This window comes from Podarcis muralis, chromosome 13 (genome assembly GCF_964188315.1).
Source record: "Podarcis muralis chromosome 13, rPodMur119.hap1.1, whole genome shotgun sequence".
Taxonomy (NCBI): Eukaryota; Metazoa; Chordata; class Lepidosauria; order Squamata; family Lacertidae; genus Podarcis; species Podarcis muralis.
Window position 1 is genome coordinate 22,171,909 of NC_135667.1, and position 61,644 is coordinate 22,233,552.

The window sequence follows — 61,644 nt, forward strand, 5'->3', positions numbered from 1 at the left end:
ATACCAGGAAACAGATTGCAAACAGGAAAAGGTGGAGCACACAGGAAGGTAATGGAATGAGGAATATATCTTGCCGCATAGTTCAACACCTCTTCATGGGTGGTCCGAAACAGTAGTGGATTATAAAATGTTTTTGTTTGGTCACGGCCAACACCTTCTCATACAAAATACAAAGACTTTTTTATCTAGTTGCTTTTTTTCTTTTTTAAAGGAAAGCAAGACACATTTTCTTCACCTCTCCCACTCAAAGACAGGATACAAAGTAGGTAGGACAAAGCTATTAAAAATTGGATTTTTGAGAATTTGCATTTGGGATTCCAGCCCCACCCCCAAATTCAATATTTGTTGTAGAGCAGAGTGTGGTCCACATCTATAAGTCAGAAATTCTATGGCATGTGTCTGTGTATGCATGTGTGCAGGATATCTAAAGTTACATCAAGGGATCAATGCAGAACACCCAGGACCCAAGAATATTTAAAAATGAAATCTGAACATTAAGGGAATAAAAAGAGGTGGAATATTCTGGAGGGAGCCAAGACTTTGTGACTATGGCTCAATAATAGCTCCACCTCCCTCCCCATAAATATGCATTTTAGGTAATCTGCTAGAGAGCCAAAGCCCACTTGTAGTAGGATATTTCATGCATATTTCATTTCTTCCATTACTCAACCACTATTTCAGCTAGGAAATATCTCAGATGTATTAGGGCTGAGGGAGTAAAGCACAGAACAAGTTGTGCATTTGGTCAGGTGACCAATAACATCTATGCCGATGCTTAAGAAAGGGGTTCCTGGAAAGTCCAACAAGCTTCCACCTGAGGAGTCTCTAATTAAATAGGGAGTGAGTGCCTCATTATTGGAAAGCAGGAGCAGTGATGCTAAGTGGGGCCAAACCAGTAACAGGAAAACTGTTTTTTTGAGTTGGATATTGAATTCTGGAGCTTTACCAAACTCCAGGAGGTAAATGGGAAGAATTTAATGGGACGAAGCAGACAATTCAGAATATCCCCTTGGATGGGGAAAAATAATGTCTACACGAAAGACCAGAAACATCAGTTTTAAGTAATATACTAATGTATAACCTCTGGAGTGACAATGCACTTTTCATGCCTATACAGTGCCTTGGAGTCTTAGGCCTATTAGGCAGCCTGGAACATGCAATTTACCAAGGCACATTAACAAAATACCAAATTAGTTACTCAAATCAGATTCCCCACACCCCATTTTAGCAATATGTCTTTTGTTCTGGTAGAAGAAGCTATCATATTTCAAAAGGTATTTAATAAGCTTTTGAAGTGTACAGCCACTCCTTGATGTCGTTTACAGCAATTAAATTGTTGTCCTTGTTGGAAGGAACATTTGAGGATATCTCAGTTATCTTTCTGAATACCTGAAAACTGCAGGAGGGGAGAGTCTTGGCCACTATGAGAACAGGATGTTGGATCTGATCCAGTAGGCCTGATCTTATGTTTATCTCTTAGTGAGTTCAGTGTCTAGGTTATTTGCATTTTGAGAAACATCCCTCTCTCTTTTTATCCCTACCATGTCCTTAAATCAGTGTCACTCTCAAAAAGTGATGTTATCACTTTTTTTTAAAAAAAACAGAACAAAGATAATCTAAGATGATACAAAGATAATTCTTGGTGGTAGAAAAGGAAACCTCAAATGAAACCTCAAATGGAAGGTCTGGATCTCATGGTTCTACCTAATGCACAAGCATTTTGTGCTATTCACTAAAAACATTCCCTTGTGGTGGACACAGTGCATGAAATATTCCAATGACCTCATGTTATACTGGTGTGTGGATGTGTTGCCTGACTCTTTCAGTGTATCTTTGCTAGTGTTCCTACACACTCCATCCTGGAAGTCAGTAGTAAACAGTAAAATGAATGGAGGATATGGTAGAGCATGCTTTATTTCTCTACTATCCAAAGGATCCCTATCATGAAAACAATGTCCAATGCCAGGGTTGCTTACTGGACCTCTTTTAACAGTAATACCACCTTAGATGCCTTCCTGAAGTAGAACTCTTTAAGTAACTTAACAGTGCAATCCTAGACATGCCCACTTCCAAGGTAATGGGTACTGAACTGCAGACTTAATTAAGACATCTGATATACACTTGCCCATGGCCTTTAGCTCCATTATCATCAGACATCCCACTTCATCCTACAACCCCACCCTTTCTCACTTGCTGCTCCTTAGGCTTTGAGCTATTTTCCAGAAAACCTATATGATGCAAACTCCTCCACTTCCTTCGTATCTCTCCTCAAAGATCTCCCACCTTGAATGTAAAACTTTAGCATAACTTCTCAGTTCCCATAACCTCAAACCTTCCATAAATGTGCATACTTTCCCACATTCTTTACCCTTATCTCCATTTCCATCCTCTTCCTCTATTCCTCCCCTATAACCTCCTCAGAGGCAGGGACATGTTCTCTTATATTTTGTCAAGCACCATCCACACCAATGGTATCATCAATATTATCCTTCTGCAACCTTCTCAGGAGCATCACAGTGCTGCCATGTTTACTGAAATATTGTATTGCACTTCAGTGCTACTGTTCACAAGTTGTTGTTTCCTGGAGCTCAGATTTCAGTATAGGTTACCTGGGGTGTCACCACTCCCAAAGTGCTAGACAAATAATGGAGACTGGTATGGAGCTGAGGGTGGATGAGCATGGAGAAAAGACGGCTGGGCATGGTAGGTTCAGGTGTGGTCTCTCAGTTGCATTTACTTCTTCCTGGCAACCTCAGCAATTGGCCCCAGCAGGATGGATGCTAGAAATGAAGGCAAAGATGTGTGCCAAGATCTGCTGAACTTGTTGGTCAACATTCTCGACCAGGACACAACCTACCTGCCACAGACAGCTATATAAGTGAGGTGACTCTCGTTGCTGATGACTGGATATCTTTCAGTGGCTTCCTATCACTTATGTGTCCACTTTCTGGAAAGCTACAGATTCTTCCTGATTGGCTCTTTGGTTTTTGGCACTAGCAAAACCCACCATGTTGGAGTGGCAAGTGATCAAAAGACAAGGCCTTGTGGCGACCAGGGAAGCTCGTCTACTCATGCTTCTGTTAGCACTGATGGGTAAGAAAAACCACCATCTTTTTTACCTACTTCCAACAGCTAAACCAATTGGACTAAACAACAACCAAAAACAACAGTGAGTTTTAGAATCTTAGAAGGATTAGAAGACTCCTTGGTTTTGCTCCTAGCTCTAGGACAGAAGTGGTATTGCTTTGGTAGTGCAATGGGAAAGGGCTAGTGGCTATGGACACAGATCTAGAAGAATGACGTCCAAGAAGGATGTCTGCGTCTCAGCAAAACCCCACTTTCCAAACTTTGAATTCAAGATTGTTAGCATTGTTTTGTCCTGTTATTCTCTAATAACCTTATAACAAATTCATTTACTGCCTTGTATTAGCAGCCTTTTAGATATGCATACAGAGGAAGGAAGAGGTGCCCATAGCTCAGTGGTATGTTTGCCATATTAAAGGTACCCCGTTTCAATCCATGGCACATCTTGTTAAATGTCCTCAGGTAGCAGGGACAGGAATAAACCAACAGACACAGAAAGTTACCACATATCGCATCAGACTACTTGTCCATCTAGCCCAATATTGTCTATTCTGACTAGCAGCAGCTCTCTAGGGTCATTTCCTATCATCCTCTACCTGATCTTTTTAAAACAGAGATGCCAGGTATTGCACTTGGGACCCTCTTCTTGCAAACAATGTCCTCTGTCATTGAGTTGTGGTCTGCCACTTAACTGTGTTTGCAAAGACCGCCAATCAGAAAAGACAATGCTGGGCTACGTGGATCAATGGACTGACTCAGCTGAAGCTTTTCTTTTTCATATGTATTAGCCTATATCTGGACTACTTTCCCCTTTAGGCATTCATTCCTTATTGCAGCTGGCACAACTGTGAAGCTGCTCCAGCAGCAGCAAGTGCAATGGTGCTGTGGAGGCGATGAGGGCAGAGTCCCAGTGGGGCTGTCAGTGATGCAATGGTAGAGGCATGGAGGAGATGGGGCAGATCTGCCACCTGGGAAAAATTGTTCCACCTTACCTGCACTGAAGAAGGGGTGTGGGGAAGTCTGAAGCTTTCTTCAAAGGAGTAGAGAAAGCCATAGCTCAGTGGCAGAGCCCAAGCTTTGTCTGCAGAAGCACCCCACCCCCCCACCCCAGTTCCTTCCCTGGCATCTCCAGTTAAAAGGATCAGGTAGCAGAGGATGAGACAGACTTTCACTTAAGATGCTGGAAAGTAATTCTAGAGTAAGTTTTTGGGGGTAGATGGACCCGCTTTCTGACTCAATATAAGGGCAGGTCTAAATGTTATCTTGGGATGTGTAGAGTTCTCAAATGTCTTTGCTCATTTGCAATGTGTAGCATCTGTAAGGAGCATGTTGAAGCTCCTGTTTCTTATCTACTGGACCACATCTCAGGCCCATCTAATCCAGCATGCTGGTCTCACAGTGGCTAACTGCAAGCTTGCAAGCAGGACTTGAGTACAACAGCATCTCCTGTGGTTTTCTAGCAACTGGCATTCAAAAACATTACTGCCTCTGTCAGTTGAGGCAGAGCAAAGCCACCAAGAATCCCACTATAGTTTGGAGTGCTTTTGTGCTCATTTGGAAAGTGTACAACAGTTAAGTTCACATGGACCATGGTTTTGGAAGGAAGCTATTGGTCTGGTGCCGCAACAACTTCCTCTAGAGTCCATCTAGCCCTCTTTTTTGATAGGGTCCCCCCCCCCCTCTTCAACCACCACAGAGGGGGCAGAGTTCCCATTTTAGTTAAGGATGAACACTATGGAAACAAAAAGAATTCAATGGCATTGCAGAGATGTATGTAAACTGCTCCTCCAGCTGAATGCTTTTAGGGACCTTAGAAACATAGAATGCTGGCAACTTGTAAATTCCTAGACACAGTACTCCAGGTGTAGTCTGACCAAGGCAGAACAGAGCAGTACTATTACTTTCCTTGATTGGGATCCTATACTTCTCTTGATGCAGCCTAGAATAGCATTAGCTATTTTAGCTTCTGCATCATACTGTTAACTCATGTTAAGCTTGTGGTCTTCTTCGACCCCTAGATCTTTCTCCTATAAATGAGCATGTGCAAATCTGTGTTTACAGCAATGCCCCTGTTATAGGATCTACCATCTAACTCCTACCAACCTGTCTGAAATTATTTATTCCCATGCTCCAGCCAGCTGTATTGCTGCACCTATTTTTTTAATCAAACACACACAAACATATGCAAATACAAAGATGCCTTAAGCATAACACTTTTTTTTCTATAGAGCAATTGTGAAAATTTATGTAGGCTTAATCAATGAATTAATTCATTGACTATAGACCGCATAATTAATCACCCAAAATTTCTGTAATGAGTTAGCAGCCTTCACCAAAGCATCTGGGACACTTATGTAAAGCTAATCTCTGATGATGTTGAGTGAACGTGCCAGAGGTTTAGCTGCCAGCCCAGATTTACCGCAGAATTTCCATGAAATTCCTCTGCTCAGGACTGGGAAACAGAACTGGAATTCTTCCAGCAGGTCTTGCATGCACTAGGTTTACTATATTAAAAACACATCCCTTTGAAGCCAATACTATACAAATAGTGTCGCCAGCACATGAGGACTATAGCTCAGTTTTTCAAGCAAAAAGTACTAAATTCAATCCCTGCCTATACTTTGGTTCTTTCTGCATTTACTCTTTATAGTGGTATAGCTGCTGTTTCTTCTTCTTCTTCTTCTTCTTCTTCTTCTTCTTCTTCTTCTTCTTCTTCTTCTTCTTCTTCAATTTTTTTGGCATGCTGCCAAATGACATAGAATAATAGAATTGTAGAGTTGGAAGGGACTTGATGGCCATCTAGTCCAACCTCCTGCAATGCAGGAGGAATCCTGTGCACAGCCGTCCCTGGTTGGGCACTGACCTATTGTACCCATCATTATTCAACTAGTTTTCCAAAATAATGTACTCAAGGAAACACTTCAAACCCCCCCCCCCAAAAAAAAACTGACTTTTGTGAACTATCCAGAATGGATCCTGAATATTTTCATTAGTTGGGCATGTCTAAAAGTATCATTCTGGTTTCTTTGTGGAGGGTAGGGGTTGATGGGCATGGTTTTGGAGATGCCACTTCCCTCTCTCTGGTGTGAACTGTCAATCTGAGAGCTTAGTTCAGAGGACGGACATAGCAGACAGAGACAATGGTACTGAAGCAAAGTACTGCTCATGACAGCAATCATTAGCTGCAGACAAAGCCTCATCACATTCACCAGGTTCACCATAGCTCAGGCAGACACATAGCTCCTCTTCTAATCTCCTATACTCCCACAAGATTTCCTTTGAAGGTATGTCTGTAACAGCCTTTACCCCAACTGTAGTATATGATCCAGTGTGGGGGTTGCTTCTAAACACCAGCACCAGTTCTGAATGTTCCCTGTGAACATTGTATACAAATTTCAACCAGCTGTGTCTTGAAATCCACATTACCTCATCCTTAGAAATCTCAACCAGATGGCTCCAATTTTGAAATCACAGTAAAGAGAATTTGTCTTTCTGCCTGAGGGAAGAGTTATGCCAAGCATTTATTAGTTTGCTTTTACTCCAGTTCTCCACAGACCTCTCATGAGTGGACTCACAAATCCTACCAACATCTATTTTCAGCTGCAAATAACTTTCCCTGGTGTCTCCACCAGGAGAATATATATATATCTCCCAGTAAACCTCCCTACCTCCCTGGATTGTTCTAACATTTGCTTGATGGTCTATTAATTTTACAAGTTCTTGTGTCCTTCATTGGCATCAGGTCAGCCAGTGTTCCCTCTAATCGGTTTCTTTACACTCCTCCAGGACATATTTTCAGAAACATTCCTTCTTCCCCTTGCAGACATTAAATCATTCTGCCTCCCTTTATGTCTTATTATGGCTTTGCTTGGCTTTTTTGCTGACTGCCTCCAAGTTCTCTTTTTCTCTCCTTCCTCACCCTTTGATCTCTGTTGATTATTCCTGTGTGGTTGTGGTTTTGTAGAGATTCTAATCAGCGATCTTATAGTTGCCTTACCTGCTTTGCGCTGCCTTATAGCTTAACTGCAGCTGGTTGTTATTATAAGTAAAGCACTTAGACATTCTCCTATCCTTTCAACTGTAGAGAAACTTAATTTTTATCCAATTCCCACTCTTTTTCCATAGTTCTTCTTCAGCTCAACTTTTTTTCTTTTTTTTGTTCTCCCATCAACCTTGCAAAGTAGATTAAGTTCACAGATTTGCAGAGCCCAAGGTTACACTGTGAGCTTCATGCCTAAGCAAAGATATGAACCTGGATCTACCTTACATTCTAACCACTACATAACACAGGTTCTGAAACCTGCTCCCAGCTTCTGGGATAGGTGAACCAATGTTGTGAAACTGGGCCTAGTTGGGTCTAGATCTTTGGTCTGGCCTACACATGCAGCAGAATGAGGTGGTAGAATAGATGACACTACTTCACAATGCAGGTGAGGGCTCCATTTTATTTAACACTGCTCCATGTCACAATCCCCTGCAAGTTGAAAATTCATGCACTAGGGCAAAGATTCTCCTCTATCCCTCTTCCTGCTGAGCTTGGCTTCATTTTTAACACAGGGAAATAGTAAAAAATGTGATTCCCACCCACCTGTAGTCTGAAGTGCTACAGTCCATTCTACCACCTCAGCACTTGACCACATGATTCCCATCTCATCTGCTGCTTCAGCAGGCCCAGCCATCTCATTCTGTGGCCCATTCTGCTGCTTGGTATTGCTGGGGTTAACCCTTTTCCTTTACATCACTGCAAATCCGTTGCCATTTCCCCTGGAGGTTTTCAAGTCAATGGCTGAATCTTGTAGCATGTGAGGCAATTGGAAAACATCTCTGAACATGTCTGATGTGCCGCTGAATAACTGCAGCATACCCTCCAGATCAAAATAAGGATACACTTGTTAATAGTGGCAGAGAAAACCCAGCCAGATGTGCAGGGTATAACATTATTATTATTATTATTATTATTATTATTATTAATCATCATTCCTCCTCCTCCTCTTCCAATTTTCTCATAGCAAGTTAGGGGGCATGGGAAATACCATTATATCAGATGAAAACAATTCTTCCTTCTCAGTATTGTCTATGGCAGCAGCATTGCCCTCCTTTTTTTACTGGCAGCCTCATCCCCAGCATTTCTTGGTGCAGGCCCACAATCTAAAGTTTAGTGAGGGTGGTGGAGAAATGAAACCATTATAAACCATCCATGCTTGGAAGTTCTAAGAAACCCCCCCAAAAATCACTGCAGTTTTCAGATCAATGGTTAAAATCAATGCCGTTTTGAAAGGTCCTGACCACTCTTTCATTCAAAATGGTGTCCAGTTGTAGCCAAACATGTATGAAAATCTGCTCCTTGATCTCAGGAACCACTATACAAATTTTGCCTACTATATCTTATGACTTATAATGAGCAATCAACTTTCCAAAATATAAAGTAGATTTTAACTTATCCCACCATAATTTCAATTGATTTCATTTCAAACAAGTCCATTTTTGGCCATTTCCTCACCCGCGTCCACCTTTGACCCAGTCTGCTGCTGGAATGCTGACCTGAAAAGGTTGGCTACGTTTGAATCATTAAATGTTCCCCGCTTTAGGTCTACACTGCCTGGCAGTAGCTCTCTTAAGTTTTCAGATGAAGTCTTTCATGGCCCAGCTTGGAGATCCACCATGTGAACAAGGCTCTTTTGCATGCAATGCATGCACTCTAATCTACCAGTGACTTATGGTGCCAAGGATCAATGCCAATGCTTCCTCATCCATTATTACACTGTTGCTTAAGTCTCTCTTCTACCTGTTGTATGCTGCATTCATTTATTCTGCAGCTGCTTGAAATCCACTGATTGAAAACCAAGGCATGTTTGTTCCTTGGCTTAATAATGCATGGTTATGCTCACCCAATTTTTCTGAGAGAAGTTCTAGACCCAGTGCATAAGGCAGCTCCTAGGGCTGGCTTATCTACCTGAATACAGTTGTGAGACTCTCTCTGCCTCTGACTTCAGAGGAACTCAAGACCTGAGGGAAAATTTGTGGCTCAGTTTTTGTTGCTTCTCCTCCTTTTTAAAGCCAGACACTGAAGAGACCTGTCAGGAGTAAGCATGGATCAATGGTATAAAATAGTATGGAAAACAGCTTTATCAGAAAAACTAACTAATAAACTGAAACTGACATGGAGACAAATAGAAGAAGATGCCTTCACCCCGGTATAGTTCTTCTTTATCACATACACACTCCAACAAAACAACAACAACAATCTGCCAACAGCATACAAATCAATCTGGCTAACTTGATTCAAAAATACACACACACCCTGCTCTCACACACAAACCAAATCTCACTACAGCCAACCAAAGACAACCAACCACACCCTAAGCCACCCCAACCTCTCTCACCACCAAGGAAATACAACAAGTGAATAGTAAGAGAACCCATACAAGTAACACTGACACAAAACCCCACACATACACTAAGTAGAAGAATAGAAGAATAACCACCTGACCCCACCCCACTTACCGTTCCCCCCCTTTCCTAACCTAACACTGTATGTCACACTAATGTCTCACAACAAATGAAACTGATGTGCAGAAAACAACTTGAAAAAAGAGACAACACATGTCTTTTTGTAAACTAAGAAACCTTTAATAAAACTATGTTTTAAAAAAGAAGAAAAATACTAACAAGCAGAGAGATACCATCTTAACGATCCTGCACCAGACATGTGTCTGCAAGGAAGAGCCATTAATTGAGATGAAAGAGACATCATAATAGTTTCTTTAGTTGATTTTGATGATGTTATAATTGGGTTTCAGGGTGTTGCCAGGTAGGTGGGGGAAAGTAAATTACGGCTTTGCTAAATTAGTGTTCGAGAGAGAGGTTACTTTGGGAGCACAGGTTCTTGACTGGAACGGAAATTGTGATGCCACAGTACAGAAGGAGAGGCTGGTATGATCAAGATGGACAAGGTAGCATAGATGTCCCAGACAGTGAGGAATTATGAAGCATACCAGTCTATTGTTTCCCGATTGCAACTGGAGACATGGATGTATGTGGGCTGTTGGGATGAAGATACGGGCTAGACTTGCAGTCGGCTTAGCTGCCCCACCTCAAGCCCAGCTAGAGCCAACAATCCACATACAACCACCCTGTTGACCTGCCCCATAATCCTGTATAATTGCTGCCCACCTCCCAGTTAAAGGCCAAACAGAATACGTGTCTGTGTGCTGTAATTTCTGAGAAAGAAAGGAGAAGGGATTTTCCAGTCCCACCCAGGAGACAGGATTATGTATACAACAGGAGAAACTTTTCATTCGGGATTTCAGCTGAATGAGCTCCTTGTTTTGGTTTGATTCTGGTAGAACCAGTTTTTGTTGATGTCTACCATTTTACTAAGATCATTAAAAAAGAATTAATCCCATCCTCTAAAATGTTTGCACTCCCTCCCAATTCTGATTCATCTGCAAATTTGATACATTAATGCAACCTGCTCATTTGTCAGGACTGATGTCAGGACATCGAGAGATCAAAAACATACCTAGAGAGCTTTTATTTGGCACATTCACTGGGAAAGGGAATGATGATGACTACTGATGGTCCATAAAGTTGTACACATTATTGTGTTGGCGTTGCGACGTCCTGGAGGGAATGTATGTTGCCTTTTTCAAGGATGCTTCCTGTCTCAAGAGCATTGGCTTGGAATAAAGTAGAGCTGCTGTTTGGAGATACAGTGCAGCTACGCCAATGAGTCTTAGATCCAGTGAATCTCATCGGATTTCTTGGCACCCTCTCACTGCTGTCTTGTCATGTTGCAGGTCTGCAAGAAGTTCAGGCTACCAGTGGTGAGTGTACATTTTCTGCATTTCTCTTCCTTCTGTTTCAAATGTATTGATGCATGTCACCCCAATCTCTGAACGGTTTGAGATTCCAGGGGTTGAAGGCTTTTACGCAGGGTATGTGTTTTCCCTCCAAATTCAGCTTTTTCATTTGAAAATATTTGGCTCAGCAATTCCTTTGTCCAGTAATTGCCCAGCTGTGTATTGGAGCATATATGTGAGGCATGGAATAAGTAATTTAAATATTTTTTCATGTCGTGAGCCCAGATTGTTCATCCACAGATTGTTCATCCACAGAGAAGTCTTCTAAGGAGCTGTTTTGCTAGCGCTGAGTAATTTTTTTCTCGTTTCTGCCTTGGGGCAAGTGAAGCACTGAATACCTTTTGATGCAGAGACACTGCAGGGGTGCCAACTAGAATAAATATGGGAGGCAGATAAGCCCTGCCCTACACAATTAATCACATGGTGCGGTGCATGCACATCATTTGAATGGCAATTGAAATCAACTTTGGGGGGCCCAGCCCCTCAAATATTTTATTGGGGTACTGAAGGGAACTTGGCCCCTAGGAGTGGCTCCTATGAGAGACGGAATTCCCCTGCCTTTATGAGATTCTGCCCATTGCACCTATATAAGAGTCACTGCTGTTGGCTTGCTTTTTTCTCACCAGGGATAATGATGAAGATGGCCATACGATTACATGAATGTGCTGTTAAGGTTGAGTCAAACCTGTCTCCACTATATTATCAATTAGAATCCATATGATCTCAGTGTCTCCTCTAACCTCATGGCAGTTTGAATGAATCTTTGTCCTTTCTTGCAGCCTGTGGGCGGCCTCATGTCAGCCTCAACCGGATTGTGAAGGGACAGGACACAGTGCCAGGGGAGTTCCCCTGGCAGATCAGCTTACAGCTGAACAAAAGGCATGTGTGCGGAGGGTCCCTCATCTCCGAGGAGTGGGTGATAACCGCAGCACACTGTTTCTATCAGTGAGTATACAGGGTGGGATGGCAAAATTACTGATGCCTTTGGATCCCCCAACCCAGAATACTAGATCTGGTAGAGTTGCCATATTTCAAAAAGTGAAAATCTGGACACAAAGGTTGTTGAACATTTGGGGGGGTGTGCAAACCAGAAACCAACATTGCTGACACGGGTTGCAATATATCTGGGTTGCAATATGTCCGGATTTTTCTGGACGTTTAGCCAATTTCTGACAGGACACTGCTTCTGATTACAGTATTCCGGGTACATCTGGGGAATTCCGGATGTATGGCAATACTAACTCTGGCCTTTTGAGAAGGAAAGGACAGCCAAAGAAGTTACCACAGCTTGCTCTGGCTTGCTTTTCTCCCACTCCACCCACAGGGTCAACTATCAAACTCACACTTTCTGAAACAAGATGCAAACTGACACAGAGCAATCATTCAAAATGTGCACTGATCCAAATTTTGCAGTGCAGTTCTCCAACAGAATTTTGCTCCAAAATACAGCCCCAAATCCCATTCATTCGCCTAACCCCACTCTTTCTGTCATGTTTCCAGGTTCAGAGATCTCTCCCAGTACCAGGTCCTCCTAGGGGCCAACCAGCTATCCAATCCTGGCCCCCAGTCATGCTGCTTGGGAGTGAAGAAGGTCATCGTAAACCCAACTTACGCAGGACAGACCAGCAGCGGGGACATCGCTCTTGTGCAGTTGGCCAGGAAGGTCCACTATTCAGAATTTATCCTACCCATTTGCCTGCCTGATGCTTCTGTGAAGTTTCCTCCAGGCAAAGTTTGCTGGGTCACCGGCTGGGGCAACCTGCGTCATTCAGGTTTGTTCATGTGTGTGTGTGTGTGTGTGTGTGTGTGTGAGAGAGAGAGAGAGAGAGAGAGAGAGAGGAGGAGGAGGAGGAGGAGGAGGAGGAGGAGGAGGAGGAGGAGACAGGGGCAGGAACTTGTGTGGAGGAAAAAGATATAGTAATAACTTCACAATAGAAATCAGGGTACCCAGTAAAATTGCTTTATATTAAATTAAAATCTAAAATTGAATATGAATACCCTATACCAAGGAAAGCAAGCGTGGGAGGGGTGGTGTGGCGATGTCACCCCCCCTCGGGGATGACATGCAGAGCAGACTGCACCCCTCGCACCCCCTTCCTCCGCCAGTGACAGTAGGAAGGAGAAAGAAAAGGAGGAGTGGCTAAGAGTCCCTGTTTGGTGTAGTGATTTGAGTGTTGTACTAGGGCCTGACATATTCAAGTTCAAATCCCCACTCAGCCACAAAACATACTGGGTGACAGTGGGACAATCACTTTCTCCCAGTCTAACCCAGTGGCGAAGCTACATGGGGATGGACAGCAGGCAGGGGTGCGGCTGGCACCCCCAGGGGTGTGGCACGCGTTCTGGGGGCATGGTGCCCGGCACACGGGGGTGTGGCACGTGTCCGGGGGGGGGCGCTGCGATGGCATCCTACTGGAATAGTGGTCCCAGGGGTGGTCTGCTCCCTCCGCACTCCTGTTCCTCCGCCAGTGTCTAACCAACTCCATAAGGTTGTTAGTGAGGATAAAATGAGTAAGGGGAGAACCATGTACACAATGCTAGGCCATTTGGAGGGAGGGAGGATATTAATGTGATAAATAAATAAAGTGAATAGATTGGTAAATATGAGAAATGATGGGACGGAGAGGCTCAATGCATGTCATTGTATGTATGTGAGGACACACACTCCCTCCCCAAAAGTGCATTTAAGGGGGAGGAGTGCTTCAGTGGTGTATGTTGTTGTCATTGCAGTCGACCTTCCATCCCCACAAACCCTGCAGAAGTTGCAGGTGCCCATTATTGACTCCAAGACATGCAGTGCCCTCTACCGCACCAACATAGCTGATGGCCCGATCCCACGGGTGATCAAGGATGATATGATCTGTGCTGGCTTTGCGGAGGGCAGGAAAGATGCATGCAAGGTGAGAGTGCTTATCTGTTCGTTCACTTCTAAAAATGTGTAAATACTCCTCCTGGTCCTCTATTATTGCTTGGCAACTTCTGCTGCTAGCACAGATGGATATTTATGTTTATGTCTTAAGAGAGTTGAAAGTAGTTTGAAGGCCAAACTAGATATGACAGGAAGGCATGATTGCATTTAATGTTTCTTGGTTGTTGTTTTTAAAAAATCAAATAAAAACTACAGGGAAGGGATCACAGAATGCAGGAGTGATTAGCTCTCCCTTCCCACTGTGGTTTCAATTAAAATTAAATGGCCTCCATAGCTGCTATTAGCTACAAGAATAGCTGGAAGAATAGAGGTGGTGCTTCAGTTTTGGTTCTGTTAATTTTTCATTTCCCCAACTCAATTCTCTACTCCTTCAGCTTCCAACATCAGACAAAATGCACCCTGGCCTATTGTTCTCCTTCCTAGGATAAAGTGGTATCAAACCAGGTCAGGGGTGGGGTGTAGAAATGCTTACCCCCCCCCCCCCGAAGCATTTTTATTTCTCATTATGACATCTCTTCTTATCTTACTCTTTGAGATGCCGATGAAGCCAGCCAAGGGAAAGCAACTGGTTCGAGCAGTTCACCAGGTTTTTTATTTCAGATTCTAACCTCAGACACAGGATCAGAGGCCTAGAAGAGACCCCACGGATATAATTCAGATTGACCACTCCCCCTCCCCCTCAAAAAAATATAACAACTGTCATGGCATGCTAAATTTCATTCACAACAGTGGGCATGGTGTGACACAACAGCAGATGTCAATGGAAATGTTGCAACTTTTTATTTGCATGTGTGCTTCTGTTCCCCTAAGATTGCCTCATGAAAACAGGGGGTGGGGTCGGGTGGGGTAAATAACTGTATGCTGGAACACTGCCTCAAGTTTCATCACATGCTGTGAACCACACAAACACCACAAAACTCCTGCACTTTTCGGGGTTTGCACAGTTGCAAGCATTTTTGTTCTGGAACCAATTAATATAGGAATAAGTATGGAACTCCTGCTAGCTTTTCATGTGCCTTTTATGTCATGTGAAAAAGCACATAAAATGCAGCAATCATTGGGTAAGAAAACACTGGGGACACAAAATAAATTGCTGTCTAAATGCAGCCTTAGTTCATTCTGCGGTGCTCTGGGGCAGCAAAAAATAGAATGGAAATAAACCAGAACATTTGTGGTATAAAACGTTATGGGGTTTCAGCTGAAAGTCAAGGGATATGCACTCACTGGAAGTGGTAGGTGACTGTTCCAAATCTTCTGCACACACAAATCCCTGAGAGTAGGATTGTGTGTGACAGCCCCAACAGCATCATGGGTGCAAATTATCATGAATGTGCATTAAAAAGAACATCAACATTTGTTGTTAGCCACCCTGAGCCCAGCTTCGGCTGGGGAGGGTGGGATATAAATAAAATTTATTATTATTATTATTATTATTATTGTTGTTGTTGTTGTTGTTGTTGTTGTTGTTATCATCATCATCATCAAGGGGGCCCTCAATGTTCAAAACTGAACTCACCACTTTATATCTCCTAAAATACACCTGCTGTTAAAATTAATAGAGGACCTTGCTGGTGATAGCAACTGTGCCATTCCTTGCCCCTATTATTCATTTCTGTTTCTTTGTTTCACAGGGTGATTCTGGGGGCCCCATGGTATGCCCAGTTGGCCAGTCATGGGTCTTGGCTGGCATTGTGAGCTGGGGTGAAGGATGTGCCATTGAGAACCGCCCTGGTGTGTATAGTCGGCTCACGTACTACCAAAAGTGGATCCACAGCCATATCCCAGGCATCCAATTTGTCAAAGACCCAAATAGCCATGGACTACGCGAATGGCGTGACATACATTACTGGAGGTCAGACACCAGTGGGCAAAAGCATCCTGGAGTCCACTTACCTTCCCACGCCTCTTCTCTCAGCGCCAACCTTCTGATGTTCTTGTTGTGTCTACTGATTCTCATATAACCAAAAGACAGCGGGGAATGCGTTTCCTAACAAGCAAGATTATGAAACAGAAGGATGCCATCAGGCTTCTCACTGACCTTTCTGAGGTGTGGTCTTTATTCCCCAGTGAAGCATCGCCATTAGCTGTACCAAACAAGCTGGCTTTCATTATCTCCTTTTTCAAAGGGGGGGGGGGAGACCATTATTTTTATTTATTGTTGGAATTTTTTTATTAGAATTACTGCTTTCTCTGATGTGAGAGACATTTCAAGAACTTCTAGGCAAGACAAGCAAACCGGTTAAAACAAACATTGTTCTTCAAATGCAAAGGATGATTATTAAGTTGGGTAGAAATTAGGGCTTTATTTTTGTATTTGTGCATGGTCAATGAGGATTTTTGCTGGCAGTTTCTTACTTACCAGTACAAAATGTGGTGAATATTTCCTTAACCTGTCAACTTCCTGTATGTAAAATATTTTTTCATATTCTGGAGCTATCAAAAGTTTCTTTCTGCTTTACACACACACACACACACACACACACACACACACACTGCATTTCATCCTGGTTTAAAGTTTAAAGTCTGGAAATACTAAAGGTTTTTTCTCCATTTTGGACCTGCATTTCAACTGGGCATATTTGACAAGTCTTAAGCCAGAGGTTGAAAGAATCAGGGTTCTGTGTTTCTTTGTTTGTTTGTGTGGTGGGTGGAGAATCATATTTAATTAGTGGAACTTGAAATTTTTTTGCAATCTTCTTTTTCACGCCATGTTGTGATTTAAATTATTTCTCCAGTAGTATTGAGATATGTATTTGTATGGGTGTGTGTTGTTTGTCTAGTTCAGTGTGCACAGAGATTTCAGGGGGCGGGGACCTAAAACAATCAGGTGCTGTCAGGCCTTGGAATTAACCTTTATAAATGTCTCATTTTCTCCCCAATCACTCTGCTCCACAAGTATGTTATGCTATGTTGCATGGGCCATATTAGTTGGTTCCTTAATTGCACTGAACGGAATCTTACTATGCATGCTGGAGTCACTGAATGTATAACAAAGAACCTATTGATTGTGCTGTGTGACTCTCTATGATACATAGTCATGGGAGAAAGAAAGTGACCCTCTTTGTGGCGGAAATGACGAGCAGAATCCGTGACCAGGGAAGGGATACGGCGCAGGAAGACTGGAAGAAATTTAAAGAGTATCTAAAAAAATACTGTAAAATTAATGAAGGTTAGAAAGATGCTGGATTGGTCATTAAGGGGTTAAAAGCGGTAAGGGATAATTTGAAGAAAATAATTGTTATTAAAACTAATTTAAAAGTAGGGTAAGGATTTGCTGGCAATTGAATTTGAAATTAGAATACAGAAAGGGAAGGTATGAGGAAGTCGTGAAAGTAAGCTAAAAGAAAGTAAAAATTGAAGTTATACGTGTTTTATTTTTTGTATTTGTATGTCATTTTTCTTCTTTTTTTCTTTTTTCTCAGTTTGTTATGGTGTTGTTAAAACTTTAATAAAAATTTAATTTAAAAAAGAAAGAAAGTGCACCCTCTTTGAATTCTGTGGTTTTACATATGAAGACATAATAACAAAGCAGATGTCAAAGCAATAAACAACTATTTTACTTTTAAAAGTCATCTGAAGGCAGCCCTCTTTAGGGAAGTTTTTAATGTTTGATGCTGTACTGTTTTTAATATTCAGTTGGAAGCCGCCCAGAGTGGCTGGGGAAACCCAGGCAGATGGGCGGGGTATAAATAATAAATTATTATTATTATTATTATTATTAACAATCATCTGTTCCTTAGCAGGTCTTAAAATTAGGTAAATGCAACCTCAGATGAAGAACAACACATGACAAATTACATTGTGTCGTGATTTATTTAAGAGGGATAAAGCCAAAATGGAAAAGTCATGTGTGAAAAATGACATTATCTTAGACTGTTAGATATTGTGTTATTTTTAAGACAATAAACAAATGACCAACTCCAGCAATGTATTTCACTTCAGAAAGTATTAGATCAGTGTGTCCAAAACTTCTGACAACTACCAGTGCAACAGTCCAAGCCCTTAACCTTCAAGGCAGCGGATTTTACTTCGCGTTTCTATTATGTGTACAGATAGTGCCAAGCAGAAATCCTCCATTTCACAGTTGTTCCCCTAAGCACAAATTCCATAGTGGAAAAAGGACATGGATTCCATTGCCAGAGATTTTGGGTTATGTCCTTGGGTAGCACAACAGCTCTATTTAGCTGTAAAAAATATTATGCCTTTGAATTGTTACAGGAAGCCGTTAGCGTGCATGCATGTTCAAGAAATAGATGAATTATAAAGTTGGGAACTGGATTTAAATCAACCCTGTTTCTGGGTGAATTAAATTATAATTCAGATGCATGACGTAAGTTGCCTTGATTTAAATGGATCCATCCAGAAAAAGGACACAAAGCCAAGGATTTGTGTAGAAATTGGTCAGGCTGACTAGGGCTAATGGGAATTGGGGTTTGAGTCCACCAAGATCAAGGAGGAATCTACATACATATAAATGAAAATGAAAATGCTTTTTAAAAAACAACATGCTTTTTAAAAAAAACCAATATGTTTTGAAAAATATATTAAATTTCCCACAGCTTACCATCACCATCTAGTGTCACGTTTGTATATTGCACTTTACAACACACTTAAAATGTTTCATTTGCAGCTGTATAGCTGAGTCCCTAGAAGACCACAAGCTCCCTACCCTGCTGTGTGAGTAATGATTGAATGCTTCAGTCACAACTGCTGCAGAGGTAAGGTATACTTAGGGCAGGCATAGGCAAACTCAGCCCTCCAGATGTTTTGGGACCACAACTCCCACCATCCCTGACCACTGGTCCTGTTAGCTAGGGATCATGGGGGTTGTAGTCCCAAAACATCTGGAGGGCTATGCCTGACTTAGGGGTTGTGTAAGTAAACTGCTAAGAGTTTCCTTTTTAATGGTTACTTGTACAGTGGAAGGAAAGCTAGCTCATCCTAACTATTTTTAAGGCATTTGCAATATCCCCTCCCCTCTAAAGGCAAATCTGGGTAAAGAGGACCCACTAGTTTGCTAGGAACAGATATCAGAAATCAGGTACTTTTCCTCAGTAACAATGATGAGGACTTTGTTACATATGTAGTCATAAAACACTGGGTGTGCCTGAGACTGTCAACATCACAACATCTATGGGCTTGTTAATATCTGCTGATTGAATCTTGTTAACTTCAGTGGATTTATCCATGCATGATATCTCTATGTTTCAACATATGTCACTTCACTTTATCTTTTCAATCTCCCCCTTGCAGAAGAGTTTCTCCCCACCACCACCCCAAACCATGTGTACGTCTTGCACCCAACCTATTCACTTTATCTACCAGGCAAAGTTGTTTCTTGCCTATAAAACCTCATGTCAGAATTACGGTGTTCAGCAGTGCCAAGGGTTTAAACTAGCACTATTAAACTCCCACCAGTTGCAAAGGACTGACACTTATTACTTCCACCAAATGTGATACCACCATCAAATACTACCAAATGTGATGTATTACTGTGCGTGATGCACACAAACATTGCTCCCCTGCTCACTAATCCCCTTTTCGCTGCCTTTCCCAGCATTTCTTCTACACAGGGGTCAGCAAACTTTTTCAGCAGGGGTCCGGTCCACTGTCCCTCAGACCTTGTGGAGGGCCAGGCTATATTTTTTTTTGGGGGGGGGATGAATGATTTCCTATGCCCCACAAATAACCTAGAGGTGCATTTTAAATAAAAGGACACATTCTACTCATGTAAAAAACACGCTGATTTCTGGACCATCAGTGGGCCGGATTTAGAAGGCGGTTGGGCTGGATTTGGCCCCCGGGCCTTAGTTTGCCTACCCATGTTCTGCAACATGACAATACCCTGCCTCATTTCCTATCCCAAAGATCACATTGTGTTCTTTTGCTCTCTCAGCTTCTGAACCCACCCAAGGATCACAACATCCCCCCTTCCACCAGCCAAGCTTTCTCCCATCCACAACTTGTCCCCCAGAAAGGACAACACTATTATCTCTTCTCCCTCTTCCAAGTTTCTCTCTCTCTCTCTCTCTCTCTCTCTCTCTCTCTCTCTCTCTCTCTCTCATACACACACACACACACACACACGTATGACTAAAAGCCTCCCACAGTGTCAAAGAGGGAGGAGAGCCCATCTGGCAGTGCTTCCCTTCCTATGCTCCTCCTCCATCAAAGGTGACCCATTTGAACTCTGTGGCAGATTACTGTAAGTGCCAGCTGTCAAGTCCTAGCTCAATCCACATGATTCTTGTGCCTTCTAGTGGCTCAGACTGTCATCACAGCATGATGACAGGCCAGTGTGTGTATATATTTACACACGCACACACACACACACACACACACACACACACACACACACACACACCTATTACTGCACCCCTTCCATTCTTACATGATTTACTTATTTGTTCAATCTTCCCCATCCCTTGCCATCATGTATTTATATTTCCGGTCAACAAAAAACCTCATTTCACCCATTAGATGCAGTGGTACAAAACAGCACAGCCACTATTTTAAAGTGGGGGGGGGGGGAGTAAGTTGTATTTTACTATTGAATAAGAATTAATAAGAACAGATGGTCTTGCTGGCTTGAATGGTTATTATGTAATTGAACTTGGCTACTGTTGCTTCAAATCAGAATGTTTACTAGGTTGTTACTTTACAAAGGCAGCCCTGAGAATTTCAGCTTGTCCCCCTATTTAAACCTATAGGAATGCAGCCTCAACTGTAAAAAGAATATTATTTACTGGTGTAACAATTGCATTTGCATGGACAGGCAGAGTCCCCCCAACCCCAGGCGACCCGGGTGGAATAATGACACAAGACACTGTGTTATGGGATTAAAATTGGCCACAACTTTATTAAAACTTCAGATGTAGGGAGACCTTGGCTTAGGCATTGGGTGTTTATCCCTCCCAGTCCCTGGCCTGGGATCTGGGGAACATCAGAGTTATCCAGAATGTGTGGGGATTGGGCTGGCTCTGGAGAACATATGTTCAAGCAGAGAGCCTGCCCCCCGTTTCGCCGCCATTGGAGGGGAGAGCAATGACAACCCCTCGGCGTATGGCCAATGCCTCCCCTCAAGACCCCTTTAATGGGAAACCCTGGGATCAGCGCTGCAAGGGGGGTGGGTCACTGCTTCATGCCCCCCCCCCATTTAGGAAGACAGGCTAAAGGATTCCGCACAAGGCCTGAAACCGCCAAAGTTGTGACGTTTCGCTACGGGAAAGGCAAAACCTGCCAATGCAGGAAAATTGATTTCCGGCCCTTCAACAGCGACCATGACATAGCAGCACCCGAGTACCTGTGGAGAAGAGGTTAACCTGCAAAAGAAAGCTTAACTGAGGGAGGCTTAACTGAGGGAGGGCAGGGTGGGAGAAGCCCTGGAGCCAACTGAGGATTCCCAGGTAAGTACCTCCCTCTATTGTGTGGGCAGGCCGGTCCCTCCCCTTACCTGGCCAAATCACCGGGCAATGCCTTTTCAGTTGGGATTGGATAACTGGCAGAGGTACACAGCGACATCCAGGTGTCCAGTTTGGGGGGGGGGGAGCCAGGCTGTACTGCCGGGAGCCACATAGGTCCAGGGGGGCTGCGCTCAAGAAAGCAAAAGGTGCCTCTCATTTGATGTGGCGAACGGTCATTGCAGTGAGAGCAGCCAATTTGTGATAGTCCCATGGTTTTATATATTTACTCTAAGGTGGGATCACGACGTTTTAAAGAAACGAATGCCATAAATAAATGGAAAACATGGATATCCAAAGGTGGAGACCCATTCATTGGGCCACCTTCCAATCTTTGGCCTCACTTTGAAAGGGGTGCCTTATGAATCCTAACTGAAAACAATGCTTTTGGGCAACAACAAAAATATTACAGCGAATCTCCTACCAAGAGAAGGCATCTGATTTTCCTGGAACATGCAGAGGCTGAGTGTTCTTTCTTCTTGCTTCTCTCTCACACACTTTGTTTTTCCAACTCTCCAGTTCTGTCTGAGAGCTAATTGGAAACAGAGAAGGGGTTTCAGCTTCCTATGGCCCTCAGCCAACACCCCAATGTGGCCTCAGGTGAATTGTTGGTGGGAACAGAAAGGATGTGGAGGGCAACTCAGGCCCATCTGGCTTTGACATGCATATGAATAAGGATGCTGGGGGACATGCTGGCTGGTTGGGATCCAGCTCTGGGTGAACCTGAAAGACCCAGCCAGCTGCTGCTGAAGCAAAAGTCGTATAATTAAAAGCAGAGGAGAAAGTTGCATTCTCTTTGGACTGTGCCAAAAAAACCCTCTGGCTCCAACTCCCAGCTTCCCACCCCATCCCTGCCTGGGAGCTGGTATAGATAGGATAGTGTCCTTTTCAAGCTCAGCTTTTTTCCCTTCATTCATCCCACTGATGTGTCCAGTCACCAGATTAGTGCTCACACAGCATCTCCTGATTGTCATCTTCTGGAGAAGTAGATCTCAGTGTCATCGGTGTCCTGATGGCAATTTGCCCCAAACTCCTAATGACCACTCACAGCAGCTTCATGCAGATATTAAATAGCATTGGGGATAAAGTAGTGCCCTGCTTGGTGTTTGGTTGGCTTTGGAGTGAGACCTCTTACACTTGCCTTCTGGACTTCATCTTGCTTGCTTCACAGCCTGAAGACCCCCCCCCCAAAAAAAAAAAAAAATACCAAGAAGCCATTCAGGCTTCCACAACACTGAACTGAGTGCTCAGGGAGCCATTGTGTCGAATCCCCATTCTTGCATCAAGAAGCCTATATACATCTGAAATCTACAGGACTATAAAATCTATAGCAACATCAGAAGAAGAAGAAATACAACATGGCTGTGGCCAAGCAGATGATGTTGAGGAGGGCATCAGCAATAGTGTGCAGAAGGCTCCTTCCCTTAGTTGGGCATCAGTTCTGCTTGGCTCCCTGGCTTCTCTCTTTTACCATTGAACATCAAGTTCCTTCAGAGGTCTTTGTTCCCAGGCTCTTTACTTTCTAACCTCTAAAGCTCCCTCACCAAACCCAGGAAAGTTGGCTCCTATAATTCCAACACTCCACTGGATTCCACAGACCACTGGATCCCACAGGCTGTTGGAGAAGAGTCTTGATCGCCAATAATTCTACTCTCTCCATCCAAAGTTTGAAGTTAGCCCTCCCTTATTGTGCGCACACACACACAACTTCTTGCACGTGCGTGTGAAGGGTGAATAATGAAAACTTATCTGTGCCAAGAGCCCTGGACAGCGTCTAAGCTCTTGGCTTGTTTAGTCTCTCTCTCCCGCTCTCCCCCAACTTTCATTTCCTGTCTTGCAGTTATTTTATAACCCCCCCTCCACACACACACACACGCTCCCAACCCTCCTGGCTTCTTATTCTTGCAGGACTATAAATCCAGGATTTACATATTGTCTCCGATCCCTGGCCCTGGGGGGTGTCAGTGGGCAGGCATTGGGGGTGGGAAGGGGTAAATAGACAACCTGTTTGCAGCTGCATGCCAGACCCGGCAAGAGGAGAAGAGGAAGGTGGGTGGGAGAAACAGCTTCTAAAGGAGCAGGGGAAAGATCTGCACACCAGACTTATAAATACAGGAACAAGAACAGTAAAGGAAGAGGAACTGTAGGACAACATGAAGGTAATGTAGTATCTGAGGGGAGGGTATTTGCTTGTGTGTGGTGGTGGCTGGTGTGGAAAGCTGGGTCTAATTTTCTTCACAGGGCTTTTCAATATTCCCCCTATTATCAGTGGCTTTTGGCCGTGATCTACATAAGTGTAAGATTTGTTTAATTCATGGGATTCACTGATCAAAGACTTGCAATGGCCTGAGAGTAATTGTTTTTAAAAGAGGAGAGGTCTAACAATGGTTGTTACCCATCGTAGTACCTAGTGGAGCTTCCAGCTTCAGTGATAGTATATCTCTGAAAACCAGACACTGATGAGGGCTACTGAACTCATGTCTTTCCTGCGTGCACCATGGATTATTCAGGCTAGCTGCAGTGACAAGCAGAATGCAGGGCTAGAGAGACTTTGTGTTTGATCCAGGAGGGCTTTTCTTGCATTCCTAAATCTAGTCATTTGTTCTACAATTGACACCCCTCCCCAAGCCACAGGCATGCTTATTCTGCTACCCATATGTCTAACAATATCTAGTGCCTGCTTTCTAAATGGAGAAATTTCACCGGAATACTAGAGCTTTGATCCAAAACAAGCAAGTGATCTGTATCCAGAATGTATGGAGTTATGGAGGACTTGTCAATCAATGATGGTGCTGGTGATATGTGACGCTATTCACATACTGTAACCATAGTAGAGATTGGCAAATTAGCAGAAGCACAACTCTTTAATTTTGACTGGAAAGGTGGGGAGACAAGGAGAGCAGGAACAGGTAAGGTTAAATTAAATAAGGGGGAGAAAAAGAATGAGAGATGCACAAGTTGTAAAAGCAGTGGCACCATTAGCTAATTTTAAAATACAGCTTTCATGAGTTCATATCCTGTTAAGTCATACCAAGAGCAGACCCACTGAGATAAATAGACTCAAGTTGCTTAAGTCCCTTGGGTCTGCTCTGAGTGTGAATAACACTGGATATCACCCAAAATACATCTGGTTGTTTGTACAAACTCTGCAACTTTTGCAGATTGCACAGAGAAAGCCTCCCTGCTCCCACTGCATGTGCAGAAGTTGTTATATAGGTAGCAATTGGGAGCAAGAATGGAAGGCAATGATCCCTTATTCCTCCCTCCACAAATTCAATGAATGTCTGAAAAAGGAGGATAGTTTAATGCCACTGTGGGTATTCCATTACGTATAATATTTGCCCTACCTTCCAAAAAGGGGGGGGGGCTCAAGGGGGGTCGTGAAAGCTTCAGAACAAGCCATAAAACAAAGATTAAGCCAAGCATTTGAAGATTAAAAATGTATGTCCATTTTAGGTTTCAGTCTGAGGGAAGAGGGAGCTGTTTCAAGCAAGATTGGCATGAATGCTAACTCAGATTTCTTTGCTGTGCGTTCTTGCTGGATGTCAGGCTGTTGGCCAAAAACTTCAGTACAATTCCAAGTAAAACAAAGCGGTGGCTCTCTCACTCAGATTTCTTCTAGGGAAATCTCAGCACAGGATCCTCAGCATAGGACCAAACTAGCCGTCAATCTTTCCCTGAAATTTTGTTAGTAGTAGTTACAAGCGAAATCTTCAACAATATGTCAGGATTCCAGTGACTGTCCCATTCACCTTAAATAGCTTTTCTGTCCCCACCCCTCACCAGAAGACAGCCAGCCTCTTGTAGCCCCTGAGCAAGCTCTGTCCTTGCTGGTTTGTTTCTGGATCTTCCTCCCCTGCTTAGTTCTCCCCACTAATTTGTTGTGAAATTGTGTTGTGCTGTGTTCTGCAATTTTCAGTGTTCCTCCAAGCCTGCTGATGCTTCCCTTTTGTGAACAGGTGGTAGCCTTTTGGATACATAAGCAATAACACTCACAGCTTGGAAATAGAGAATGATTGGTCACATTTTTATCTTGACTTTCCTGCAATGAATACAAGGCAGTCTATACATACACACACACACACACACACCACAACCACTGTATCCTTACTACATAGGATGTTGCCTTATGCCAAGTCAGATTATTGCTCCAGCTACCCTGGAGAGCACCTCTCCATGTTTTCTGTTTTGTCCCCAGTATGCACCATGTTTTAAAATACCATGCTCTTTCTTTCTGGCTCTTCCAGGCCTCTCTGTTCCAGCCAGGCTTGCTGTTCCTCCTCCTCCTTGTTCAGTTGCCCACCTCACGAGCACAGGCCATCAACCCTGAAGGTAAGACCTGCTGACTCTGCTATATGGAGCCTGCCCAAGCCCCTCATGTTATGTCTGCCATTCCTATCCCTTCCCATTGGGGCCATATAGCTCAGGGCCCCTACATAAAAAAGATCCCATCTTCAATCCCTGGCATCTTCTCGTAGACCTGGAGAAAATGCTTTTTTCGAGGTGAGATCTTGGCCCAAAATCACGAGAGAGCAAGGAGCCAATTATGGATACCATGCTCTCATAGGAAAAAACTCAGGATGTCCCAGTTTTTCCAGGGCATGTGACTGGAAGTTGGTCTTCAGGGTTTCAGGCAGGACTTCCTGAAGATGTGGGTTATTGAAATTGGGACCTTCTGCATGTCAAGCTGATGGTGTTCCACTGAGCTAGAGTCTCCCCCCCCCCAAAAAAAAAAAAAAAAAAAATGTTGGATGTTTGCCTACTTCCTGGAGCTAATGTAATACATTGTAAATAAACAGACTTTGCAAATCATGGCCTTACAATCCAGTGTAATCAATAGACTTAGGTGTGTCTTACTCTGAGTAGCTTGCAAGTCTCCAGGATTCTTTTCTTTACAAGGGAATTGATCCTGTAAAAGGTACTCCCTGAAACATCCCACTGCTTGGAAAAGCTGAGGGACTGAAACAACACTGTCGCACAATCCCTACTTCCAGGATTGGTGTGAGGTTCCGGGGAGCACAGAAAGTTTTTATTTCCTTCCAAGAGTGTGCTTTAAACTTACAAACCCTATTCAGCAATTCCACTCCACATGTGAGGAGTTAGATGAATGCAGAGGAGGAGCGATGACTCTCCCACAACATCCCTACATTGAGCACATACATTTAACTTCTGTTAAATATATATATATATATTGCCTCCACTGCGGCAGCCCGGCAGCCACAACACTGCGAAGATGGCCTCCCACTAGACTGTGAAGACATATATGACCAAGGCTCTGAGACAGATGGCGTGTACCTTATTTATCCTGCGGGCCCCAATATCCCTGTGCCTGTGTACTGCGATATGACCACCGACGATGGAAAATGGACGGTAACAAGAGCAAAGTGTGGGATGGGAGGTCCACCTCAACCTGGCAGTAGGGATCACAGGGTTGGGGTAGATTGATGTAGGTAGCTCAGCTGTTTCTGTGCTTACCCAGGTGTTTCACTAAAGGCACCACAATGAAACAAAGTTTGTGTGTGAGTTTTTGGTAAATTATTTCATATCTTTCCTCTTTTTGGCCATTGTCCTCTCTCTCTCTCTCTCTCTCTCTCTCTCTCTCTCTCTCTCTCTCTCTCCTTCTCTCATTCTTTGTCTGTCTTTCTCATTTGTGAGCATATATGGATGCATAATTGCACTCACACACTGAAGTGCATAGGTACAACGTTCCCTGTTTTTAGCCTTTGGATTTTTAAAATACCTTAGTTGAAATTTTCTTATGTTTCATTTTTTATATTTTTTTGTGTTTCACTGTTTACATTTTTCCACCTTCATGAGTGTTTGGCAGCAGGAAAGGCAGGCTTTAAGTAAAGTTTTCTTTTTAAAAGACAGGAGGGAGTGAATGTTTATGGGAAGAAGGAATCTTTGTTTTTGTACCTTGAAGGCACACCATCTCCTTCATGTCACCACCACTTTGGGATTCCTGTTTTCCATGGTGATGGGAGGAACGCCGTTGCGGCGGGGGGAATGAGTGGGTACCAGTTCATTAGAGATTAATGCTATCATTTTCCTTCCACCACATTTTCCAGGTTTTCCAGAAACGATTCAACGGTTCAATCAGTTTCTTTCGGGGATGGAATGACTATCGGTTTGGCTTTGGCAGAGCAGACAGTGAATACTGGCTGGGTAAATAGAAATGAGTAACGGGAAATACCTTCTTTCTCTCCCCCCTCCTTTTAAACAACAACAACAACACAACAGACAATATGAATCATTGACAACCAAAAAGTAACATGAATTCAGTACAAGGAGGATTTGATGATAAAATCCAAAAGCCAATTGGTCAAAAATCACAAGTAAATGGAATGGATATTGGGCTCATCCATACTTACCATTTGCCCTGCACTTTTTAGGCACTGATCCATGCTTTAAGGCTGAGTACTTTTCTTTCCCCATGAAAACCTGCTCTTTTAACACAATTCAAGTTTTCTGTGGGTTGCAGTTTGTTCTGATTTAGTGGTAAAGAGAAGGTTTTCATGGGGAAAGCACTGGGGCAAACAAAAAAAACCCAACAAAACACTCTCGGACCCTTTGAAGTGTGGACCTGTGCCTAGAAACATGGCACAAGAGAGAGTCTGATTGAGCCCACAATTACGAAGTTGCCAGCGGGGTGGAAAAACTCCGCTTACATTGCACAACAAACCAAATAAGAGGAAAGGGGTTCCAGCCCATTTACAGACAAGGATTTGCCACCTGAGTGACTGTGTTGTCACATAGTTAATAAATAACCGCTAAGAACAGGTAGAGCCAGAAAGATCAGCATCACCTTTAGTTGCATGAAGATTACAATTTCTTTGAGATAGTGATGAACATAACTTTCTTGAACCAGTTATCTAGGGTATAACGTGAGACCTTTTTCCAGCCCTTTTTTTCTCTTCTCCCCCCCTCCCCCTGGCTCTTGACACAGACATTTTCCTTTGCCAGGACATTTTGGAACACCATATGTTTGGGTTTCTTCCCTATGCAGCTGAAAGATGTTCCTGGGCCCAGACAATTCCAATATAAAATGTGAGCATGTTTACAGTGTCTCTGAGCCAGGAGATGCAGCCAAGTTCCCCTTCATTTTTCTGCCTGCCCATCACTTTTCTGTCCAAAGACACTGGCTCAGACAATACATAGCTCCCAACAAAAAGAGTGGGTGGTTGCGTGGCTGTCTTTTGTTCTGTGTGTATACAGTTTGGGTTCCTAAATAATACGTCTTATCTGCTCTATGGCCCAGGGCTGCAAAATATCCACCTCCTGACCCTGAAGCAGAAGTATGAACTACGTGTGGAGCTGGAGGACTTTGAGAACAGTACGGTCTTTGCCAGATATACGGACTTCTCACTGTCGCCACACGCTATCAGTGCAGAAGAGGATGGCTACACACTGCATGTGTCTGGCTTTATTGATGGGGGAGCAGGTGAGGGGCTGTGGGTGCCAAGTTACTAGTCATCCCTTTCTACTGTTACTTCAGCCCCCCACCCCATACCCAGGACTGGGTAGGGTGCTAGCTCCTAACACATTGGCTCTATCCCCCGAAATAGATCCTTCAACTGCAATAGCAAGGGTGGAGAGCTTCAGGCCCTCAAAATGTTGTTGGATTTCAAATTCCATCAGTCTTAGCCAGCATGGACAATAGTCAGGGATATGTGGAGTTGGAGCGCAGCACTGAGGAACGTGTGGAGGAACCTCTATATGTTGGACTCCTAACTTCCATCTGCCCCAGCCAATATAGCTGATGGGGGTCCAGGAACAGACTCCCTGCTACTGTTATAGAGATTCCTGAAGTGACCTCCAGTCCCATCCAACACCACATAATCCAGAAGTCCTGGTTCTGAGTCACATAAGGACAATGCATTGGATCAAACTCCCCTCCCAGGGTTTGGTTCTTAACTTTGGGAAATTTTTCTGTACATCAGTGTGGTTAAGTATAATTGCCCCGAAACTCAGACCACAAGAAACTCCACTCTTTGGAAAGCATGCCAACAGCCAGTTGTATCAAGCTAGGCCCCTAGCTGCAAGTGAATCTACTCTAAAGTAAGCACACTACTCCAGCTTTTTATTGCAGCAGGCTTCATGGCAGGTACCTAACCTCAGATGTTGCAGAGCTACAGCTCCCATCATCCTTGACCACTGGCCTTCACAATGAGCTTGTGGGAGTCTAATAATATCTGAGGTGCCACAGATTACCCACCCTTTCTTTATGGAATCCACATTTTTGTCACACCATTGTCTTTGTGCTCCCACCAGGTGACTCATTGACCTACCACAACGGCCAGAAGTTCTCCACGTTCGACCGGGACCAAGACCTTTTTGTGCAGAACTGTGCGGCGCTGTCTTCGGGTGCCTGGTGGTTCAAGAGCTGTCATGTTTCCAACCTGAATGGCTTCTACCTTGGCGGGGCCCACCTCTCCTATGCAAGTGGCATTAACTGGGCCCAGTGGAAGGGCTTCTACTATTCCCTCAAGAGAAGTGAGATGAAAATACGCCGTGTCTGAGAGACGGGGTGGCCTCTCCCATTCCTCCTTTCCAGTGGCCTTCCGAAGATGAATTTCCATTGAAACAAACAAAACCTATATTGTGGATAAGGTTGTGGAACTGGGATTGAGCAGGTGGGGACTAGGGCTGTGATGGAACTAAAGCCATTGCCAACACAAACAAATTTTACCTTGTCTTAAACTTGTGCTGTGCTGAAATCTGTCTTCTAATTCCTTGAAAATTTTCTTTCCCAAAGAAAGATGCTTGATTTTTCTGCCTCTTTCTCAGTGTACTTCAGAAAGTATTTGCGGTTACGGTGAGTTGGGGTTGAGCTTACTTACTTTATCATTCATTGCAAAGGTGGCCAGTAGTGGTGGGGGCTTTTTGGTGTCAATCAATTTCTCCAGCACTCTGTGGCCATCTTGCCTGTCTGTGTTTCCTGATCTGAAAAAGCCACATGGGAGGAGTTATCTCATGATTTCTTTCCTTGGGCTTCAGTCGAACTGGAGGAAGCTGAGGAGGTTGCCTACCAACTGCATGAAACTGGTCTGTCCTTTTACCTTAAAATCAAAACACAACGCCACAACATCCACACAAGGATCACTTTAAAAATAAAAGAAGATGTTACTTTAAAAACATCAACCGTCAGGCAGCTATCGTGGGCATGGTAGGCAACCTCCGCAATTTCTAGTGCTTTCAGGAAACCTCACCCAAGGAAGTCATGAGATGCTCAGGAAGTACAGACTACAGATTGCAGACCACCAGAGGGATGTTTTGTAGAAAAGGAAGAAATAGGCCACACCAAAAGTCATGTGAGTGCAACAAAACTCTCACACCACACTAATAAAGATTTCACCCAAAGTCTGATCATTTTCAAATGCAATTTCTTTTTACAAAAAACAGACAATCATTTTAAAAAGAGCTCTCTCTTTTTTGCACACCATTGTTTCAAACCTGTTTAACTGCCATGACTACAAAGCAATGCTCTGGATAATTCCTTAAGGAAGGTTTTCTAATACTCTCAGAAAATGATTCTCAGAGCTCTTTGGGAAACAGTGAAGCTACTCTGAAACTCACAAGTGCACAAGAGAGACATATCTAAATCTGCTAAGGGGAAGAGATGATCTTCATGTTGTTTGAGGCCAGGATTGAGAGTCTGCAGCACAGATGACTGGATTAGCATTCAAACCGAGAGTGATAAAATGATGGGAAGAGGGGAAGAACACAGGCAAAAGCAGCCCAACCAGTTTTCCAAGTTTAAGAATAATTATAATCCTTTGTACCCCTTTGGTTTATACTTTGAAATAAAGCCACATTCTCTGAAACTGAGACAGTGATACAACTGTTAGGGGGGGGGGAGCTTTTTTGAGGCCAGGAGTGAAAAATCTGTAGCCTTCCAGATGTCACCCCTGATTGTTGGCCATACTGATGGGAGTTAGTACAGCAACATTTGGAGAGTGACAGGTTCCCCTCCCCAAGTTTAGGTAATTTGTTATTTCTTTACTGGTCAACTTCCCTGCACCGAGAAAAAGAGTATTAGTTCTTCAAAATGTGTGCTTCTTTTGACATCTGGCTGGCCTGAGTAACCATCCAAACTGCAAAGCAAACTTAGAAGATGGAAATGAAGACTAAACACTGCTTTCCCCAGCCTTCTCGTGTCCTGCCAATAAGCTTGTTTTGACTCCAGGCTGTTCACATCTGGATTTTGTCCCCTGCAATTAAGGCAAAAGTCACCTGAGGCTACAGCATTGTGATGGCTGAGAACCAGGATATATGGCGTTCTTTTTGTGTTCTCATAAAACTGGTTGTGTTTTGGGTGTGTGTAGTGGGGTGGGAGGGGGAGGAAATGGTGGTGGAAAGACCTACCACAAAGGTTTGGATCCTGAGCTGCAGTCTGAGCAAGAAGGGGGCGGAAAAACCACACACACAGCCAAGCCAGGTAAAATAAATAAATGTATTTCCTGAAACAAGAGCCAAGAGAGGCTGGGTGGGCAGGGACAAGTAATAAGCAGCCCCCAAAGCCAAGGCACTTGGATATAATGCCGGGAATATAGAGTATTTCTGACAATGAATTTGCTTTCCTAAAACGTGTTGCGTCAGAACATCAAGTTTCTAGGCACTTCAGAATACACTATGGAGAATCAGTGGGAAGGTTTCCCTGAGGATAATGAGAGAGGCTTTATTCCCATGAACAAGTGCAAATTTCCTAGTAGCCTTTGCTGTTCAATAGAATCGGGAACTGCATCCCTCACTCACCTGACATTGCATACCTGAGAGACTGAATCAGCAGGGTGCTGAAACTGATTAACCCCCCATGAACATGGTAACAGCTGAAAGGTTTTGACCTCCTGAAATAAATTGCAGGGAGAGGGTGCAGCTTAACTACATCAAGAAGAAAATAACTTCTTTCCATTCCCTGACTTCACACTAGAGGCTAAAGTGAGGGCTCACTTTTCAATATGTACCTCTTTAAAGAGGTGGCAGTAATGTTTCTCCCAGGATGCCCTTCTAGGATGCCACCAGGCTGCTCCCTAGCTTGTGTTGCTGGTGCTACAGATAGGCCAAGGAAAAAATAGGAAGGGTCCGATTTCCCCGTCCCCTTCACTGTGCTTATTATCTCAGCATAGGTGTTGAGGGCAAAAGTAACCTGCAAAAGGGTCCATGATACTCCAGAGGCCCCCTGTTCTGCATTACCTGTCCTGGGCACTGAAGAAAGCTGGAAATGGACACAGAAGGAAGCACTGCTCCCTTACCTACCACTAGAGAGAATGCAATCACCCTAGCATCAGAAGGCCGCATTACTAGGCCTCAAGTCATCACTAGTGTGTCACCTCTCCATGTTGATGAACATTAAAGGTAAAGGTACCCCTGCCCGTACGGGCCAGTCTTGACAGACTCTAGGGCTGTGCGCCCATCTCACTCTAGAGGCCGGGGGCCAGCGCTGTCCGGAGACACACAGAAACACTGTTTACCTTCCCGCTAGTAAGCGGTCCCTATTTATCTACTTGCACCCGGGGGTGCTTTCGAACTGCTTGGTTGGCAGGCGCTGGGACCGAGCAGCGGGAGCGCACCCCGCCGTGGGGATTCGAACCGCCAACCTTTCGATCGGCAAGCCCTAGGTGCTGAGGCTTTTACCCACAGCGCCACCCGCGTCCCTGATGAACATTAAGGGCATGCTATTTTGCTATCCCTTAACCAGCCACGAGAGGGAGAACAATTCTTAATGTGTTTTACAGGACAGTGTGTAAGATCCATTCCCTTGCTGCCATCCACACCCTTGGAGATATGCCTGAATGAGAAAAGGAGAGGTGTGCAGGCTACAGTGATCTGCCACTTGTTTGCAGCGGAAGCTGTAGGTCACAGGACTGCCTCTTTGTCAACCCTAAGGTGAGTTTCGTGGCCCAATGAGGCACCTTTCGTCTGAGAGGCTGGTCTCCTCTTCACCTTCAGGGTCATCTTCACCCACATTCTTGGCCTCCTGGGTCCTCCTCTCCCCGATGCTGCTCCCCACCCCAGCCCCCACCCCACCGCCAATGACCGCAAAGGTGCCTGCGCCAGCCATGGTCCCAATGGCAAACGTAGCGGCAGTGCCAGTGCTCAGCGCAATGGCTTCTGCGGCCAACACAGCAGCTGCCACGCCGGCTCCAATGGCCCCGCCAGCTAACCCCACAGCACCCACGCCAATTGCCATCCCAGCTTTGAGGGCATGGGACTTGTAGCGACGGTGGTAGCGCTCCTTAAAAATTTGAGCTTCGTGCTTCAGGTGGTCTTCCAGTGACAAGATGGACTCTGTCCGGCCCGGTTCATCACCCTGCAGAGACTCCTCACACCGCCGAATTAATTCACACTGCTTGCTCAGAAGGCGCCGCGTCATGGACTTGGGAGTCACTTGCATGCCAGCAATCATGGGACGACAGAGCTCGTCCTGAGTGGAAGAAGGAAAAGATGTGTCAGGGTTACAGAACTGGGTAGGAGGAAAGGGAAACAGAAAGGAGATGCCAGTTCATGACCCAAGACAATCCCACTTCATAGTAATACAATTGTATTTCTCCTGCCCTTTCTCCTAGAGGATCATATGGCACCCGTGGGGAACCTTAGGCTTGGGAGCTAAATGTAACTCTCCAGGCCTTTCTATCTGGCCCTTGGGGACTCTCCCCAAGCATAGCTAGATCCCCTCTTTGCTAGTCACAGGCCTCACCACTCCTACTTCAAGCCCTTCTTGCGAGTTTGTTGTTGTTTTGACTCGCCGTAATGTGTCCATGAATTCTGGCAATGCCTGGTGCTTGCCTGGATATCGGATAGACAGAGATGTGTGAGTGTGTGCAGAAACTAGCCTACCGTACAAAAGTAAAGTCACTCCTGGAGTTTCACATCCTATCCAAAACATCTAAAAATTTAAATGTTTCTGGACAGTTCTCTCAAATGGATCCTACAGACGACACCACCTGTTATCCCTGTTATCCAACAGTGGTCCAATATTATAAATATGTCCTGCCACCAGCAACCTGCACGGCACATTTATTTCCTTCTCCCAAATCCAACCCTCAGAAATTCCTCAAAATCTTCTTTGCCAACATTTTTCTTAACCCACAGCCACATCTGTTGATTTGGTTCTGCTCATACCTGCTCTCTGATGAAATCTGCAAACTCCTGCCGCAGTTTTTCCTGGGTGTCCAGATTGTGTAAGGTGATCGCCATCTGGGGAGGGTGGAAGGAAAGAACGGAAGATTCTCATTTTTCAGTTGAGTCCCCGCAAACCCCATTGCCAGAAAAGGAAGGTAAGTGCTCATTCATGTACCAATCCTGCTTGTGCCGGCCATCTTCTTCAGTTTGCATATGACATCTTACTTGTGGTGATGGACAGGAATAGAGGAAACTGCCTTACACCCAGCCAAACCATTGGTCCATGTGGCTCTCCAGGGTTTCAGGCCGTAGTCTCTCCCAGTCTTACCTGGAGCTGCCAGGGATTGAACCCTGAACTTTCTGTATGCATAATGAATAGTCTACCACTGAGTTATAGCCCTTCCCTATTGATAACACAGCAACAGAAGCTGTCCCCCCCCCCCCCCACTCACTGACCTCTCAGTCCCATCTCGAGAAGGTTTTTATTTCATTTATCAAGTGATGGACACCAGTGGTCTGCTATCCAAGCACTAACCAAACCCAGAGCTTCTTAGCTTCAGCAAGGTTATTGTATTATTTGCCATTGAAATATACCCTGGCTGATGGATGCAGTGTCCAAAAATGCAGCTTCTGCTTAAATAGATCAAACAGGTAAGCCAAACGACAAGCAATATGGGGGCCTGGTCAAGGAAACAGAAGCAGGGCTGATCATGAACATCAGATGATGAGAGTGAAGTTTGATACCTGAGTGACTGAAGAGAAGCCAAACTTATACTTCTTCATCAGAGAGGAGAAATTCTGAAAAGGAGAGAGAAGAAAAGGAGTGGCATCTGAGGATGGGGTTCACAACTGTCCCCTCACACCAAAAGACAGTCACATACTGTCAGAAGCCACAGTGCTGCAGTTAAATACATTCACAGTCCACACGTACATCACATTTGTTTTCCCACACTGGGAGCATGTACATTCATTTGCTTTTTTTACAAACAATGTTTTGACTTTGGGCCCTAATAAGGCAACCTCACAGTTAAAGAGACCTTAACAGTTAATTAATACAACTAGGATAATAAAAATATCAAGATTGCAATGAGATTTAGAACAAACAAAGGTAAGAAGCAGAACCAATGACAAACACAAGAGAAATGGAGTTCAAGCCAGGGCAACTGGCAAATCCCAAAAAGGGAAAGAAAAGAGAAAAACAAAAAACAAATCTTGACTTTGGCAGCATGGCCTAAAGGAGTTGCAGCTCAGCCTGTGTGCTAGGACAAGCCACACCCACACTAACACTTGGACATGCTGAAGGGAGTCAACGGCACTACTGAGTTGCAGCAGAGTGCCTGACGGAGAGAACTTTCTCCTGGTTAGCAAAAGCAGCACTGGCTACACTAGACCTGAAGTACAGCTTAGCAATTGAGGTGAGTGGCAGGGATGGAAATGAGTTGGTCCCTCTCCCAAAATACATAGGAAGCTGCTTTATACTGAGTCAGGCCATTGGGTCCATCTAGCTCAGTACAGTGGTACCTCGGGTTAAGAACTTAATTTGTTCTGGAGGTCCATTCTTAACCTGAAACCGTTCTTAACCAGAGGTACCACTTTAGCTAATGGGGCCTCCAGCTGCTGCCACGCCACTGCTGTGCGATTTCTGTTCTCATCCTGAAGCAAAGTTCTTAACCCGAGGTACTATTTCCGGGTTAGCGGAGTCTGTAACCTGAAGCGTCTGTAACCTGAAACGTCTGTAACCTGAAGTACTACTGTACTGTCTGTACTCTATGCTGGCCAGCAGTGGTTCTCCAGGATTTTAGGCAGGAACCTTTCCTATCTAGAGATCAAACCTTCTGCATGCAAAGGTGTTGCTCTAACACTGAGCTATGGATGCTCCTAATGAATACAGGATGTAGCAAAGTCAGAGCCTTGGTCCATTGGGCTCAGTACTGTCTACACTGACTGGCAGCACCTCTCCAGGGCTTCAGGTAGGAGTCTCTCCCAGCCTTACCTGGAGATGCCAAGAACTGAATCTCGGACCTCCTGCATTCAAGGCATATGTTCTACCACTGAGTTACATCCACCCATTGGATATCAGCCAGGTCTAAATTATTTTTAGATTAGAACCAGTGGGTATCTATTTTTCCAAGAGTACACCCATCTACACACATACATACTAGCAGCCTTTCTTCACATAGCCAAAACAGCATCACACAGACACCGAATCTTACTTCAACCCTGTATTGCAACAGTTACATTTCAGAGAAAAACTAGACTTTGACTGGCCAGCTTTTAAGTCAGCCCCTACAGCTGTGCATTTAACAGTCACACGGTGTCCAGCTATTAGCATGCAATAATGTTTAGCTCTGGGCTGTGAAAAACTTCACCTGCTGAAAAGCAACACAGGGATGAAGAGCACCTGCCCTGCCACCAATGCTTATGGACTACAGCTCCCACCATCTCTGACCACTGGCCACATTGGCTGGGGCTGATGGATCTTGGAGTCCGACAACAAGAGGGCCAACAGATCAAACTTCTGTCATATGTACATGTACATGTTAGGGCAATGTTTTTATTGGGCAATCTCTTTTAGCACATGTCTGTACTTTAGTGCAATTAAACTCTAATTAACAGGAGAGCCTCTACTTCTTAATGGCGGTGTAGGGAGGTTTTCGGCAGGCAAAGTGCTTTTGCACTCAGTGTCTCCTTGCCCCCCACATTCCATGCCGGAGTAAGAGCCAGGTACCGAGACGAACTACCCCCATCCCCCCAATCCCGGGGGGGGGGGGAGGATTTGCAAGGATAATTGCCCTCAATCGTCCTTGTTTTCCCTTTGCCAACAATCTCTTGCTGTCATGGGGTCTTCCTCCATTAAGGCAGAGCGGAACCAAAAGCCTCTACTCTTTTATATAAGCCTACCCTAAGCCATCTCTTTGCACATAGCACATCTTCTTTGCCTATCAGAGCAGTGTGACGGGCAGAAATCCAACAGGTGGAATTCTCCGTGTTCTGTCCAGATTAGAGACTTGATTCTGCATCTCTCACCTTCACCTTGGCTGCAAGTTGTGCCCCTGTAAGGGCTCTTCCCTCCTGGTCACTCTTCACATGCGTTACAGCTGTTCTGGCTATGTCGTTCCCATAAGCCTTCAGGCAATCCCTAAAATCCTTATCCATGTCTGGAAGGGGAAACAAAAACAAAGCAGGCAATTCAAGCAAAGGAACTGTAACAAATGACGCTCTCAGAACAGCTGCTCCCCCTGGTGGCCACAAAGAATGATGCTGAAGGTTCAGTAGCCCTCCCCAATTTTACATTTGACCATGCCACTTAATATAAGGAGTGAGAAACCCAAAAGCACGTGAACAGAGCATTTGGAGCAGTAACTTAGAACCACAGAATTGTAGAGTTGGAAGGGACCCTGAGGGTCATCTAGTCCAACGTCCTGCACTGCCATCCATGGCTGGGCTTGAACCACCAACCTTCTGGTTAAACGTTTGCATTCAATACCAGGAATGGGGAACATGGGGTCTGTCCCATCAACCCCAGTCAGGATGGTCAGTGGTCAGCGTTGGTGACATGTCACATGTTCAGCCGCCTTGGTCTGGGGCTAGGCAATGAGAAGCTGTAGCTTCCACCCTCCTGCAGCCTGATCCAGGGTGCTGCTGCCCAGTTAGACATGGGTGGAAGAAAGTGAGAAGAAATGGTAGATCAAAGTGACAGATAACATTTCTTTGCATCACATTTAGGTTTGACATAAGTGGTGCCAAAGCCTGAGAAACTGGAAGGACCCAAGTTATTGCAAGTTGTTTTAAACTGTTTTTAACATTTTGTGTTAGTTCTTGCGACCCACCCTGGGGCCTTGAAGTGAAGGGTTGGTAAATAATGAAAGAAATGTCACTACTTCTTCTTTTTTTACATGATAGAAGTGGGGAAATGTTTTTCTATTGCTTTGGGGTTAAGTAGTACATACTGTACTGCTTTCTATGGGCAGACTAAAGAAACAATGAGGACATCAAAGGGAACCAGTAATTCCAGCCACCAGATAGCAGAATTAAGCAGTTTTCTCCTCTTTAAAGTCTTTGGCTAGCAAGGAGAAAACGCCACTATGGATTAACAAAGGAGTTTATTATGGAACCAAAGCTCCACTTAGTGGATGAATGAGTGAACAGCTCACATGCTGCACAGAGCTAATGCAGATTAGAGGAGCAAGAGTTGGATTTGGAGCTACTTGTGGGAATGATGGAAAGAGAAGAGGTTCTTACCTGCAAGTGTGCCCTCAGTTCCCACCACCAGCCTCTTGCCAGGGAAGGGCATCAGGTAGCAGCGGGTGCTGGTGTTCCTGAGGGCCTCCAGGGCCCGTGGGTGCCTTTTGGGATCCAGTTTCTGAGGAGAAAGAACGAGAGAGAATTAGATGTAGCCATCCAAAAACGACCACCCGGAGCCAGGCTTGTTGTGAATGGGACTTCTCAAGCACTCTTCCAAAGCAGCTAGTTGGGTTGGATTGATATATTCGTATTCATATTCATATTATTATTTATACCCCACACATCAGGCTGGGTTTCCCCAGCTACTCTGGGCAGCTCCCAAAAGATTAAAAACAGAATAAAACATCAAACATTAAAAACTTCCCTAAGCAAGGCTGCGTTCAGATATCTTCTAAAAGTCAGATAGTTGTTTATTTCCTTGACATCTGATGGGAGGGCATTCCACAGGGTGGGCGCCACCACCGAGAAGGCCCTCTGTCTGGTTCCCTGTAATCTCACTTATATCTCTGCATAGTTTTCTAACGCATTCAACATGCCATAACTTCAACAGTAAAAATAATAGAGCTGACAAAGCAAATGATAACTAATACAAACAGCAGTTGGAATAAAAATCCAGAATCCTACATACGTCCAGAAGCTAAAAGCAATTAGAACATAAAATCAGGAAGGGAGAAAGTACTTGGCACAAGAATTTAAATATGCCTATTGCAATGAAAGTAGTAGCCCGGTTACACCCACCAGGCCATTTCAGCCAAGCCATGCCCACTTACCCTACACCTGTCATCATATTTGATGCCAGGTGTGGGGTAGGTAAAGATGTGACTAGGCCCAAAGGGCATCTCCTATCAACAGCACCTGAAAAGTACAAAGCTGTGCCCTTCAAAGTACGTGGACAAAAATGAGTTATCTGCATCACTGTGATGACGGATGAGTGACCCTACCCACCAGTTCAAGCTGCCCATGAAGGTAGATGAGATAAGGACCCACCCCACCAGTTGGATCTCATTCTCCATCCCTGAATCAATGGGTCTGGATAAACAAAATGACCTTCTATTCAACCTTAAAAGGCCATAGATTGGGTACCAGGCAAGTCTTTCTTCGGAAGGCATTCTATAAAATGGGGTGCCGCCAACAAAAAGGCCCTCTCCCTGGTAACCACCTTACTCACATAGTTGGAATGGAGAAACTGGAGAAAGGCTCTCCATCCAATGCTTCCACTGTCACATTTACCTGTATGGTACTTTGGAGGTAATTCTGCCCCTCCTGGAATCCAAAGACAGGTGGGAAGAACCAGTCACGTACCAGGACATCAAGATGCTGCAACAGAAAGATGAAGCATGTGAACTGCTTTTCCTACAGCTACAATATGCTTCTATTACTCTCACACAATTCCTTTCAATGACCGCACTTTGAATACTGTGTCCAGCTCAGGCACTGAGTCTGAAAAGGGATAATGTAAGGCTGAAAAGGGATAATGTAAGGCTGTGCAGAAAAGTGCAACGCAAATGATGCAAACAATATATCATTTAAATCGGAACCAGTGAAAGCAGTGAATGTCCTGTGTGAGTGTCTGGAGGTGGTTGGAAGGTGGATGGTGGTTAACAGATTGAGGTTGAATCCCAACAAGACAGATGTTTCTGGGGGGACAGGGCAGGTGTGGGGTCTCCCTGGACCTGCATTGAGTAACTGCCACTAAAGGACCAGTTTGCATTTCTTAGTGCAGAAAGTATTGAGCTGATGTGTAGAGAAATTTCTGATTAATTCTGATTAATACAAGAGGATTCTAGAAGCTACTAGAAGTTTCTCTGTGTGAGAGAAGCAAGCAGAAGGGTCGTGATTGTTTTGGTTATACCTTCTGGAAGCTGAGTACAGCTGGTTTGAACTGGTTCTCTTATCTCTTCCAATTAAGGTCATGCTGACTATAAATATAGGACAGAAAGAGCCTGGGTTTTACTTTCTCTTTCTATCTCTCTTCCTTCTGGTGTGGTGTTCTGTACATAGTATGTTTAGTGTTAAGTTTTTGTACTGTAAGTGCTGCAACTGGATTTTTATGGACTGTGCCAATCCTGAATGTACTGGATTTGTAACCATTTATGCTCATTTGCCTTCAGCACCAGTAAAGCTCTGCTGGATGAAGTACAATTGCCTCTGGTCAATTTTTGGAAACTGCATCATGTTTAAGTTTTTCCTCCACACGTATGACAATGCATAGCCACTGGTTCTTTTGGACTCACCGCTGTCCATGGAAGCGCAGGTTAATCCAGTCAGATGGGCGGCTAATAATAATATTGGTATAATTATTAACAGTTGCATTTGTGCGTTTTTACCTTAGGAAAAATGTGAATAACAGGGAACATGACAGAGGCATAGAAAACAATGTCTGGTGTCGAGTAATACAGAGAGGGACATGCTCTTTTTCCTGTCTCATCCATGGGTCATCCATGAATGGTGTGAAATTCAGAACAAACAATGGAGAATCTTTCCTCACATGGAGCATTGTTTTAACTATGGAAGATGCAGCGACGACCATCAACCTGGTCAGGATAACGTTACCAATGACTACCATTGCTACTGCTCAGGTATCAGAGGCAATACTAATTGCTGGAGAAAAACAAGTGGGAGAATGCCATTGTGCTCAGGTTCTGTTTGCAAGCTGAATAAAGCCAAACATGGGAAGATTCAGGGCAAAGAAAAGGAGGCACGACTTCACACAACACATACTTAAATGATGGGATTCTCCCCAAGCCATACTCCCTCCTTTGAGCCCTCCTTGCATTCTGATAACATCTCTTGCTTGTCTAGATGAAGGACAGAGAGGGGAATGCAAGTGTCTGCAGAAACATGCCTACAGTACAAAGGTAAAAGGCAGTTCCCTTGGTTTTCTCATGTGTGCTTCTGGCCCTACTCACCATTGGCATGTGACACCTGGAAAGTGACCCAGAAAGAAGCATGGCCCCTTGGATGAATGAAATTCCCAACCTTGGGATAGGCAGAATTGCCCAGAGCTGATTTACATATGATTTGGGTGGACAAATCAATGTCTGCCCAATTATATATCGGTTTTGCCTTTTTCATTCCATATAGAGGTGTTATTTGGGGTTTGTGACACTCTCCTTATGATCGAAAAGAAATGCAAAGGGGTGTTTTAAAAAGCAACAACAAAAACAGTGGGAAGAACAAATTATTGGGCGTTTGCAAATGAGAGAAAAAGAGATGTGGGTGCCAGGCAGAGGAACACGAGGCTGGGAGAGGTGGCTGAGGCGACGGGAGCCCAGGAACAAAGGAGCTCTTTGACAGATCAGCGAGGCGGAGAACATGAACATCATGGCAATCGTAGGGGAAGGAAAAGAGAATGAAACAAAGAGAAGGAAGTGGAGCAGCTGGTGCACATTACCTGAAAGGGCTTTAATCTGCAGGAGCCTCCTACCGTCTCAGCTACATACATGAACATCTGTGGGCAGAGGAAGTGGGAGACACACCCAGGAAATGAAGAAATCTGGTTTACTTAGCCCTTTAGCCCAGCCCACAAGATCTATTTCCCTCTCAAGAGGCCATGGGCTTGAGAAGCCAGGAGCCAAAACCCCACTGGATAAATTTATGGCTATGGTATTTATTATATTGTGGTATTAGTTATGTACATCACCATTTGTATCCTTACTTCCCCCCACCCCCACAACATAGTTGGAGTCTTCTCATTTTATGCTCATAATATCTCTTGGAGGTAGGCAAAGCTGAGGAAGTCTTGACTGGTTCATGATTAATTGCATGGCTGAACAACATTCAAACTCAGTCCACAGCAATCTTGGTCCAAAAACTCAATCTACAACATCTGGAGGGCTACAGGACAGGGACAGGTGCCCTAGGGATTTATTGCCTTTCGCTGCAGTGTGCAGCATGGCTTACTCAAGCCATCTCTTGGCATCTGCTTTTCCAGCATTTTCTGGCAGTGCACGGATTCTCTGCTTGCAGTGTGAGGCAGTTTTGGCTGCATGGATTGTTCTGCTGGACAGAAACCTGCCTTTTGTCTATCAGGGACTGTTAGACATAAAGAAACTTTGTCCCTTCCAGTTCTATATATCCAGCCTTCTGCTTCCCTGAAACTTGGGGGAACGCAGGAATTCTGGATCTTGCCCACCCACCTTTCTAGCCCACATGGAGAGAACCAGGTATTTTTGTTCCAGCCAACTATTTCCCTCATCCTTCCCCTGGATAATGCTCAATCCCCCTTTCCCCTTTTACAATCCCACTCACCTCCAGGTATTCCAAATCTGGGTCCTTCATCATGGTGGCCAAATTGAGTATCTAGGAAGAAACAACAGGGGTGTCAGAAGATGCGCTGAACTTACTTTTGCAGCAGGAAGGAAGAAGAGAATGCACACCTGGAAAGGAGGGATCTGGTAGGAACCCACCTGATAGGAGCTGAGCAGCATGGAGAAAGCTGAGAGCTTGACACCATCTTCAACGTTTCTTTCCACATCCATCGACCCCTCTGTGTCCACCAAGAACATGGCAATCTAAAGGGACAGTAAGAGATTAATGGACTCTCATAGGAGAAGTTTCCTGAGAGAAAAGAAATTAGTTTGGTCAGCGGGCTCCAAAATACCTACTTATAGCTTATAGATGGCATGTGTCTGTTGTGGATGTTAAGCCATATTGGCTCCCTGTCCATTGCTGAGCCCAAGTGAAGGGGGTGGTATGGGCCTTGAACATCCTAAATGTCTTGGGATCCAAATTCCCGATTAAGCTCTTCTTCTTGTACCGGCCTGCCAATGTCATGAGATCTTCCAAAGAGGCCCTGATCTAAATACCCACCATAGATCGTAGAGGATGTGCAGTGTAGTGTAATGGTTAGAATATCAAACTAGGATCTGGAAGGCCAGACTTCACTCAGCCACAAAGCTCACCAGATAACCATAAAAAGTCACTGTCTCTCAGCCTAACAGACTTCACAGGGTGGTTGTAATTCTGCAAGGAGAGAGCCTTTTCTGTGGTGGCACTCCAACTTCAATCCCCAAGGCTGCAGTTCCAGTACTAACATTATAAGCTTTACAGTGCAAAGAGAAGACCTTCCCATTTGCCTGGGCATTTTAGTACTTTGGACCACAACTCCAGTACTGTCTGAGGCTTATGGGAACTATAGTCCACAACATCTAAAGAACAGCAAGATGGGGAAGGCTGAGTTAGGATGCGAGGAGTGTGGGGCAGAGATTATGTGGAATGGAAGTATTTCACGAGGACATCTCCAGGGGGCTGGTATGACCAGAAGGTCCCATTTTCCTTGAGGGAGAGAAGCTTTCTTCCTCTTGTTCTTTCCCTAGTTACCTTCACAGTCTGTGCTGTGCTGTTCTTACCTTTTCATGTTCACTCTGGACCCAAAATGGCCGACTCCATATCCACACACCCTTGGTGGTGGTGTTAGGTCCTGGTTGCCATTCAAAACCAGTCAGTGCTTCATCTTCTTGACCCATCCATGATTCATCCTCAGCCTCCTGCCAACAAGGAAGAAAGGCAGAGGATGGTGATCTTGTTAAACCCACAGAATGTTCATGAAGACAGGGGATGGAAAGGCAAGCTATGTGGCATTGAGCTAGATAGGACAATACCACTCTCTGATTCAGAGCCTATAAGGGTTGAAGAAAGCAAGAGTGTCTCTGGTTGCCCTCCCCACCCACCTGGAGCAACTGTCCTGCATACAATGTATGTCTCTGAATACCAATTGTAGAGAACTGCAAGCAGGGAGTGGACTGTTGTACTCAGGTTCTGTTTGAAGGCTTTCCATATGTATCTAGGTGGCCACTGTGAAAACAGGATGGACTACATGAAACTTTGCCCTGATCCAGCAGGGCTCATCTTCTTATACCTCTGATACCCTTAGATGTCCACACAGCTGCTTAACTTCTGCTCTGACCCCAAATGTGTCCCAGGGTATAATCTGAAGGTGCATGTGGTCACCACTTTGCTAAAGCTAAGCAGGTCTGGGTCTAGATGGCTGACCACATGCACACTGCCCTCATTTAAAATGTCAGGATATAAACAAAACAAAATAAATAGTATTTCAACTCTGACTTGCACTTGCACAAAATTCATTGCACAAAAGCCCGTTTTGTACAGCTTGATTACCTAGATGAGATGGGGCAACATGATCCGTGAAGGACATTCATCTAAGCTAGACCCTTTTCAAATGGAAATTCTGCAAGCATCACCTATTGACCCACCCTAACAACACACACAGAGAGAAGTTCCCATGCATTTGTTCTCACCAGGTTCTGAAGCCGCCGTAGGAGAAAGTTCAGCAGGAAGGATTTTCCTCGCCGTTGCTCCCCAAGAATGGAGACCAGGCAGACAGGGGCGTCCTTCACCTGCCCCTGCTCCAAGCAGCGGCTCAAGGCTTCCTCATCCAGGCAGAGATCTCCATCATCATCCAAGCCCACCAGCTGCACTGGCTTTCCTGGCTCCAGTATCTCCTGAAAGAGAAGAGAGATGGATAGGTTGCCAAGATCTGAAGATGCTCCACAGTCTGGCAACCCCATGGATCTTAGAGACGTCAACACAGAAGAAAGCACAGCAGATCAATTTATAATCGTGATCAGTTTTACATCAGGCTGGCAACTGAGCGTCTGTGCACCAAAATCTTGCTAGCAGATGACGACTGTTGGTCACCCACTGTATATACAGCTCTTCCTTTCTTGACCAATAAATCTCACCACAGCAGGCTAGAATTTTAAGGTGTTTTAGGGCATATTGCTATTTGGAGGTGAGCTTTCATAGCATTCATTTTCTACTGGGAAAACTCATTGTCAGAGGAGGAGCTAGGAAAATGCAAAATATGATTCCCCAGCCACCACTTGCATTGATGCTGTGATTCCTTCATGTTGCATCAAGTGTCCTAGTGGAAACGGTATAAAATGGTTACTTATATAAGCCACTTTAAGCCTCCCCAGATTGGGTCTTACCAGTTCCTCCTCAACCACCTCCTTTACAGGCAACTGTCCAATTTTTTCCACCAGGCTCCGCAGCCGAGTGTCCGGGATCATCCTCTCCCGGCTGCAGGGATGGCGGCATTCGGGGCAGCGGTACCCATAGCGCGAGGTTCCACTCCAGTGGGCAGAGAGGCAGACCCTGCAGAAATTGTGCCCACAGTCAATGGATACAGGGTCTTCAAAGGGTTCGAGGCAGATGGAGCAAGTTATGTCCTCTTTCAGGTCCTGGATCATGCCTCCTTTAGACGTCTTTGTGGGGCTTACCAGTGAGCTCAGCCTGCAAAAAGCAAACAGATAAAATACAGTACCTCATTCTGCTGTGTCCACAAATAAGGCCTTGGTTAAAGGCCAACTGTAATCATGTTTACACATTTCACTCAGTTAATTGTCTGGGATGTGACCTCCCTTAGCTGAATGCTCTTTCTTGGAAGAACAAAGTTGAAGAAGCCGTTTGTAATGTGCTCCCAATGAATACCAGGCTTCTGCTTAGACTCTGAAGGACCCTGAATTCTGTTTTTGCCAGCTGCTGTGGAAAAGAGAGATGGGGTGCATGAGCAAATCCACCTGCTCATTTCCACCTGGCAACCCCGCTGATCTTGAGGCCCATAAGTTTCCTCAGGATTGGGAAGGGGGAAGAAACACCAGCTGTGGCTTACTACCTGATTTCCAGCCTAGAGATGCCTTCTCTCAAGACACTGGAAGACCCTGAATTATGTTTATGCAGGCTGATATGGGGAAGAGTGATGGGGTAGGTGAGTAAATCTGTCAACATTTCTCTACCTAGTAGCCCTACAGATTTTGAAGCCTATGAGTTTTGTTGTGACAGAGAGTGAAAGAGAAACACCAGTTAAGGCTTATTGCTTAGACAAGGAGCTATAAACCCCAGACCTGTTATTAGATTGCCTCTGGGCAGGGCAGGCAGTCTGAGGAGGATGACTCATAGAAAAAGCTTCCTGGAGTTAACTCCTTATGCACACACCAAGATGGACACACCAAGGGTACAAAAATGAACTTCAGGAGACTTGAGTCCTACAGTGACACATGGGAATGCTCCCCTCTGCAAAAGAAGAAGAAGAAGAAGAAGAAGAAGAAGAAGAAGAAGAAGAAGAAGAAGAAGAAGAAGAAGACTCCATAGTGTTTATCTCCTTAGGAAAGTATTGTCCCTTGAACTAAAGACATCTTAGCAGCGATGTGCCCATCATAGTATTATTACACTTAGAACTCACCAATGATTCCAAAGAAGTCAAGGTGTCCCAACTCAACCCACTTTTATCCTCTCAACAATTCTGTACCATTACCCTAGGCCAGTGGTAGCAAATCTTTTGGAGATTGAGTGCCCAAACTGCAACCCAAAACCTACTAATTTATCCTAAAGTGCCAACACAGCAATTTAATATGGGATAATAATTAACATACCATAATAAAATGAGCTGGGGGGCTGACCTGAGTTGTTGAGCTTTTTTGGGGGGGGGGGCTTGGAACACAGTTGTTTTTTGGGGGGGAGAAAAACACTCTCACACATTATAAACGCTTCCTATGGCACGCAGAGCAGAAACAACACATAGTCTCAAGGATCGCAGGCAGCAACCAGTCAACAAAAACCCTTGACAAAGTCACCAATCGCAGGAACTACAGCCTGCTGGCTGCAAAAAATCCCACCAATCACCGGGGGTGGGAAGGCAGGGAGGCAGGAATACAGCTGCTTTGTGGAGGTAAGCTGCTGCCGGCGGGGAGGGAGTGGTTTACTCACGAGGAGGCGTGGGGGGAAGTGGCTGCCCAATTTGAAAACCCCAAACAATGGTACTGCTGGCATGATGGCACGTGCCAACAGAGAGGGCTCTGCATGCCCACTCTGGCACCTGTGCCATAGGTTCACAACCACTGCCCTAGGCAGAGAGATAGTGATTGGTCTGCTGCCCACCCATCAAGGACAAGGATGATTAGGGATTTGACTCTGGGTTTCCCCAGTCCCAGTCTGACACTCTCATTCCTATGCTACAGTGGCAGTAATAATCATGAAAGAAAGGTTGAATCAAATCTAGATATTGTGCTGATTCTTTCAGACATCATTTCCTAAGATATGCACTTCTTTTTCTTTCTTGGTAGAGCCAGTGTGGTGTAGTGGTTAAGAGCAGTGAACTTGTAATATGATGAACTGGGTTCGCTTCCCCACTCCTCCACATGCAGCTGCTGGCTGACCTTGGGCTAGTCACACTTCTCTGAAGTCTCTCAGCCCCACTCACCTCACAGAGTGTTTGTTGTGGGGGAGGAAGGGAAAGGAGAATGTTAGCTGCTTTGAGACTCCTTAAGGAGAGTAAAAGGTGGGATATCAAGTCCAAACTCTTCTACTTCTTCTTCTTTTCTAGTAGGGTTGGTGGGTGGGTGAGGAGAATAGCTAAACAAGAGCCAACTCACGGTTTAGTATTTGTGTTTCCCATCCTGGGGATAGGATGATGCTGGCAGCCTCCCACAGTATAACCTTCCCTGCTCCTAGAACAAGAAGATAATGTTACTGTTAGCCAGTGCCTCCTTTCCTCAGTATCCACTGGTGTAATGCAAGGAATAGAGAAACAAAGGAGCAGCAGGAGGAGGAGGTGGTAAGGGTGCATAGGAGATCACTAAAACACCTGGAGATCCCCCTCTTTCACCTCATTTGGGATGGAATAAATATTTATTTCATGATTCATTTATTACATTTCTATCCCACTTTTCCTCCAAGGAACTCAAAGTGGCGTACATACTTCTCTTCCCAGTGCTTTTGTTTTTTAAGAAGAAAAGGTGCAGATACTCACCATAAAGCTGTTACAGTAAATGTCACACTTTTAGCATGGGGGGGGGGTGCCACCCACATGTAAAAGAAGGGGAGTAAGAGACTCGGGGAAACCCAAAGGTTTGCCAATGTAGAAGAAATAGGGGGGAAACTTAAAGGGGAGGATGAACCCCCACAAACAGCCCATTGCTAAGTAGCCATGGCATGCAGACTATTTAGAGGAAGAGAAAATGGAGTGGAGTCACTAGAATTCTGAACAAAAACACTCCATGTTGCAATATTTAGCTGCAGGTCCCACATATATTTTTTCCTATTTACTTGTCATGTCTGGCCTGCCATCATTATAATCATCTTACACCTGTAAGTCATCATGCGGTGAGTATGAAAGTGTGAACCATCAGCTAAAAACGATGGACTTACTTAGGATCCAATGGAGTCACTTCTGTGTTTGGGGATAAAGGAGGCATTTATACGGGTGCAACTTAAAGGATGGCGCCAGGGAGAGCGAAGTTCAAATCGCCACTCATCTATGAAGTGCCAATCACATCCAACCTACCTTACAAAGATGCTGTGAGGGTAAAATGGGCAGGTGGGAGAACTACAGCTGTTGCCTTGAACTCCTCAAAGGAAGAATTTTCTTCTTTCTTTTTAAATGTCATGAAAGAAACAAACTGAATAAAATGAAGTGGAGGATGGCGGAGGCTGAAGCTGATGATATAATGTTTGTGTGTATGCTGCTCTCCCAGACTGAATAATCTACCAGTGGGCCAAAAACGTTTCAGGAAGTCTCTGCTGTACAGAAAGTGTAAGGGTGTTGCTCACAACAGGCTGGCGGTTAGAGATATCAACTCCACAAACTGCCAACTTTAATCTTTTCAGTCGTAATGAAGCTCCAACTGAGGCACCTTTCCTGTAGTAGTTTTTCTTTTCTTTTTCCATTTTTAAAATTTTATTTGCTTAATTCAAATAAACAAAAGAAAGATTCTTCACCATCCATTAATACAAAATTATAAAGCAAATCAACTAAAAGGGGAAAAACCGTAATATAATAAAATAAAGAATATCTTCTTACTTTACATATAACTTCCCATCCACTCCATTTTTCACAAATTCATTATTAACTTATTGCCAAAACTTGTCAGATTGTAATGAAGCTCCAACTGAGGCACCTTTCCTGTAGTTATCAGGCTAATCTAGACAAGCATGCCTACACAGAGAAGCAGAAGTGAGAAAAATCTACTCCAAAGCTATTCTATGATTGTTTTTTATATTGCCATTTTATGTTGTAAACCGACCTGAGATCTACAGAAAAAATACATACAGTGGTACCTTGGTTCTTGAACTTAATCCATTCTGGGAGTCCCAAAACCATTCGAAAACCAAACCGTAGCTTCCAATGGGCTGCAAGAGCTTCCTGCACTCAAGCGGAAGCTGTGTTGGATGTTTGGCTTCCGAAAAACATTCGCAAACCAGAACAAGCAGCGGAGAAAGCCAATTGGGCACCTGGGGCGATGTGTGTGCCCTGGGCCCAGAGGTGGGGGCAGCCACCCACAGGGCGGGGCGAGCTCCATGGGGCCTCCAAGGAGTCTGCCTGCCTCCTCCCACTCAGCTGCCCTGCAGCTGGACTGTTTGGAGCAGAGCAGAGCCTGCGGGCACCCAAGCAACCGCATCACTCCCAGGAGAGACACATGGCTCCATGCTGAGTGCCGCCTGGCATTTTGTCACCCCCCCCCCTCAGTGGTGACACGCGGGGTGAACCCCCACCCCCACCTCACCCCCCCTTCCTCCACCCCTGACTGGAACACTTCTGGGCTTGAGGCGTTTGGGAGCCAATACGTATGAGTACCAAGGTGTTCGAGAACCAAGGTGTGACTGTACAGTGGTACCTCGGGATGTGAACGGGATCCGTTCTGGAGCCCTGTTCGCATCCTGAATGGAACGCAAGACACGACAGTGCGTCTGCGTGTGTGCGGGTCACGTTTTGCGACTTCCACGCATGCACGTGACGTCATTTTGACCGTCTGCACATGCACGAGTGGCAAAACCCGGAAGTAACGCACTCAACCTGAAGCGTATTTATCCCAAGGTATGACTGTACTACTGTAACAACAACAACAACAACAACAACAACACAGTTTTAAAGGCTATAGATTGTTTAATTATCCAAAGGCCTGGGAGAAGAGGAAAGCTTTTGCCTGGAACTTAAAGATATCTAACAAAGGGGCCAGGTGAGCCTCCCTTGGGAAAGCATTCCACAAGCAGGGAGCCACCACAGAGAAGGCACATTCTCATGTTGCAACCCTCCGGCCCACTTTTGAAGGAGGCACACTTACCCAGCTTTGGGAAGGCAGGGCAAGGGCTGGGGAGAGGCACTCAAATGTTGAGGGTCTTAAGGACTGCATGTGGCCTCCGTGCCTTTTATTTGACCAACCCTGCCTGTTTGGCCAAATGGTGGAATGGAGATAAGCATTGAACAATAGCAAATATTTTGTTTTGCAGTACAACTCCCATTAGCACCAGCACTGGGGTAGATTGCCTGGAGGGCACCAGGTTGCAGAGACCCACCTAGATATAGGGAAAGACCTGAAAATGCCCTTGAACTAATGGAGCAGTCATGCAAGCCTCTGCATTAAAAAGAGATGAGGAGAAACTGTGTCAGAGGCGAGGAAACAGATGGCAAAGATAAGCTGGGCACTTCTTTGTTTTGTTCTCTTGGTTTAAATGCTGCCTGGTGCAAAACTGGGCTTGCATAAATGTCTGAGAGAACCAGGTATGAGTGGGCAAGAGATGAGGGCAGAGGAAATCCTCCTTGGTGGTGGTTTAAATCCACAACATTTCTTCTGCTCAGTTTGCCAGCTTCTGAAATAAGATACCGGGCATCTTCGCCAAAGGATGCAGAAAACTCTTTTCCCCTGGATGTAAAGATCTGCATGTGCTCAGAGGCACTTATGCATCAGGTTATGTGACCTTTTCTTCCAGTGAAGAGAGCAGCTTCCCTGTACAAAAACCTGTACATGGAGGACTGTCCTAGAATTGTAGAGTTGGAAGGGACCCTGAGGATCATCTAGTCCAACCCCCTGCAATGCAAGAATATGCAGCTGTCAAACCAGCAACCTTGGCATTATCAGCACCACGCTCTAACCAACTGAGCCAGGAAGCCATTTCAAATATGAAAGCTCCACACATGCATGGGAGCCCCTGCAATCAGTTTGCACCATCAAAAGTGGCACTTTATAATTAAATTCCAACCCTGTGCAAAAATGACCAAAGGCACATTTATTGAACGTTAGAGAATTCACTGCACTTACATTAACTCAGTGATCTTGCCCTTTAATTTCTTTAAAATTACTGTGGTTTCCTTCATTAGGTGGAAGAACGTTGGCAGATTTCCTAATTGCTCTCTCTCTCTCTCTTGCGGATATTTACTAACAGTACATCATGCAGGCCTTCAAGACCTGTGCAACCTTCTCCTTGAGGGTTCCTTGAGGTGCCCGTTTCTTCAGATGTCTGATTTGGCCACAGCAGCATACGCCTTAGTTACATCCTGTTTGTATTACTGTAACCCACTCCGTGTGGGGCTGCCTTTCAAAAATGCTCAGAAACTTCAACTGGCTCAAAGAGCTGCAGCCAGTTTGTTGACTGGGGCTCACTATAGGGAGCATATGACTCCCCTGCTAAAGCGGTCTGCTTCTAAGCACAATTCAAAGTGCTGGTTATGACCTATAAAGCTGTACAAGGCTTAGATCCAAGCTATCTGAAAGACCATATTCTCTTATATGAACCTGCCCGGCTTCAGAGATTTTCAAGGGAAGTATTTTTCTTAGTCCTGCCACCCTCTCTGGCACGCTTGGTGGGGACATGGGAAGAGACCTTCTTGGTGACTTCTCCCAGATTTTGGATCTCCCTCCCTGGACAAGCTAGGCTGGCTCCCTCCTTGTTGACCTGCTGCTGACATTGGAATACCATTTTGTTCCCACAGGCTTTTGGGAATTGACAGCTTTTATGGAAAGGGCTGGTGCTGTGCTGTTTTTTATTGTAATTATTTGAATGTTTTAAATAGATTTTATATCTGTATATACAATTAATTATTATTATTATTATTATTATTATTATTATTATTATTATTATTATTATCATTTTCCCTGAGTTTAAATTGATTATAGTTTTTATCTGTAAGCCACATAGGTGCCAGCTCCCTGGGGCCCTGGGTGCCTAAGCACCCACAAAATCCCCCATGAAGGGGCCGGGCACCCACAAATTTCAGTGCCAGGGCCATGCACACTGCATGGCACCCAGGGCCACAGGGCCAAGCTGGCACTCCTGGTAAGCCGCCTTGAGTCCTGTAAGGTGAAATGGCAGGGTATAAATAAATACATTATTATAATAATAATTTGTCCTTTCAGGCCAGTCATCGTATGATTTTACCCATTCACTGCACATATGCAGAGTTTCTCTCCTTCTTTCTGCTTAGAGGTGCAAAATCTACACAGAAGGTCCTCAGCACTCTCCATACTCCCAAAAGTATGCTCCAAATAATTGCACTGTTATATTGTAGGAGAACCAGGGGTCAAGGATGAAAGAGAGTGACATGCCTAAAGCCAACTAGCAAGTTTCTGACTGAGGGATTTTGGCTCCCTGCAATACAGCTCAGTATCTTACAATCTGATCCAACCCGTGAATTGTACCATCAATTTATCCCCAGGTGACTGGGTTTGAAATTACAGTCTTAGTCAAACACCACTACACTACAGTGGCTCTGGTCATTAAACCTCAGTAGCAACAATAAAGGGTGTTGGCAGCCTTTAAGTTATTGGAACAACGCACTATATGTGTCCGAGGAGCTCTGATTTTGGAGTGAAGATCTACACCTACTTCCTCCCAGTCTTCAGCTTAATTTGAACCAGGGGCACTTAAAGTGTTAAGCCCAGAACTGTTACCTTCACTGCCAGCACCTAACCTCACAGTATCCAAAGCAAGAACATCAGGCTGGATCCAGAGGTTAAGTTAGCTACACTTTTGTCCCAATGGAATATAAAGTCAAGCCATGGCCATTGATTTCAACAGGACTACAGAGTAGCTTGAACTTTCTTTGTATCCAACCCACAGTGTCTGTGAGCATTTACAAAGTGGTTCAATGAGTCAGTGTGTCTGGCTCTTAACCAGAAGGTTGGTGGTTCAAGCCCACCAAGGGATAGCTGTGAACAGGATTCCTGCATTGCGGGGGTGGACGTGGACTAAATAATCCTTGAGGTACCTTCCAACTCTACAGATACTACTATGATCACTGACACACAGAAGACATGCATAGGACACCATATACTGGCCTTCCTATGCAAAGAGGCTGATAGAATACATTTTGTACAGGAGCAGAGCTAGAAATGTGTGCTTGAAGGTTAGCCCTGCCTTTCCTTGAGATAATACCCTTCATTTATTCACTGGATTGCCATACCAACACTGATACATGTATTACCGAGGCAGTTTACAGTAAAAACATAAAACAACTAGAATTTTAAGGGAGGAGGGAAGGTTGCCATTTATCATTTCTGCTAGCCCTTCATTGACTATAATGGGTACAAAGTATAGGAGCCAACCCCTAGGGGCTGTGGGGACTTCAGCCCCCACAATAAAATCTTTGAGGGGGCGGACCCTCACAAAGTTGGTGGGCATTCCCATTCAAATAGTGTGTGTGTGTGTGTGTGTGTGTGTGCGCGCGCGCGCGCGCGTGTGCACTGTGCCATGTGATCAGTTATGTGGAACGGGGCTTACCTGGGCCCCCACAATATTTTATTCAAGTTGGCACCCCTGGTGTAAAGGTATTTCTGATTAGAATGGCTATAAAGGTATGTTTGGTGAGAAATTGGCTCTCTTCCTCTTTTTACCCCTTAACTTAGCAACTTTTAGAAGTGACACATTTCAGGCAAATTGAACCAAGGAATTGGAGACTCAGGCACCAACAGGGCATGGATAGCCAATGTCTGATATGCCCTCCAGATATTTTAAACTACAACCCCCATCTGCCCCAGCCAGTATAAATTACTGGTCAGGAATTACTGGAATTGTAGGCACCAAGTTGTCAAACCCTGGACTAGGCGGTAAGGCAAAGAGAACAGTGCAGCACGAAGCTTTCTTAACATTGCAATAACACCGAAATGATCCCTATACATTCACTTCGATGTTTTTATGCCCAATCCTGTCCCCGAGCCGTCCTCACTCCTGCTTCGTATCAAAATGCACTCGTAATGCATCCAAGGGGAAGAAAACAAAACAAAACCTGCAGCTGTCAAAGGTGGAGCTGAAATCCCACCCGATCTTCAGGACGCGAAGTTTCCCAAGCAACGAAGGCAGAAAGACGAGGAGGCTAAATCTATCTTTAAAACACAAGCAAAAGAAGAAAGAAGCCCACGAGGAACGAGGAAGAAGGGACGGGAGGCTCTCTCTCCGTCAGCTGAGCATGACAACGCATGGCACAAGGATCAGCCTCCTGCATGACAGAGGAGGCAGGAAAAGGGGGCGGGGGCGGAAAGAAAAGCCCCTCACACAGGAGATTCATCTGCGGGTGCACGCTCCTACCTGCTCCCGATCACGCTCCGCAGACCCCTCAACAATGCCGGCGGGCGAAGGCGTAAGAAGTGAAAGTAAAAACATCGCTGTTGCGCGAAGAACGCACAGCTACTTCCCCATTCTGGCGATGCTTCTGAGAAGGCAGGAGCGATTGGCCAATAGAAGGTGACTCCGGACCGTGCCTTTTTCGGTGAGGGAGGGGGGGGAGAGACTTGGAGGAGAGAGACAGAGGGGCGGGGCAGCGAGAAGAAAGGATAAAGGGAAGATAAAGGAAATGGACAAGAAAAAGCGAGTCAAGTTGTTTTAACATTCTAAGGCAGGGCTTTGGCGGGGTGGGGACGGATGAATCAGTCCTGTCTGACTCTAGCCCCCCTCTCCCCTCATGCACGCGCACACAACTCCTGCTGACACATGTCAACTTTCCCAGTTTCTGGTTTGTTTTAAAACTGCTTTGCATGTCATCTCTGCCCTCTCCGCAAAGGTGGAGATCGTTGTTAAACTGAGCCACCCTATGATAAAAATCGAGTGTTGCAGGTGCATGGCCAGGGGCGCTATCGTCCCTCTCTGACTGCCCCTTTCCCTCCCATGAAATGGATTTTGGAATTCTGATACAAGTTCTTATCCTCATAGGAGCCAATTCCTAGGGTCCGAGGTCCCTTCGCCCCCCTCCCATAAAATTTTGGAGCCTTCTTCACCCACCCCAGTTGATGGGCATTGCCATTAAAATGGTGTGCTTGTGCCACGTCTTGTGGGGTGGGGTTTACCTGCGCCCCCCCCCCCCAATATTTTCCTCAAGTTGGAATCCCTGCTTACCCGCCACCAGAAATTTAGAGAACCATTTTTTCCTTTCTTGTACATGCATGACAGATGAATATCTCTGGAACTTAGCTTTCTTTGAATAGTGAGATTTGGTTTTTTAAAGAATAATCACCTCTGTGTCTCAGTAAGAATACTGGGCTGTATCCAAGCAAATGTTTACTTCACTCTTATTATTAACCTGGAGTTTGTTGAAATAGTTACAGTTTCGCTTCCTGAGTGCTTCTGAACCTATGGCAGCCACACACAACATCTGCAGTCTGGGTACATAGATAGATTTGTTGTTGTTGTTTAGTCGTTTAGTCGTGTCCGACTCTTCGTGACCCCATGGACCAGAGCATGCCAGGCACCTCTGTCCTCCACTACCTCCCGCAGTTTGGTCAAACTCATGCTGGTAACCTCGAAAACACTATCCAACCATCTCGTCCTCTGTCGCCCCCTTCTCCTTGTGCCAGCATCAGTGTCTTCTCCAGGGAGTCTTCTTTTCTCATGAGGTGGCCAAAGTACTGGAGCCTCAACTTCACGATCTGTCCTTCCAGTGAGCACTCAGGGCTGATTTCCTTAAGAATGGATGCGTTTGATCTTCTTGCAGTCCATGGGACTCTCAAGAGTCTTCTCCAGCACCATAATTCAAAAGCATCAATTCTTCGGCGATCAGCCTTCTTTATGGTGGGGGATGGTTGTGGATGCTTCCTGGTGAGATCAGGAAGCTCCAGGCGCAAGGAGTATGTAATTTTGCTCCACAGTTTGGTCTGAGCTTCAGTTTGGGAAATAGTGGTTGTGGTTGGGGTGTTTGAGAGAGTTACTGGAATTCCTTTATTGCCGATAATTTGATTTTTACTAGCTTCTCACATTTTTACCAGGTAGTGAAAAAGTAGGTTCAGAATAGAATAGAATTGTATTGTGTTGGAAGGGACCACAAGCATCTAGTTCAACCTTCCCTTGCCTCCGAAAATATACTTTGTCACCAGTATATGCTCCCTGCTCACGTTTTCCTACCATTCAAGGAACAGTGTGAAACTCCTGTAATTTTACTTTAAAGTGTAGTGATCCACAAAGGAATTGTGGAGGCTTAGGGAATATGGCATGGGCAGAAAGAGTAAATCTACAGTTAGATTATCAAAAAAATTCACATATTGATTTAACTTAACCAGGGGAAATGAAACTCGTTGTGCAAGTGAGTTAACCCCGACATCTAGTGGCTGATGTAATGATTGCATATGTTGCAACATGAAAAAAGGCTTTAAAAATAAACAAAAATAAAAGAAAGAAGAAAAATAAGCAACAAAAGAGATAAAAAGTACAATGAAAGAAGTAATGAAATTATTACCAAATCAGGCATCATTTTGGCAATTTACAGCTATTTCCAAAAGCACTGTTGCTCAGAGCCTTGCACCAGCTAATGCAGAGAGCCAACCTATAAGTAAAAGATATAAAAAGAAATCTAGTGTCTGACAATTGATAACACATATTTTTTTTTTCTTTCATTGTACAGTTTTTGATGCTTGCTAACCAGACATATAATTTAACATGCAATATTATTATGTACATTTGTTTTAAAATATATTAGTTTCCAGTGCTTTTTCTTTGGGGAAAACGGTGCCGGTACTGTACTCACAATGAAGTTGTTACAGTGCCACACTTTTCACATTTCGGGGGAAGCACGATTGTTTTATATTTTTATAATTTTATAATGTTTACTTTTTAAAGTCTGTTTCAATGCACATTTTATACCACTATATGTACATTGTTTTTAGATATATTTTTAATTAAGCAGTATATAAATTTTGTTATATAAGAATAAACGTATTTTCTGGGATAGAGCACTTTGTGTGCCATCCCAGTAAAGTTGTGTCTAGAACAGGGTCCCAAGTACAAAAGTGTGCAGCGTGGAATCTCTCTTATCTCACTGGTTCCACAAATTCATCTATGATGAGCCAGAGGCATCTAATGATGTTAGCTATTAGTCATGGATAATAGCATAATCTGAAAACAGAGAGCCATAAAACAGAGGTGGGGGACCTCAGGCCTAAGTGCCAAATGCAGCCCTCCTTACGACATCACTTCTCCCCCAGGCAATGCCTCACACCAGCCTTGCTTTGTACCTTCTTTGAGTGTTTTTGCCTGGTTGAAATGAGTCCTTGAACTTTCATAATGCCTCTAGCCTGCCTCAGTGGAGGACAGAGAAGGGTGTGTGTGTGTGTAGAAACTAGTCTGCTGCGCCAAGATAAAAATTATTTCCGCTCTTGCCCTGCCTTTCACTCGTATGTGGCCCCTGGCAGGGCGCCCAGAAGGAAATGCCATCCTCAGGCTGAGAAATGTGCTCCACCCCTGCCTTAAAGGTTTGCTTGAGCTTGGGGGAAAGTAAGATTAACAAAATAGGAACCTCCACATGCTTACCCTCGAACATTTCTCCAATGAAAATAGGGAAGTCCTGTAATAATAATAATAATAATAATAATAATAATAATAATAATAATAGTTGCTGCTATTTTAGCCCCAGCCACTCTGGGTGGCTTCCAACATACAGTGGTACTTCTGGTTGCGAATGGAATCTGTTCCAGAGCCCTGTTCACAGCATGAGCAGAAAGCAACCCGCGTCTGCGTGTGTGCGGGTCGCGATTTGCCGCTTCTGCACATCCATGTGGCATCATTTTGAGCATCTGCACATGTGCAAGCGGTGAAAACTGAAAAGACGTAACCTGAACCGAATGTAACAAGAGGTATGACTGCATATAAAAACACAATAAAACATTAAACATTTAAAAACTTCCCTATACAGGACTCCCTTCAGATGTGTTCTAAAGCTTGTATAGTTACTTATATCCTTGGCTCGGGGTGGTTGCATAACTCTATACCCTCCAACATTTCTCTGGTGAAAATAGGGACGTCCTAAGGAAAAGCGGGACATTCCGGGATCAAATCAGAAACTGGGGTGGCTTCTGCAAATCCAGGACTGTCCATGGAAATTAGGGACGCTTGGAGGGTTTGCCCTCTAGCTTAGCTCTCCAAGGACTGAGGCAAGTGTACCCAGCTTTGTTCCCCTGTCCCTGTCCCTGCTCTGTGCGGACCTGCTGCAGGCTAGCAGGCCATGCAGAAGAAATACAGTGGTGCCTCGAAAGACGAAATTAATTCGTTCCGCAAGTCTCTTCGTCTTGCGGTTTTTTCGTCTTGCGATGCACGGTTTCCCATAGGAATGCATTGAAAATCAATTAATGCGTTCCTAGGGAAACCGCCTTCAGACCAGGTCCGGGGACAGACTGTCCCCGGACCTCTTCTGAAGGCTGGGGGGGGGGGACAAGGGCTTTTCTTCCCACCCCCAGCATTTTAAAAAACCCTGGGACAGCGGAGGACTTCTCCGCTGTCCGGGCGATCTTAAAATGCTGGCGGGCGGCATTTTAAAATCGCCCCAGGACAGCGGAGGACTTCTCCGCTGTCCGGGGCGATTTAAAAGCCCCTGGGAAGGCAGGCAGGGGGGACAAAGACTTTCGCCCCCCGCCCGCCTTCAGAAGGTGTTCCCGCCCCCCCCCCCGCTTCGGAGCAGCGTTCCGAAGCGGGGTGGCTGGGGCAGGTGTTCCCACCCCCCGCCCGGCTTCGCAGCAGCGCTACGAAGCCCGGCGGCTGGGGCAGGTGTTCCGGCCCCCCCACCCCGCTTCGGAGCAGCGTTCCGAAGCGGGGTGGCTGGGGCAGGTGTTCCCGCCCCCCGCCCGGCTTCGCAGCAGCGCTACGAAGCACGGCAGCTGGGGCAAGTGTTCCCGCCCCCCCACCCCGCTTCGGAGCAGCGTTCCGAAGCGGGGTGGCTGGGGCAGGTGTTCCCGCCCCCCGCCCGGCTTCGCAGCAGCGCTACGAAGCCCGGCGGCTGGGGCAGGTGTTCCCGCCCCCCCCACCCCGCTTCGGAGCAGCGTTCCGAAGCGGGGTGGCTGGGGCAGGTGTTCCCGCCCCCCCACCCCGCTTCGGAGCAGCGTTCCGAAGCGGGGTGGCTGGGGCAGGTGTTCCCGCCCCCCGCCCGGCTTCGCAGCAGCGCTACGAAGCCCGACGGCTGGGGCAAGTGTTCCCGCCCCCCCCCACCCCGCTTCGGAGCAGCGTTCCGAAGCGGGGTGGCTGGGGCAGGTGTTCCCGCCCCCCGCCCGGCTTCGCAGCAGCGCTACGAAGCCCGGCGGCTGGGGCAAGTGTTCCCGCCCCCCCACACCCCGCTTCGGAGCAGCGTTCCGAAGCGGGGTGGCTGGGGCAGGTGTTCCCGCCCTCCGCCCGGCTTCGCAGCAGCGCTACGAAGCCCGGCGGCTGGGGCAGGTGTTCCCGCCCCCCCACCCCGCTTCGGAGCAGCGTTCCGAAGCGGGGTGGCTGGGGCAGGTGTTCCCGCCCCCCCACCCCGCTTCGGAGCAGCGTTCCGAAGTGGGGTGGCTGGGGCAGGTGTTCCCGCCCCCCGCCCGGCTTCGCAGCAGCGCTACGAAGCCCGGCGGCTGGGGCAAGTGTTTCCGCCCCCCCACCCCGCTTCGGAGCAGCGTTCCGAAGCGGGGTGGCTGGGGCAGGTGTTCCCGCCCCCCCCCACCCCGCTTCGGAGCACCGGGAGAAGCGATCTCCCCGCAGCCCCTTGCTTCAAAAGAGGTCCGGGGGCAGACCTCTTTTGAAGCAAGGGGCGGTGGGGAGAAGCGATCTCCCCGCCGCCCCTTGCTTCAAAAGAGAAGACCCGCTGTCCCCGGGGCAAGCTTCGTTTTGCGAAGCAAGCCCATAGGGAAATTCGTCTTGCGAGGCAACTCGAAAACGAAAAAACCTTTCGTTTTGCGAGTTTTTCGTCTCGCGAGGCGTTCGTCTTGCGGGGTACCACTGTAATAGTATATCGCATTCACAGTTAGTTGCAAAGTCTGAGAGAGAGGTTAGGTCTGCTAAGCTGCCAGAGGGAAAGAAAGCTTGGCCAATTCAGGCTGAGATAATAAGAATCAGCATATGATTCGGTTAATTTGTTTATTGCTCCTCTTAACAGTAAAAGATTGTTGTCCTCTGTCTGTAGGCAGTAATAAATAACTGCTGAATTTGGATAAATCTGCTGTGTCATGTTGTTTCCCACAGAGAACATTGTGAAATTGTCTGATGCTGGGAAACCATCTGAGGCAAAACTAGACTTTCATATCCCCATCACACTCTTCTCCATTTTGCTGCTGTGGAAAAACAACAACAACAACATTGGGCCATGTTGCAGAATTTTATGTGTGTATCTTCTGCTTCTAGGTTCAAAACAGAAGCATGTGATCCTACTGACTGTCTATGGGTGAAGAAAGGAGAGGCTATTGTCCACTCCTTCATAGCACCTACTTTGCCAAGCCTACACTGAACTTCGCTGAAGGCACATTTCTGTCCATGGTCCTCCATGCTTTACAGTGGCTTCTCTTCTATAAGCTTGATCAGCAAGCTGATGGCTGTTTTGCGTGTTCAGACCCAGAGACCTCCCTCCTAAATAAGGACACATTTGACTCAAATTTTAGTTTTGGTTTTTGGCAGAATTTAGGCCACAACTTTATTGATTACAGCAAAGTTAGTGGTTGCATAGGCTCTGGTTCGACTAGCTCCCTACACCCTTACCGGTAGCGCTGACCCAGAGCTCTATCATAGGTCAGCCAAGGGTGAACACCTGAGGCAAGTGAAAAGCCTGGGAACAGACTCTGTTCACTCCCCAGATGTTCCCCTGGACTCAGGCACGGGCACAACCCCCTCTCGGGAGTTGACCAAACCAAGTTGAGTCCCTGGATTCCTTTAATAGAATACCCTTCATATAGGGATGGTGAGACCATTCTCCCATCCCTATCACATGAACCAGTGC

At 45.3% G+C, this 61,644-nt stretch overlaps 3 protein-coding genes across 5 annotated transcripts; 2 read left to right on the forward strand and 1 right to left on the reverse strand.

The window, feature by feature from the left end:
• The first annotated feature begins 2,645 nt into the window (after positions 1 to 2,645).
• On the forward strand, positions 2,646 to 15,844 carry LOC114581433 (serine protease 27-like). The gene is made up of 6 exons (XM_077918155.1): positions 2,646 to 2,703; positions 10,884 to 10,910; positions 11,726 to 11,891; positions 12,447 to 12,718; positions 13,677 to 13,846; positions 15,507 to 15,844. The coding sequence occupies exons 1-6, from the start codon at positions 2,646 to 2,648 to the stop codon at positions 15,834 to 15,836; spliced, it is 1,023 nt and encodes a 340-aa protein (XP_077774281.1). The 3' UTR covers positions 15,837 to 15,844.
• A 7,400-nt stretch (positions 15,845 to 23,244) lies between these two features.
• On the forward strand, positions 23,245 to 30,701 carry MFAP4 (microfibril associated protein 4). The gene is made up of 6 exons (XM_028701571.2): positions 23,245 to 23,494; positions 25,583 to 25,667; positions 26,545 to 26,705; positions 27,404 to 27,500; positions 28,594 to 28,776; positions 29,607 to 30,701. Exons 1-6 carry the CDS (start codon positions 23,489 to 23,491, stop codon positions 29,852 to 29,854), a joined length of 780 nt encoding a protein of 259 aa, XP_028557404.2. The 5' UTR covers positions 23,245 to 23,488; the 3' UTR covers positions 29,855 to 30,701.
• A 1,073-nt stretch (positions 30,702 to 31,774) lies between these two features.
• Positions 31,775 to 55,168, reverse strand: RNF112 (ring finger protein 112). Of its 3 annotated transcripts, none has more exons than XM_077917154.1 (14): positions 55,023 to 55,168; positions 48,098 to 48,172; positions 45,656 to 45,959; positions 44,963 to 45,166; positions 44,054 to 44,191; positions 43,112 to 43,216; positions 42,954 to 43,004; positions 42,097 to 42,153; positions 39,933 to 40,019; positions 38,700 to 38,820; positions 37,485 to 37,615; positions 35,202 to 35,255; positions 34,458 to 34,532; positions 31,775 to 33,759 (listed from the first exon to the last, which is right to left on the reverse strand). In XM_077917154.1, exons 2-14 carry the CDS (start codon positions 48,118 to 48,120, stop codon positions 33,217 to 33,219), a joined length of 1,893 nt encoding a protein of 630 aa, XP_077773280.1. In that variant the 5' UTR covers positions 48,121 to 48,172; positions 55,023 to 55,168; the 3' UTR covers positions 31,775 to 33,216. The 3 variants fall into 3 exon arrangements, with proteins under 3 accessions (XP_077773280.1, XP_077773281.1, XP_077773282.1); XM_077917155.1 differs by lacking the exon at positions 55,023 to 55,168 and adding an exon at positions 49,009 to 49,979; XM_077917156.1 differs by lacking the exon at positions 48,098 to 48,172 and having other exon boundaries at positions 55,023 to 55,160.
• Between the last annotated feature and the right edge of the window lie 6,476 nt (positions 55,169 to 61,644).

What these genes read in the sequence shown, in the direction of transcription:
- LOC114581433 (XM_077918155.1), top strand. Translation starts at nt 2,646, where the DNA reads ATGGAGACTGGTATGGAGCTGAGGGTGGATGAGCATGGAGAAAAGACG. An exon ending in AGAAAAGACGGCTGGGCATG is followed by an intron (nt 2,704 to 10,883) that starts GTAGGTTCAGGT and finishes GTCATGTTGCAG; the next exon opens with GTCTGCAAGAAGTTCAGGCT. An exon ending in AGAAGTTCAGGCTACCAGTG is followed by an intron (nt 10,911 to 11,725) that starts GTGAGTGTACAT and finishes CCTTTCTTGCAG; the next exon opens with CCTGTGGGCGGCCTCATGTC.
- MFAP4 (XM_028701571.2), top strand. An exon ending in ACAGGCCATCAACCCTGAAG is followed by an intron (nt 25,668 to 26,544) that starts GTAAGACCTGCT and finishes CCACTGCGGCAG; the next exon opens with CCCGGCAGCCACAACACTGC. An exon ending in CTTTATTGATGGGGGAGCAG is followed by an intron (nt 28,777 to 29,606) that starts GTGAGGGGCTGT and finishes TGCTCCCACCAG; the next exon opens with GTGACTCATTGACCTACCAC.
- RNF112 (XM_077917154.1), bottom strand. Translation starts at nt 48,120, where the DNA reads ATGGGAAACACAAATACTAAACC. An exon ending in TGCTGCTCAGCTCCTATCAG is followed by an intron (nt 43,005 to 43,111) that starts GTGGGTTCCTAC and finishes GTTTCTTCCTAG; the next exon opens with ATACTCAATTTGGCCACCAT. An exon ending in AACTTGCAGCCAAGGTGAAG is followed by an intron (nt 35,256 to 37,484) that starts GTGAGAGATGCA and finishes TCTCCTTTTCAG; the next exon opens with AATTTCTCCTCTCTGATGAA.